Genomic DNA, 72,089 nt, shown 5'->3' on the forward strand with positions numbered 1-72,089 from the left:
TATATTTTTGGTTACAACTTTCCAAACTGAAATAAAATAAAATAAAATAAAATAATAAAATAATAACGTAAAATAATTGTAAGTACTCAGAAGAAATATTCACACCTATGACTGCTAACTGTAGGTAGGTATCCAGCTGTATAAAGAGGGACAGAAAAATAAGACAAAGGCATATTGAAAAGAAAAATTTCTCCTCCCCTGAACTCTCTCTCTCCAAACATCCTACAACATCTGATTTTCATATTTGTGAAAACCTGAAAATTGTGGAAAAACTGTTGATTTTATTGCAGAAAAATTATAAAATAATTTTGTATTTTCAGTGGCACAATTATTATATGCTTTGTGTCCAATTAGATGTCTACACAGAGATACAAGAAATTCTGTGCTAGCTATATCCTTTGTGTCCCAAGGCATATGGAATATGTTTCTCACGACTATTACTGAACTGACAAAAAAAAAAAAAAAAGAAAGAGGAATCTTCAAAATTAAATATGACACTATTTAAAAGTAAATATTCACCATGAATAATGGTAGAATTCTGTTATCAGTCATATCATATCAGTCATAATACTTTGCTCTCAAAATGCCATTAAGATTTCACTTGTCTCTTAATGAAGATAAAACTCATTAAAAATATTATTAAATAGAATCATGTACTTTATCAATAATGTTCAGCCCTTTTCTACATGTGAATAGTTGGCAATATTGATAACCATGTGAATGTGTACAAATTAATTCTGAATAAATGTGAATACACTGGTAAGAGGGGAAGTGGTTTTGTGTTTAGATTGTGGCATAAATTCAGCTTCTTAATTTGTAATTCAGTATAATTAAGAAGTTATTAGCATATACATTTTGGTCTTGTATTATGTTCCTGAAATCTTGTGATCTGAAACGATGAGGGTTTTTCTTCGTTGTTTGTTCCTTTTTTTTTTTTTTTTGTATTAATGTAGGGTTTTTATATTTTAACCAGTTACTTGAAAACTAAAATAATTAAACAAATTGAACTTCTGCAAAGACAAGGAAGTTGTTGTCAACCAAAGATCTTTTCTTCTGATAAATAGTACAACTCTGATATGTGTTCAGTTCCTTCTTGTCCTAGACAGACATGGAATTCTGTCACTAGTACAATGAGCATCTGTGATGTTCCTAGTTTTTTTTCAGCTGCTTCAACGGAATTACAGTTCTGTGGAAATTTGCTCGTGTCCCTCCTTATCTTTAGCTGTCTTTGAGACAGTAGTGTGACCTGAAGAAAAGTGTCAAGGACTTGTTATTTAGATTTCTGACATGAATAATGATAAAGTCTGATTCTCCATACTGGTCATTAATTCCACTTCCAAATGAAGGTTCATGCTGCAGACAGCTGCTCAGAGAGTCCAAGGTTGCTCTATTCTTTTCAGTAATTCATCAGTTACTTTTGAAATCTTTATGGGAGATCTGGAGAAAGATTTGTTAATTTGTAATAGGAGCTGAAGAAATGCAAGTGTTGGGTTTTGTTTTTTTTAAATAATGATTGGTTATGTGCCTGTGAGGTGAAAAAAAGCTCATCTAATTAGGTCGCTTGTTTCAGTTCAATAATACAGCAAAGAGACATAACAAACTTTATCCTAATGAAGGCAATTTGTCTATACATATGCTTGTAAAGAAATTCTTGTGTCATTAAGACAGTTCTTTTCCAAATAGCAACAACCTTCTTCTACATATATGATAGATGGTATTTTATCTGCAATCCTTTGGAAAATAATAAACAGTAATGTTGCTCCTTTTCTTCTCCTCCTTATTTACACAGAAATGATGTGTCAACGGCAACAAAAGGATTCCAATTAATTTTTCAAAGACTTTGAAAATAATTAGAATTTTAGAATATTTAGAATTAGGTTTCTTATACTGAACTCTATTCCTTCATATATGAAATTAAACAAAGCACTATAGGTACCTTTTCAAAGCTTTTGTTTCATTTTATTCTATATCTTGATCACTGGATAAGGGTACAGAGAATATAGTTGAAACATATTTTGTTGGGCAGTAGAGAAACACCAACCAACACAATGTAAACACAATCATGATTGTGGAAAACTACAAGTTACATGAGTCTCCGTAATACAGTCCTATATTGCCTACCTTCTCAAATATTCTCCAATGTGAAGACAATAGTAAGGTATATGCACAAAATGATGCATTTTTACTGTACTTCCATAAGGAAAATGATGTTATTCAGTCCTAATCTAAAATAGCAAAGTCATTCATATGAAGAACTCTGCTATGTTTCAGGTGACTTTCTTTTGCATCGTTAATTGGGCAGGTTGAGATGAGCTTGTTCCATATTCAGCAATTCTGCCTTTCTAGTTCACTGATGTTTCATACAAGATGAAACTCTTGATATGAATTTCCTTGATGTAGCTGTCCTTGCTTTGTGGAACAGAAATTTTAGCTTCTACAGCAAGATTTCTGTTGAGTATAAAGTATACTTCTAAAATAGAAACTAACAACTCATGTATATCAGGTTTTGAGACCATTTGGGCCTGGCTTTTCTCCTACAGAGAAGGTGAAGGTTCCACCTACAGAGGAGGTGAGACTAAGACCTTTCAGTACTTTAACTGGGCTATTTTAGAATGTAAGCATTTTTACCTTTCCAATGTCCCACAATGTATAAATGTATACACACAGGAGAGAACCTTAATGAGAGGACAACAAAATTCCTGGATGCTCATCAACAAAGGTAAAGAAAACTCATTGGAATATAATTGGAATAACTCTGAATGAAGTTTCATGATTGAATGTTTTGATGGTACTGTCAAAACAGTCTAATTTAAAAGGTAAGAGTAGTTTGAAAGAAAAAATCTGACACTGACAAACTCTTGAAATAGCAGCTATGTTAGTCAAAGTCAGGACTGGCACGAGTGGCTAGAGAATAGAGGGAAAAAATGTGGCAAGGTTTTGGGTAACTTTGTGAATTATATTACTTCACTGGAGCCAAGATGAAGCTGTGGCATGAGGAACTCACATGGTATTTTTATATAAGCAATTGGGGTATTTTTATAAAACATGAATCTATTTGCACTGCTGTGCTATATTTCTCTGTCCATCACATTGGAAAACAGAATTTGAGTGAAAAGTTTTAGAAGTTTTTAAAAAGTGAGCAGTAAAAGAAGTTTGTTATTAAAAAAAAAAAAAAAAAAAAGCTTTTCTTTAAATATTTTCTTCTCCTCCTATAGGAAACTCTTTGATTATTCAAACTACTCTACAGTATATGTAACTTCATGACTGGTCCTATGATTCCTGTGGTCTATTTTTCAATTTTTACTTCCAACTAATTTGGTCTGTTCTCTCTATGCCTGAAAAATGTCCTGCAATATATGCTACAACATCTTCATAGGCATGTCAGAATGTTGCTTAGAGCTTGAGATAGGCATTTTTTTTCCTGCATTTAATACAGTTTTTGAGTCCTAAACTTCATGTTCTGCTACAGATATTCAGTCTACATAAGAATGAAATTAGTGTGAGAAAAGACAGACAGAGTATCTTCAATGTAAATTCTTCAATCACCAAACAAGGTGTAAGAAGTGTTCATCCTTCAGGCCTTCATATTGTACTTTATGAGAGTGATTCATCACACAGAAGGTATGTATTATTATATATATATACAAAAAGTGTACTGACTGTAAATCTTCCTATTTCCATCTAGAGGTAGAAGACTGCTGATCATCAGTGTGGCAAGGAAAAAAAATGGAGCTGCATCATGTCAATGATAAGCTCTGCAGTAATTTTCTGCACGTAAATCAGTAGCAAGGGAAAAATGACAATAAAGTGGGTTTATGTGCATGCACTTGGTATATCTTCCACTGTTTCCATATATTTGTTTCTTCTGTCAATGATTTCAGCCTCTAAACCTCAAGATGCATTTTAGAATACTCACAGTAGTGTCCCTTTTGTTAAATTCAGCACTCACAGGGTGTATTAAATTTGATCTTGCCTGTCAGTTAAGACTTTTCAGTGGATTAGGTATGGAGATGGGAATTGCATAAGTATAAGCATCATTTAGTTCAGCCGGAAGTACTGACAGAGGAAATTTGGTGTCAAAACTTTTATGCCTCAAACCCATACACTGAAGGAGAAAACCAGAGATTTGTGGATCATCCTCTTAGTTGTATACAACTTCGTATATGCAAATTGTATATGTTGTATACAATTTGTATATGCAAATATTAATATGCAAACACATTCATAAATATGTTTTAGGTGTGCAGGTTTTGTCCCTAAAGACCTCTGCATGAATTGAGCCCTGAAATTGTATGCCTGTTTTTGTTGTCCTGCCCAGATTCATCCTGATGCGAAACATACATTTGAGTCTTAAATGCCATACTGAAATGAAACAAACAAACAAAAAAACAGAAAAAAAAAGGAGCATTAGCCATATTAGATATAAACAGTGGCAAACAACTACCTCATACTCAAAATTCATTGTTGGATATTATGTACACACCGGCATGTGTTAGTCTGCATCAGATATTTCACTCCTATGGGAACATATGTTCTTGAAAGGAAGATTGCATGAGATTCATGGAACAATCCTGTTTTACATTTTTATTTCTTAAATGCACATTAAGAAATCTTGTGGTCTTCAGGTTTAATATTATCTGTAGTACCAAAAGGAAGACCTTTAAATGCATTTGTATAACATCTCATGCTAGCTCAGTTTCACTGTGGATTTGCTTTCTCAGTTTTAAAAGCAATTCAGTGGCAACATTGGGTGTTTTACAGCATATACTTTCTCTGCATCCCATTGTATTACAAGGTCTCAACTGAAGAATAGAAAGCCATGACTATTGAATTTCATTATACATGAAATCTTAATTTAAGCTTGGTTCCATTGTTGGTTTACTTATCAAAATGCTCTCCAGCAAGCTGAGCTGGTGAGATAATGCAAAATGGAATATTTGTTATCATCTGCCATGTACATAAACAGAGAACAAAAGTAAATAACTATCATCCCAGAATTAACATGCTCTTCCCTGAAGAATGCTGTTCATAAACATCTAATTAATTCAATAAAGGTATGACTGGCTATATTCAATAGAGGAGACTGCTTAGTTATTTTATGGAGAAAGGCAATGAAGAGGAAGTAATTGTAGTGAGAGCACACCTGAAAATTCCTAAAATATGTGTTTTGAAATTATTAGAATTTTAGCTCTCACATCACTTACAGTTTTTACAAAGTAAACCTAAATCTGTTAATATAATTCCTATTCAATGTGTGCTTTTACTAGCATCTTAGTATATTGCATATTATATCACTTAAAGTGAATAAGACAACTGCAAAACTGATAATGTCATCTTCATTCATTTAAATCAGCACATAATTTTGCAGAGCAATTTAGAGAACAGCTGTTTTGGTTTGCTTTTCTTGACCTGCCCAAGGACTCATTCAAGTGATTGCAAACTTAGCTAGGGCACAGCACTATTCCCTCAAAGTCAGCACTGTTTTGATATTGACTTATGCATGACTGACTAATTCCTACAGTACTGATAAAGCAAGGATTATTTATTATATAATTATGGTGTTATACAGTAACAATTAAAATAAACATTTACATTTCCACTTTTAGAACTTGAAAATATAACATAAAAACATTTAATAAGTTTTCCTCTGAACCAGCTGCAACTACATTGTCAAGTTTTATAACTGCACAGATAAATATGCATATGTAGACTGGACTTTGAATAAATTAGGAAAGTTAGATTGAAACTTCAGTAATACTTTAATTATGTCCAAAATCATCTGCTGTGTTTCCCTCCATGTTCCCATGGATAGTTTTTAAATTACTGTAGAGGAAAAACTTCTAAATGTAGGAAAAAAAATTAAACATGATAATCTCATAACCTTGAGGTAAAATTCCTATTAAAATAAACACGTAGCCTCTCATTTTAACAAGCAAAGGAAATAAAGCCAGGTGTGGGTGTTGGTTTTGGAAATAGACACTAAGAAGAATACATTATGCTGAAATCTGGATGTGTTAGAAGCATAATAGAGAGGTCAACTTTCCATTAAAGTTCTCCAATAGGTGAGGAATATTTCAAATATCTTATGAACAACTAAAACTTTGCATTAAATGTTACTACATAGGCTAGATAATTACTTTATAATGCTTTCCATTTATTCATTTATTTATGATGAACTTGTTTTTTTCAGTGGCCACATCTATTTTACAACTGGTAAATAATTTTGATGGAATTCATATGTTGTATACTGACATTATTTTATAAACTCTACAATAGATAGATATGAAGATAAATGTTGATATTGTATGACAAATCGTCCTAACACTGTCATCTGTTTTTATTTGTCTGCTCACTACTGGCAAGATTAAATACTCCACACAGAACTGTAAACTTCTGTTCATCTTGTATTTTTCACATCTTGCAGATGTCAGATGAACTGCAAAACTGTTCACATATACACATTTACACAGATGGACAATATTTGTCATGTGCTGAGAGAGTAGTGCAATGCTACTACTGTACAAGTAGCTTCAAAGTAACCTCTAAGTATTGCTCATGTGTTTAAGTCCTTAATCAAAACAAGAGAGGGAAAAAATCCCTCAGTGTCAACAACTCTAATGCTTTCAAAATGTTGTTTTTAAAATCTTTAAATGCTCAGGTATAAGTATTTAGGAATTAAATGTATAAGTATTTAAGAATTAATTGTACTTTTATAGGCAGTCAGTGGAGATATCTATGTTTGTAAATGAGAAATAAACAGCTCTAACACACATCATTATTATTATTATTATTATTATTATTATTATTATTATTATTATTATTATTCACTATGATCTCATTATCCTTGGGGAGTTTCAATACTCAAGTGGGTAAGGCACCGAGAAACCTGTTCTCAGTGGATGCACTTTGAGTAGAAAGTTTGGGGCCAGATGATTTGCAAAGACCTCTTCTAATCCCAAATCTGTGAGTAAAGTTTATAAAGAAACTCAGATTATTTTTTTAAAATTTCATAATATACAGAATTACAGAATAATCAGGATTGGATGGGACTCCAACCCCCCCTGCCATGGGCAGGGACACCTCACACTAGAGCAGGTTGTTCAGAGCCACATCCAGCCTGGCCTTAAAAATGTCCAGCAATGGGGCTTCTACCACCTCTCTGGGAAACCTGTTCCAGTGCCTCACCACCCTTACGGTGAAGAACTTCTTCCTAACGTCTAATCTAAACCTACCTTCCTCTAGTTTGGATCCATTTCCCCTAGTCCTGTCACTACTCAACACCCTAAAAAGTCCCTCACCAGCTTTCTTGTAGGCCCCCTTCACACATTGAAAGGCCACAATAAGGTCTCCTCAGAGCCTTCTCTTCTTCAGACTGAACAACCCCAACTCTCTCAGCCTGTCCTCATATGAGAGGTGCTCCAGCCCTCTGATCATCCTCGTGGCCTTTCTCTGAACATGTTCCAGCACGTCCAGATCTTTCTTGTAATAGGGGTTCCAGAACTGGAATCAATGCTCCAGGTGGGGTCTCACGAGAGCAGTGTAGAGGGAGAGAATCACCTCTCTCAACCTGCTGGTCACACTTCTCTTGATGCAGCCCAGGATATGGTTGGCTCTCTAGGCTGCAACTGCACACGGGTGGCTGATATTGAGTTTTTCATCCACCAGTACCCCCAAGTCCTTTTTTTTCAGGGGTGCTCTCAAGCCAGTTACTGCCCAGCCTATATGGGTGTTTGGGATTACCCAGATGCAGGACACTGCACTTGGTCTTGTTGAATCTCATGAAGTTGGCATGGGCCCAGGTCTTCAGCCTGTCAAGATCCCTCTGGATGTCATCCCTTCCCTCCAGCATGTCTGCTGCACCACACAGCTTGGTGTCATCTGCAAACTTGCTGAGGGTGTGCTCAATGCCACTGTCAATGCCGCCAACAAAGATATTAAACAAGACTGGTCCCAGTACTATCCTTGAGGGACTCCACTTGTCACTGACCTCCACTTGGACATGGACCCATTGACAGCCACTCTTTGGGTGCAGCTGTCAAGCCAGATCTTTATCCACCAAGTGGTCCATCCATCAAACCCATATTTTACCAGTTTGGAGACCAGGATGTTGTATGAGGCAGTGTCAAAAGCTTTACTCACGTCCAGATAAATGACATTGATTGCTCTCCCCTTATCTATTGATGTTGTGATCTTTGCATAGAAGGCCACTAGATTTCACAGGAATGATTTGCCCTTGGTGAAGCTGTGTTGATTGTACCCAATCACCTCTTCATTATTCTTCTGCCTCAGCAGTGCCTCCAGAAGGATCTGCTCTATGATCCTACCGGGCACTGAGATGAGATTGACTGACCTATAGTTCCCTGGATCGTCCTTCTTTCCCTTTTTGAAAATGGGAGCTATGTTTCTCCTTTTCCAGTCAGACTTCCCCAGACTGCTATGACTTTTGGAATATAATAGCTGTTTAGTGACCTCATCCATCAAATCCCTCAGTACCTGTGGCTGTATCCCATCCCATGGACTTGTACACTCTCAAGTTCTTCATATGGTCATGAACCTAATCTTCCCTTACAATGGTAGTTCCTTCTTCCAGCTCCTGCCATTATCTTCTGTGATTTTGGGAGTGTGGTTGGAGCCCTTGCCAGTGAAGACCGAGGTAAAGAAGTCCTTGAGAACCTTGGCCTCCTCCACATCACTTGTCACCAGTTCTCCCATTTCCTTTCTGAGGAGGCCTACACCTTCCCTAGTATTCCTTTTGCCATTAATGTATCTATAGAAACCTTTGCTATTCCCCTTAATCTCCCTGGCTAGATTTAATTCTAACTGAGCTTTAGCTGTTCTAACCAGGATTTCTTGCTGCTCGGGCAGCTTCCTTATATGCCCCCCATTCTAGCTGTCCTTTCTTCCACTCCTTGTAGAGTTTCTTTTTGTGTGACAGTATGTCTACGAGCTCCTTGCCCATCCAGGCAGGTCTCCTAGCATTCTTTCCTGCCTTCCTTTTTGTCAGTATACTTCGCTCCTGGGCATAGAGAAGGTGATCCTTGAATATGGACCAGCTGTTCTGCGCCCCCCTTCCCTCTAGGGCTTTGTCCCATGATACTTTGGCCAGCAGATCCCTGAAGTGATCAAAATCTTCATGCCTAAAGTATAGGTTCATAACCTTTAGTGAGAACAAGGTCCATCACAACACCTTTTCTTGTTGGTTCCTCCACCGTTTGGAAAAGAAAGTTGTCATCTACGCCTTCCAGGAACATCCTGGATTGCTGGTGCTTAACTACAGAGTGAAAAATGCTCCTCTGAGTGACATTGTGAAAAATAAAAAAAAAAATTGAATGACTAGGAGAAAATTATTGCTGTCTCTAAGAATATGAATAAGAACAAAATTGCAGAGTTACTGTTACATACCTAAATGAAGAGTTTCTTCTGCTTTAGGTTTTTAGGTTGTTTTATCTTCAAAACAATGGGGATTTAGAGAAGGTTGTTTTTCATTATCTTGTGAGGAAAAACATTAAACTTGCTAATCTTTAGAAATAGTAAACCTTTGGGAAACTGGAACAGAATGTAAGACAGACATTTGCATATGTTGGCTTGACTCTATGGAAAAGTAAACAAACCACAAAACATTGAAATGAATATACATGATCTTCCCTTATTTCTTTTGAATGACTCTTTAACGAGCAGTAGAAGCTCTCAAAAGCTCTCTTCATATTTCAGCATACAAGCCATTGTAATTATAATAACAAAATCAAAATACACCCATGAATTTAGTGGATATAATATCTCTGTGAAGAAATTCACATCTTGCTTCTCAGTCAAGTTTGAATGCTTAGTTCATAGTGCTCTGACCAACCAAAGTATGTAGAATTAAATGAAAATGAAAATTCCCTATATGGGTTATATAGTCTTGGTAATTGCAAAGTTTTCATCAGTATACTAGATACAGTCTTAAGCAACCCGGTCAGACCTTACAGCTGACTCTGGTTTGTCCAGGATCTTAACTATAGACAACCTGAGGTCAGTTCCAATCTTAGTGATCTTGCTATCCTAGTATCTTATGCAGAAAATAGAATTTATGCTGTATAGAATGTAGCAAAATTTTGTTCTCAGATTTTAATTGTATCAAAAGCAATTTGTAAATCCTCAGGGAAAAAATTAAACAGCATCGTCAAAAAAAACCAACAAAAACCCCCTTATATTTAAAATCTTAATTTTAAAACAAAACAAAACAGAAAAAAACCACATATCCACACAAACAATGATGCTTATTTCCTTTTTTCATAATATTACATAATGTACTGGAACTTCATTCTTTTCCCTTCACAGAATTTCAAACATTGAAATTAACTATAAGAAAGATTAATCACATATGAAGAGCAAACCACGTACCTAAACAAAAACAAAATGACAAAACAGTTAACAGTATTTCTCTTGAACTTTTTATCTAATGGAATAAAACTGCTTTAACAACATTGCTATTTCTTCCAAGAAAATATCTTTTACATTCCTTTTTTTCCTTAGAGGAAGATAAATAGGGATATCTTTTTTTTTAACACATAATTAATTAATATGAGTTCCGTTTGATCTTGTCTAATCACGTATGTATAAGAATAATTTCGCTGTCCTTCATCTTCAAATTTATTTTGTATCTATTTGTCATGGTAGGGCCATGACATGGCCTAGTACAAACACAGACAGGCCTTAAGATGTCTAGACAGGGTCCCTTTCTTTCCGCTTCTTCCTGCAGAAAACAGGGCAACACTGGAAAAAGAACAAAGGGGACAGGACTCCTGCTTGTCTGGTAAACAAGATGTTTATCTGGGGTGAGAGCATGTAAGCTGACTACTGCTCCCCCAGACACAAGGTCCTTGCTTATGCCTTTTATGGTTATAGACTGGCAGAATGCCTTTTCATTGGGCAGCTATGCGTTAGCTTCAGTGTCCCATTGTACCAATCGATCTCTGGCATTATGTTTATATACAAGTGACTTGGTAGTCACCCTTGCCTTGCCTTGCCTTGCTCAAAGCTCGCTTCAAGCCTGCTTGGACTCATCTCGTAGAAGCTGCGTCAAGTTGTCCTGCCCTGCCTCAAGTGCCTGGTCCAGAGCCTGGGATAAAGTCATGAGCCATACACATGCAAGCTGGAGAAGCCACAAGCCTAGAAACTGAATTTGCCTAGCCTGCTTCCCCTTGTCACCAGAATCATGCTGTGCCTCAGTTTACCCAGAAACCAAGCAAGCGCCTGTCGTGAGGAACGTCATTAACTGCCTGCCGTCCACTGAAGCCAGACCAGCTTGGGACCATGTGGTAAACTCTCCTTGCCGCCAATCTGCCGTGCCATGCCATATGAGAGCACCCCAAAGCTAACACAGCAGCAGAAGCATCCCCCATGTTGGTAAAAACAGCTGTGAGTCATTAATTCATTGCCCTTTTGGGTTTAAAGGTTCTTATCAAGCTTCCCCCTGCTGCAACTGAACCCTACCAGCTCTTGGGGACTTTCTCTTTCCAAGTTATTGCCTCCTAATTTGCATAGAATAGTTTGTATTTTGCCCTAAGACTTCATATTCCCATTGTAAATATATCTTACAACCATACAATGATGCTATTAAACAGGTTTTGGCATATTTATATTAATAAAGGGTTACTATTTTTATTAATACCCATTTGCCATATTGTTTATTGCTGTTGTGAGGGTACTTAATAAATAATTCCCCCCTTGACCACAACACTATTCTGTTATGAGATCATTTACTGGTTTTGTGAAAACTGAAAAGACTTGCATCCTTCTGCTTTGCTGCATAGTGTTACAATGATTAAAATTTACTTTCATGAATAAAATTTACTGTCAACTTTCTCAAGGAATCTTTACATGTATATAGATAGCAAATGACATCTTACTGGCCAATAGAAGACTTAAGCAACAGACAAAGAGGGAAGAAGTGAACATGAGTATTATTCCACAGTATGATAAATTGTACTGAGAAATACTGAACAGTTGTAGCTACCAGAACACAGGAGTACAACGAAATTTCTTGCTGTATTTTATGAAACATTAAACTGTTCAAAATAAGTATTGCTTCTAGTTGTCATCCATAAATCAACTCAGGCTAATGGAAGCAAAGTGATGGATATCCACCAATTTAAGGAATTTGATCATACAACACAAGCTAAAATGTTGACAAGGCAGAGAAAGATGTTTGTCTTCAGATTACCATCACAAGGTCAGAATGCTTAGGCATATCAATGAGGAATTTTAGCTAATGTTGTAAGAATATTAATCTAGATACATTTAATAGGAAACCAAAGAAGAAATTGAATTTTAATGATGTTGTCTATTTTGATTCTCTAAGAAAATATTTATAGCAAACTAATCACTAAGAGATTGGAATTAGTTCTTGCACAGAGCCTATTTCCTGAAAATGTCAACCTTGTCCTGGGTTTTAATTACAATTTTGTTTTTCATTTATTTAATTTTACAAGGATGTTAATAAAGCACTAAAGGAAAAAAATGCAGTGTAAAGTCTCTATTTCTTGAACTATTAAGTAGGACAAAATAAAATAATGTCATGACAGTCATACACTATTAATTCTAAGATGACTGTGTGTTTATGCCAAAACTTGTTAAGGCTGTACAAGATTGTTTAGCATATTTATTTGTAGAACTGAGTAACAGAACATAGTGGGAAAGACCTTTCGAGAGCATAGGAATTAATGTCTAGAGAACCCACCACTTCCTAAATAAGCCTGTTTGTTTTCCAGAATGTATTATCAGTGTTTGCAATATATGATATTTTGTTCAGATATATATATATTACAAATGCAATTTTCAATAAAATGTTCTTCATTCTGTGAATTGAAGTAGCAACAAAAAAAATCTGAAATCATGTGTAATTCATTCAGTCTAAAATAAATGTTAAGAAAATTGATTTGTGCACTGAACTAGACCATCTAAACTCACGTATATTTGTAACTGAGATTTACTGAATTGACAAGCTATGGGCTCCAATACATCTGTAAGCGTAAGATGAAAGTACTAGTCTTTAAGCTTCCAAAAAAAGAGTACTAAGCCCTTCTGTTTATGTAATGTTTGACGGAGCTATTTTGAAATGTAAATATTAATATGTATGAATGTATGTTTTATAAATACACACATACATCCCTTCTTCTCAGGTGAATCATCCATTAAACTATTATGCATGCAACATTTCTAAAGTAGTAACTTCTATTGTGCATTTAAAAAATGTGAATGGAGATAAATAAGTTATTGGTTGAGGTCACCCTATCATTCCTACTCCTTTCATACTAAGCAACAGTTTCCTTCCCAGTTTTGAATAAGCTCAGATATATCTACAGTGCTTGTATATGCACACAAAAACCCCAAAACCCTCTGCAGTATGTTAAGCTGTTACAGGTATTACAGATCAGTAAATGAGCTATACTGGAAGAAATATGTATTTTGAAATAGATAAACAAGAGATAATATTAATATATTAAAATTATTTTTAATAAGTAGGCAAGTATTCTTGGTTACATACACTGTTTTGGAGGGATATCATGAGACAAAAAAAAGGTCATAAATAACAAATTTATTCAGAAAATAGCCCCATATAAATCTTTTAAATTTAGGAAACAAGCAAACAACATCCCACCATACTGAATAGCTCTTTATTAATGGTCTTACAACAAAAATGAAAGATGCATGGTTAAGCAAAATTGATGCAAACACATTCTAACTCCTTGTTATTCTTTAGGATTTTTTTTCTCTCTACTTGATTTTTAACTGTGCAAAAATAATTAAAAAAACATACTTTGGGTTGCAAGTTGATTAGTTAATTTGTCTCCCTACCCTTAGAGAACTAAAGCTTTTGTACAGAAAATCTCTGGAACCCTCTGCAGGCCAATTTTGATGCATTAAATCAGTACAGGAAGACTCAGAAAATAATTATTAATCATAAACTGTGGAAAATTAATGCAGAGAAAAATGTTAACATGATTGCAATCTTCATGTCTTCCATTTCATTGTTATTCTGTAAGTATTTCTGAACATTTGGGAGCTGCAAAAGAACATGCTGTTGGAAGTTATAAGGAGGGGAATTGGGTGGAAAACTTGTTTCTAAAAAAAAGGGTTGACATGACTTTGTCTGCAGGGAGATCAATGAAATAATGCACTGTATTTAAATGTTTTATCCAAGAAAAAGAGAACAATATTAATTATAGCCTTCAGCTCTTTTCATGGCAGTCTTTTGGTAATTATACTTCAAGAGAAAGAACAAAAGTAATTTAAAGATGTATTTCTCCATGAGATACCCATCTATTTATTTATTTATTTATTTATTTATTTTAGAAAATAATACATTTCGAAGGAGGACTTTGTCTCTAAGTTAGATGTGCATTGTTTGCACAGAGGTAATGAAATTGACTGTAAAGACATTTCTTCAGTGTATGCCACTATCTTGCAGCTTCATAAAAGATTGTAAACTTGCTCATTGATAGTTATGCTAAGTGCTATTAACTTTGATGTCACCTGATGAAGACCTTAAAACTATTCCTTTTAGTACATGGAATTATATCTTACAATGTCATCATCTTGAGTAACTTTATAGAAACGTCATATTCTCTTATGGAGCACTTAGTAATGTAGTAAGAAGAGAACAAAGTTTTACAGGCCAAACTCAGGACAGAAAGGAGATTCCAGTTATAAAATATATTTGAATAAATGGAAGCTTGCGATTTTATGTAACATATCTCATCACAGGCATGTAGACACCTTTCTTTAAAAAGATAAATGATACATCAGACTGATAAACCCCATCAGGTATCTTGCTTGAATAAAACCCTCTCTAAATTCCATTTAAGACCTGAGAGATCTATCTGAGCATATTCACTAATTATTAAATAAGAATCTTGTCATGTAGGATAAAATAGCTAGGTACTCTGGCAATCTGTTTTTTAGGCATCTGTTTAGAGTTAGTGGCAAAGGTAGTGAAGCTACCTTTTGTTGGTTAAACCCAGCAGGCAGCTCAGCCCCACACAGCCACTTGCTCGATTCCCTTCCAGCAGAACAGAGGAATCAGAAGGATAAAAGTGAGAAAAATCATAGGCTGAGATAAAGATGATTGGCCATTGGAATAGGCTGCCCAGGGAGGTGGTGGAGACACTGTCCCTGGAAGTGTTTAAAATAAGACTGGGTGAGGCACTTAGTGCCATGGTTTAGTTGATTAGATAGTGTTGGGTGATAGGTTGGACTAGATGATCTTGAAGGTCTTTTCCGACCTGGTTAATTCTGTGATTCTGTGTGATCCATAGGAAATGCAAAGCTGCACATGCAAGCAAAGCAAAATAAGAAATGAATTCATTACTCCTTATCAGCAAGCAGGTGTTCAACCATTTCCAGGAAGGCAGGGGTTCCTCATGTATATTGGTAACCTGAGAAGACAAATGCTATAACTCTGAATGTCCCCCCTTCCACTTCCTTCCCCATATGTTTTATTGCTGAGCATGTCACCATGTGGTATGGGATACCACTTTTGTCAACTGAGGTCCTCTGCATCCCCTCTTAACCTATTTTATATCCTTAGCCTTCTTACTGGTGAGAAACATAATAAGAAGAAAATACCTTGACTTTGTGTAAGCACTTCTCAGCAATAGCTAGAACATCTTTGCATTATCAAGAGTGTTGTGGTCAGAAATCCAAAATACAGCACCTTATAGACCACTGTGAAGAAAATTAACTCCCATCCACACCCAAAAAGCTATCCAAATCAACTTGTTACAGAAAATGAATGAGACCAAAAGCAGTCGTAGTAGATGGTCTCCTGACATAGGCCATTTGTTGCGGTAGTTGTTAAGTTAAATCCTTCATAGGAAGAATGAAAATGAGACAGAGCATCACATGAAGTTGTCCAGATGTAATTAATTGTATAACCTAAGATAGCAGCCTAGGATTTCCCAATCATCTGTGAGAAATGCATGCTTTTAAAAGACTATTAACCTTTTTGCTGTTGTCTCAAAAGACTATTAACCTTTCTGCTGTTGTCCCACTCCTTTTCACACCTGGGGCCTCATATTTGTACTTGAACAGTGACCTGCTTTCAAAAAAGGGGATAAATATCCTTCCACCAGATTCACTCACAGCTGTTTCTTAACCTATTATATCAACCTGTGATGAAGTCCACATTTTGTCAGGCAAGAACTCAAGCATATCATGAACTAGATATGAATGCTAACCACTAGATTATTAGAATTATGCAGAATAGTTAATTAAGATACGCTCTACATGATTTTTCAGGTTTATGTTGGTTGTGCCAGAAGGGTTAGATAATGTGCATCTTGATTTGCTTCCAGAAACATATATTCCTAAAGTAAGCTTAAATTGAATTTAGATTATATAGCTTTATATTGTGATATCTTCACACATATTTTTTTAACATTAGCATTAAATTTCTTTGGTTTAGTCTTGTGGTTTAGTATTAAAAAGTAAATAACTCAGAAGTCTGTGTAATGGAAGAATTTTTTTTCTTTCCTCTATTTCAACTTTCTGCTTTTTGTTAATATCAAGAATTACTAAAAAAAGAGATGGTCAAACAATATTTTCTGTTTTTTTTTAATAATAAGAATTACTAAAAAAGAGGTGGCCAAAAACTATTACATCTGTTTGTTTATTTTTCACTTAGGGAAAAGGATATTTTTAATATATTTTATTACCAAAAAAGGAAAAAAATATTGTGAGAATAAATTAATTTTGGACAACTTAAAAAAAAAAAAAATCAAAGCTTTAAAATCCTCACCCTTATTTTTTTATTAAATGTTTTGAATATGTCCCATTTTTTAATATATATTTCTACTTAAATAGTAAGCCAAAAAAGTAATTTTCAGTGGGGGATGAAAAAATATTTATTTTTCACAGAGTTTCTGAGGATTCAAAACATTTTCTTTACTGATCCTGAATCAGAGTGAAAATGTTAAAAATAGGATGATACATTAAAAATATTTATTATTACTCTAATTTGATGAAGATGTATTTGATTCTTGGAAAAGATGTTTAAAATTATTTGTGAAGAGAATCATCTTAGTATTTGTCTAAGAAAAAGAAAAAAGTTTATTTTCTGACAATTATAAAATTCAGTTTTCACCCTTTAATGTAATTTGTAGATAGAGAAGAAATAAGACTGAACATTGACCCACACTAATATTTTCCTCCAAGTTCCCGCATATTGCTGAAACATTTTTTTCATGCATATAGATTTTCCAGCCCAACATATTTCAACAGTATTTAGAGCACTTAAAACATTCTAAAAATTGTATTTACTAATTAAATCATACCTAAAGATTAGATTTTTGAAGCAGATGAGATATGTTTATTTTTTTTTCCCCTAGCTTTTACTGCACCACAGGCCATGATATGAAAGTACATACCTAAGTGAATGATTTTGTTTTACCTTATCTGAGATGTTCAGGGGCTTCCTTACAGATGAGTTTTCCCTTTCCCTCTAAAACTGCAGGCAATCCATTTTTCACTAGGTTTATTTATATTATTAATGGTTCAAGGAGCATTCTGAGTAGGTAGGTAGTGAACATTGAGATGAACTTAAAAGCCTTGGAGTTTCTCTGTTCAGATAGGCATCGATGGAACTCTATTTTCATATTCTAATACTTGCAACCAAGCTTCAAAATCTGTCAGTCTCAAACCTGACTTCACGAACAAAGTATTTTTGAAGATACTGCCACAGCCTGAATGGTATGATGCAAACCATAAACCATTGTATATGGAGACAATAGAAAGAATGTGCAAGAATGTGCAGTCTTTTTGTCTACAACCATTAGCAGGTATTGATTTGAATTGCAGGGGTTTTGTAATGGGAAAAAAAAGCATCTTTGATTCATTCCCAGCTCTCAGAGAGGTTCTTTAAATAGAAGCTGCAGAAAAGGAAGGCAGGGAAACATTAGAGCTCTTTGCTTTTACTACTGTCCTTTTTTTTTTCCCCTTAAATTTTTAATCTGTCCCTAGTTTTTCCCTAATCAGTGATTTTGACTATCAAGTCTGAGTTTAATTATTAAGTTTCCCTATTTGGTTTCTGTTTTCAGTAAGTAATTTTTATTTTCAGATACATAAAACTAACCTTAAAATTGCCTCTATTTCCTCCAAGGTAAAGATTTACTCTATGAAAGTCGTTTAATCTCAACAACTATATTTGAACAATTCACCCTACTTCCTTTTTTTTTTTTTTTTTTTTTTTTTTTTAGGTAATGCTCATAAACTGTCATGTGTAGATCACAAATCATTGCATCTGAAGTAGATGCCACTATCTGATCAGATCAGACTAATCTTAACGTAGTAAACTACATTTCTCTTCATTAATTGTAAAAATAGCAATATAAAAAGGGAGACTAGTTCAAATGTAGGTATATGTGAAAGGAATTCTCATTCTGGATTATGTGGAAAAAGGCAAGTGTGGCCTGCATTTCACTTTTCAGGTACTCAGAAGTGAATACAGTTCTGGAAACAGTTTTGCATTAGAAAGTACTCTTCAAAAATATTAAGTACAGTTATTTGTGTAAAAGTGATTATGCAAAGAGCATTTATTCACCAAGATATATTAGACACTCCTGTACAGCAATCTGTGCAATCTAATATAGGCAGAGTATTGCAAAAATTAGTTCCTGGATTTGGGATCTGATGCTGGAATTCAGATCTTATTAAATTTATTAAGGAAAACAGTTTTGACTTTGGCTGAGCTAGGATATTATTCATAATCTTACTACTACCACCCATTTACAAATTAACTGAAGATAAATCATTTTACCTATTGGAATGACTGCACTCTGGCTTTTCCACCTGTAGCCGACCTGTAGTCATTTATTCCTTTTGACAAATTATCTTCTTTTTTTCAAACAAGTATGAAAAAATGTGTGTGAATTTATACATTGCTGATAAAAGAAATTTTCAGTATGAAAATAAATTGTTAAGAAGGCTGATTTTTATAAAAAGGATTATGTTTTCAGTGATATGTTGTACTATGAAAAAAATATGGCAATGACAGGATAAACAACAAAAATATATGAGAAATGAAATAAAAACAAAAATTCAGAATTAGACTTAAAAATTTATTTTAGCTCACTAACGTTTCACTATTTTTTCAATAGTTGTTTACACAGCAGTAGCTAAGGAAGAAGAAACTCTTAACAATGATCTAGATTAACCAGTCCTTGAATATTTCATACATTTATTAGAAGGCCTTGGGTTGGCCATAAACTGACTATAAAGAATATGCAAAAGTCAGAAAACAAATTTAATGTTGATGAAGGAAACATATAATCTTAATGTTCTCTTTTCTCCCATCTCTTTTATTTTTTTATAATTTTTAAGTGGAATGGTATGTTTAGCCTATTTTGTATTAGAGGCATGATGTAACTCAAATGGAAATATTCTATACAGCAAACTAACAATAATACTTTATAAATAATTGTGATTGTGTCATATTCAGAAAGGCTATATGTAAACAAGTTTATCTCAGTAAAACAAGCAAGAAAATAAGCACCATTTTTTGTTGAAAATGTCATCATATTGGAACCAACATAAAAGAGTTTATGTGAGTTTAATTATTATAGCGGTCCCCAAGATGTCACTTGTCATTTCCAAGCAGTTTCTGGAACACTACAGATAGCAGTAACATGCATTTAAACTTTTGCCAAATTCTGAAGATGCACCTCAGTGCACTACAGAAGAGCTACTAGTTTAGAAATGCAGTATCATTAAAAAGGTATACGCTGGAGCTTTATTATAAAAATGGTAGCTTCCATGATGGAAGATATGCATGTTCTTGATGATCTAGTCCTCAGATTTTATTTGTTTTGAGTTTCTTGCATTGGCTTTTCTTTGGAGAGGGGGAAGTCAGAATCACAAAATCACAGAATGTCAGGGGCTGGAAGGGACCTCCACAGATCATCTAGTCCAACACCCCTGCCAAAAGAGGATCCCCTAGAGCAGATCCCATGGGAACTCATCCAGTCTCCAGAGAGGGAGACTCCACAATGCCCCTGGGCAGCCTGTTCCAGTGTTCTGTCACCCTCACGGTGAAATAATTCTTCCTTCTGTTTCCATGGAACTTCCTATGCCTCAACTTCAACCCACTGCCCTTTGTCCTGTCACTGGACATCACCAAGAAGAGCCTGGCTCCATCTTTTTGTCACTCAATCTTTACATATTTATAAACATGAATGAGGTCACCCCTTAGTCTCCTCTTCTCCAAGCTGAAGACTCCTAGCTCCCTCAGTCTCTCCTCATAAGGAAGATGTTCCACTCCCTTAATCATTTTTGTGGCTCTGCGCTAGACTCTTTCAAGCAGTTCCCTGTCCTTCTTCAACTGGGGGGTCCAGAACTGGACACAATACTCCAGATGTGGCCTTACCATGGCAGAGTAGAGAGGGAGGAGAACTTTTCTTGACCTACTGACCGCACCCCTTCCAATATAACCCGGGATACCATTGGCCTTCTTGGCCACAAGAGCACATTGCTGGCTCATGGTCAACCTTCCATCCACTAGGGCCCCCAGGTCCTTTTCCCCTTCACTGCTCGCCAACAGGTCAGTCCCCAACCTATACTGACACATGGGGCTGCTGTTTCCCAGGTGCAAGACTCCACACCTGCCCTTGTTGAACTTCATTAAATTTCTTTTTGCCCATACTTCTCCAGCCTGTCCAAGTCCCACTGAATGGCAGCACAACCTTCTGGTGTGTCAGCCACTCCACCCAGTTTGGTGTCATCAGCCCTCATCCAGGTTGCTGATGAATGTATTGGACAGCACTGGTCCCAGTACTGAGCCCTGAGGGACTCCACTAGATACAGGCCTCCAACTAGACTCTGTCCCCTTGACCACAACTCTCTGACTTCTTTCCTCCAACCAGTTCACTACCTGATCATCTAGACCACACTGCCTCAACTTAGCTGAAAGGATGCTGTGGGATATGGTGCCAAATGCTTTACTGAAACCAAGATAAACCACAAATCAATATCTACTGCTCTACCATCATCTATCCACCTGATTATGTCCTCATAAAAGGCTATCAAGTTGGTCAGACATGACTTTCCCTTGGTAAGACCATGTTGACTGCTCCTAATGACCCTATTGTCCTTGATATGCCTAAAGACAATGCTGAGGATAAGTTGCTCCATTACCTTTCCAGGGATAGAGGTGAGGCTGACCAGTCTATAGTTACCTGGGTCCTCCTTCTTACCCTTTTTGAAGACTGGAGTGATATTTGCCCTCTTCCAGTCCCCAGGCACCTCTCCTGTCCGTCACGACTTACCAAAGATGATGGAGAGTGGTCTGCCAGCTCCCTCAGCACCCAGTTATTGTATATTGAGTTTTCAATTGTTTTTCTCTGTGACTACTGTTTGCTCTGCAAGAACAGCTGAGTTCTAATCTGTATAGTATGTACTGATGTCATAAGGATAAATTCTTAAAACAGAAACACAGTTGTTCATTCTACATTAAGAGAGAAACCTATGTTTGACTGCTAACACAGACATTGCCTCTGGTCATGGTCAATACGTCAGCAATATAAGACAGACTGCAAGAGAATTCTCATATGCCAGAAATTTGCAGTGTTGACTGGTAACTTCTGATTTTCACTTCAATAAAATTGCAATACTTTATTCAATAATTTCACTAGCTAAAGCCAACCTGTATAAGAGAAGTGAGATCTTAACAATATCTGTCCAGCTCTAGCAAACTGGATTAAGACTAATCCGACAAACTAGAAGCAACAAGGAAACAAACATCAACTTTTTAATATAATTATTGCTATTTGTTCAATTTTGTAACAGATTTGAGACTGGAGACCAGAAGATGATAGAAACCTTGGTGATAAATGTTAACTGGTCTCTGATGCACAGAAAATCAAAGAAACAAAGCTTGGGACTACATTCCTAATGGGGTTACTGACAATTTATACTAAAAATCTAGAAAGTAATAAATAGTGAAAGTGATACCCTCTTATGGGTAAGATGAGCACCCGTGCTCCTGAACATCTGACACTATAGACGACTGAGCCTAGATTGACAGTGTTACATATGGCAGCTGGGAACCTGAAAAGGATGCAGTAAAACCACATTCCATGCCTTTGGGTTCATGATCTATGTGGATCAGAAGAGCAAGACTGGTGTCAGTCTGAAGGGTGTCTCTGTTGTAGAATAGAAACCTCTATTAGACAGCAGTAGAAATTGCTATCTATCTGCTATATCCATTCGACTTAGTAAATGGATTTTGCATTATATATCATTGAGTGATTTGGGTTTCTTGTGGCCACCTCACCCTTAACAGCCTATAACAAGCTTTATCATAGTACCTTATATTCTTTACTTCAAAGCAACTATTAAATATATATATATATATATATATATACTCTCTCCAGATCTCAAAGATTTGAAATATTGATTTATGCCATTTCTTTTGCCTGCAAACCCATGGAAGCAGGAAGCTTCCACTGAATATGAAGTATTCCCAGGAACCCAGAAGTCAATAAGGAATGTATGTTCAAGATTCAGCTCCCATGTGCTCCTGCATGTGCAATTTAGAATTTGTGACTGGTAGCACCAAATTAATTTCATAGTCTTTTATCCTCTCTTCATTATGTGTTTCATCTTCCTATGATATCCTGACTGTCATATAGCTTGTAGAACTGTGGAGCCACAGCTACCAATTTTGTATTGAATGAGAAACTTTGTTTCACCAGTAGAAACAGAGTGACAGGAGACTACCGTGGTCAATTTTTACTTAAGCAGAATGATGTGCAAAACACTATAGAAATCAAACTTTCTGAAAGCAAAGATATTCTTTTCACCCTGAGGAACAGCTATTCAGGAAAAAAAAAAAAAAAAAAAAAGACATAAACACTCCTCTCCCTCCCAAAAGGGCAAAACAAACCAACCAAACAAAAACCAACCAGAAACAAAAACCCAAAATGTTCCCAGAAAGAAAAATAATAGATTTAAGGACATAGAACCTTCAGATATCTTTTTTTCCCTGCAGCCTTCTGAAGGCTAGATGTGCTTTCTTTCTGTGTCTTTTAAATTTTGTGGTTTTGACTAACGATATCCTAATTACTGAAGAGGAGAAAAGAGTTATATTTCAAAATCATGAGTTTAATTTAGGTTCAAGTTTCAAAGAGAAAGCAAAAAAGTTTTAAATTACGTACAATTATTTTGAAATAAAAAAAAAAGGTAGCTACTTAAGGAAATGGGTTTGCACATGAAACTTCTATTCTGTGAGTTTCTCCTTTACAAACGGCATGTGGAGTATTTTTGCTTACAATATGTTCTTTTTATTTTGTTTTCTCTTTTAGATATTTGACATATCTCTTTGGCTCCACCATCAAAAAGAATTAACACACTAGCTTTAAGGTAAAAAATAATGTGAAACACAAGGGGAAAATACATTATTTTATATACCTACATTTTAGAAATATTTTAATTATATTTTATTTTTTAAATAGAAATAAGTGCAGTTTTAAATTATTGATTCAGTTGTCACATTATCTTTTGGAAATACTGTACAGACAGTATAGGTAGATATATATATATATATATATATATAGGGTTTTTTTCCATGTTTAAGTTTTATGTAAAGAAGAAACACTCTGGATTTTCTGAGAATCCATAGGGATATTGAAAGTCCAATGGCTAGATGAAAAACATTAGTATATTAGATTATGCTTACTATTTCCTGTATTTGCTGCCATTCTTCTTTGTGCTGCACACATATACACACATTAAATATGCTAAATCATGAAACTATCTCACCTTTTTCCAATTAAAATACTTCAATGAGTTGATTGGAAGCCTAAGCATGGATAACAATACAGTATTTGGTTTATATCCTGGACTGCCTTGCCAGTATAATAGGAATTAATTTGATCTTCTGAACAAAATAAAAAAGAGGGGATAAAATGTATGTCTATTACTCTCATGTAGATGGTGTAAATGTCACATAAGGATGGTGTCAGTGATTCATTTGTGAGTTAGCCACTGAATCAGTTTTTCAAAGGACATACAGCATCTGGTTTGATACTCTTTAATAGTCAGGAGGCCTAGTTTAAAGTCATAACACTATTCAAAATGTACAAAAACATCTATCATTGTCACAGCAGTTAAAAAAACCCTACAGTATACACCCCATCTTCATTAACTTTCAATATCTCCTTTATTTGAACAAACAAAAAACCCCACAGCAAAACAACAACAAAAAAACCCCAAAACCCAACAACAAAATAAATAAAACAAGCCTCCCACCTGAAGAAACTAAAAAGTACAGAGGTGTAATATGCCCAACAAGACGTCACAGACACTACTGGAATGTAATAGAAGACAGTAGAAGTGGTGTGCTGGCACCTACCTTACATTTGAAAGCCTCAGGAAAGGTAAAAAGCAAGTGTAAACGAAAGAACAGGATAAAACATTGCCATAGCAGAGAAGTTTAATGAATAAAAGACAAAGGTGAAGTAAGTGAATAGTGAGGATCATCAATACTTTCATTAAATTACAACATGTGCAGCAGTCAGTTCTGCTCTTGATATTATGTAGGGCGTTTTCACACAGAGATGTTGTAAGTGAGGGTATGGTGGTTTTGGTAGCAGTGTCTATAGCCAGCGAAGCTTGCAAAGAGATGACAGATTGATGTTCCAGAGTTGGAGGCAGGAGAGAAGGGTTTGCAGATGAAACATGACTAGAGCTGCAGATGCTGCCATGGGCTGGAGGTTTCAAGCACTCTTTCCTTGTAATCTTTTTGCCCCAAAAAACAAATAAGGAGAGAGAAGAAAGAAAAATCCATAACTGTGAGGAGGGAAAAAAGCATCTTTTTTTTTTTTTTTTTTTTTTGTTGTTGTTCTTTATCTAATAAGCACAAGTTTGAAAAGAAAGGGAAGGGAAGAGGAGGAGGGAAGATATGGTCTTATAAGGCAGGATCATCATGGGCAAGTTTGCACCTGCAAGATAGGGGCAGGGAACATAGTGAAAGCCCCATAATCCAAACCAGCTCTATCCACACAAGTCTATGGGGTGGGATGAGATTCACCCAAGAGTAGTGAGGGAGCTGGTGGAGGTGTTCACCAAGTGACTTTCTATCATTTATCAGCAGTCCTGGCTAATCAGGGATATCCCAGTTGCAAAGGTGATGGCCATCTACAAGACGGGCCAGAAAGCTGATACAGGGAACTACTGACTTGTCAGTCTGAGCTTTGTGCCAGGGGAAGTTATGGAGCAAATATAGAACAAGAAGGTGATTAGACCCAGTCAGCATGGGTCTAAGTCATGAAGTTAGTCGTGATTGACTAGCCTGGTTTCCTTTAATAACAAGGTAACCCACTGAGTGGATGAGGGGAAGGTTATAGATGTTGTTTTCCTAAACTTTAGTAAAGCCTTTGATACCATGTCCCACAGCATCCTTCTGAAAAAAGTGGCCGCTCATGGCTGGATGGGGGTGTGCTTTGCTGGGTAAAAGAATTGTCTGGATGGCCAGGCCCAAAGATTGGTGGTGAATGGGGTTAAATCCAGTTGGATGGTCGTCAAAAGTAGTGTTCTCCAAGGCTCAGTACTGGGGCCAGTTCTCTTTAGTATTTTTATCAATGATCCAGATGAGGAGATTGAGTTCATCCTTGTAATGATTGCAGACAACACCAAGTTGGTCAGGAGTCTTGATTTGCTCAAGGGTAGGAAGGCTCTAAAGTGGGACCCAAACAGGCTAGATTGATGAACTGAGGCCAGTTGTATGAGGTGTAATAAGGCCAAGTGCTGGGTCCTGCACTTCAATCACAACAGCTCCATGTAATGTTGCTGGCTTAGGTTGGAAAGCTGCTCAGCAGGAAATGACCTGTGAGCGTTGGTTGACAGCTGGTTGAATATAAGCAAACAATTTGCCCAGGTGGCCAAGAAGACTGACAGCATCCTGTCAAGTATCAGAAACAGTGTGTCCAGCAGGATTAGAGAGATGATTGTCACCCTGTACTCAGCACCTGTGAGACCACATTTTGAATACTGTGTACAGTTTTGGGTCTGCCAATACAAGAAAAACTTTGAGCTTTCATTAAGCACAACTGATTCTCAGTATAGCAAGAACAAGACAGGGATAGTAATTATTCCTGGGGGTGTGAGGTGGGGGATAGGGTGTTTGGTAAAGGAGGAGGGAGCTACTGATACAAGTCCTCTATAAAAAGCTTCCAGAAGCTCCCCTGTTTCCAAGACAGATTTGCCTCTGGCCAAGGTCAAGTCAATCAGTGCCTCTGAAATAACATATTTGAGAGGAAAACCTTCTGGGTAACTTCTTTTTATATTGAGAGCTCTTTTATGTGGGAGAGGAGTGAGTCATAAGAAAGAGAGACATACACTGAAGACAATGAGAGAGGAGCAGGGGTGGCACACCGGAGCAGCCATTCTCCTTTGGTCCATGGCAAAATGGCAGGCTGAGCCCTTGCAATCCCTTGGAGAACAGACTGGAGAACAGTTGAAGAATGCCTGAGAAGGACCCCATGTTGGATATGGGAACTGATCCTGAAGAAAGTTGTTACTCTGCGGGAGTCCTGTGCTGGACCAGTTTATCACTGGGAGGATTGAAGCCCATGGAAAGGATCCATGCTGGTATGAGAATGTCATGGAGTACTGCCTAGATTGTATTTTCCACTCCTGTTGCTATTTCTTTGACTTAATTTGTTCCTTGACTTGCATTTACTTGCAGAATAAAATTTCAAGATATTTTTTAAGACCTGAAGAATATTTGGTTTTTTCTAGTTTTCAAAGATATAATTACAAGGTAGTTTACTGATGTACAGCAGATGTCTTTTCGGTGGTTTTTTTTGTTGTTTTTTTGCTCCACATATCCCAAGAGATGAAAGTGGATCTCTAAAGATAAAAGTAAATTTATAAATCTAATGAAAGTGGTTTTAATATCTTAGCTTTTGTCATAAGCTTTGTTATACAACCAGGCAACTTCACTGTTTCTGCATGTGGCAGCTGTATTGTGTATTTTTCCCCCTTGGATAATGTGCTTTCTCCTACTTCAAAGAATCCTAAAATAATTGGACTTGTGTTATATATAGCCAACTAGGGTAAAATTAATTGAAATTGATGTCAATTTTATTATTTTCTTAATTGCTGAAAATGTGGGTCAACAATGCCATATACTTCATATGGATTTTAATAGAACTGTTAATTCTAATATATTTATGTATTTGCTTCAAGCATTACATTTTTTAAAAAAAATTAATAATTGGATGTTATATATTATGCCTTCCCAAAGAGAGCAGATTTTGACTGTTCCTTTATGAGTGGAAATTCACCTGGGGAGTGTACAAGACATATGTAGATCACTATTCTAGTACAAGAACTCAAACAGCTCAGTTGTCAGCATAGAAGTGTCTAGTGCTATTTCCTTAGGGTGCTCTGTGTGTTTTCCAGTTGCTGATGTATAAGCTCAGAGATCACCACTATGTCCTGTGTCACACCCTTCAGCTTTGTGTGAAAGTTTCCATTGCCTTAGGGCATCTGAAATGACATTATCCATTTGTGTCTAATGGAGATGAGAAGCTGTAAACGAGATTTCAATTACTCCAAGTAATGTGGGTAAATGTTCATGCAAGGTACAAATAATTAATTAGATGCCATCAAGGACTGCTTCTTGGAAAAGTACCACAAGAAGAGAATTCTTTATATTTCTCGCCGTGCCCAGGACTGATATTAAGGGAAAAAAAAAAAAAAGATGTAATAATGACCACAGAAATAGTGTGGTTTACTCAAAAGTGAAGTTCTCAGAGAAGAAAAAGGGTACATGTGAGATCCTCAACAGGGAAGTATGAGATCAGTACAGAATGCTACAGAAAAATGGTATAGCTATTTTAAAAGAAAATTAAAGAAAAAAATGGCTAAAAGAGTAAAATATTTTTATGTTGCATAAATGTTTTAAAGGATATGTTTGTAAAACAAAATCTTCAAAACAATTAAAAATATTCAGAATAATATGTATTTTTAAATAAAAAAAAAAAAAACTTGAAGTAGATAAATTAAACACAATACTGTCCTGGAATAGGCATTAACGAACCAGCTAAACCTGTTTGGCCACTGCCCTTTCTTCTCCCTCCCCATTGTAGGGTCCAGGTTTGAGGTTGAGGAATCAATAGGCAGGCGCCATTGAGGCTGCCTGGAGGGGGTGGGGTGGAAGTTGGACCCCATGCCTCATATTTCTCATAGACCACTGCTTGTGTCAGAGGCTAGTCGAGAAGGTGTGTACAGTTTGCCTGCCATACAGCACTTTGAATTGATTGGCGATATTTGAAAAGGTAATCTGCCATTGGGCCGTTGGGTTTTCAAAAGGGGAGTTTATAGGGGATGATTGGAGAGCCCACACCCTGTTCATTAGCGGGATTCGAGGTGGCGACAAGCACCCACTTTGTGCTTGTCTTCAGGACAATTACCTGTTAATGTCCTAGTAGCAGCATGTTGGGCCCCAGGCCATACCACAGCAGCATGCTCTCTTTCTCTCCCTCACTTCTTCCAGTTTTGGGATATGTTTTTGGATTATCCCTGCCCTTGGATTACAAATTGCATCTTCATGTATCTCTCCATTTGGCAAAGATTTTGGTGACTAGAAGCTCAGCGGTTCGTGAGTAACTAAAGCTAATTGGTTATTTCTAAAGTTCACAGACTGTTTCTCTGTGGCTTAACTCCACAGCAAGGCTGAGGGGGTCTGTCCTGCCTCCCAAAGTGGTATTGCTGTTTGTTTTCACATTATAAATGTTTCTAGTTTGTTCCTCTTTATTCCAAGTTTCTGATTTTCTAGACTGTTATTCCATCATTCATTAGCGTCCTATCATGTGTAATCAACCTACCATCGACCAGGCAAATGAACCTGGATCAAATTAGCACGGAAAAATAATGTTGATATCTAATAAATCGTATTCATATTTTATCAGATTTCCAGCTTAGAAATTCAATCATAAACTATATCAAATACAATAGATCAGGAAAAACATATTACAGGTCAATTATCAGATAAATTTGAGTATCTAAAAAATGAAATGTTTCAAAAAGGAAAAATCCAGTCAAAGCTTAAATAGCAGAAGTAGAAGAAAGTAGGAAAATTGTTAGCATTTTTAAGATTCCAGGCATGATATAAGTTCCAAACTGTAAATCAGACTAATAGACACTTTAGCAAAGAACATGATTTATACATATTATTACAGTATCACAGTATACTAGAATCTGGAAGGGACCACAAGAGATCATCAAGTCCAACCCCACTGCCAAAGCAGGATCACTCAGGGTCGTCCACACAGGAATGTATCCAGGTGGGTTTTGAAAGTCTCCAGAGAAGGAGACTCCACAACCTCCCTGTGCAGCCTGTTCCAGTGCTCCATCACCATCATTGTGAAAAAGTTTCTCCTCATGTTGAGGTGAAATCTTCTATGTTCAAGCTTGAACCCGCTGTTTCTTGCCTTATTGTGTACCACCAAAAGAGCTTGCCCCCCTCCACTTGACACCCACCCCTCACATATTTGTACACATTGATCAGATCCCCTCTCAGTCTTCTCTTCCTAAGAATAGCCCCAGGGATCTCAGTCTCTCTTCACAGAGGAGATGCTCAAGTCCCCTAACCATACTCGTGGCTCTATGTTGGGTTCTCTCTAGAAAATTTCTGTCTCTCTTGAACCGGGGAGCCCAAAACTGGACATGGTATTCCAGGTGTGGTCTCAACAGGGTAAAGAAGAGAGGTAGAAGAACTTCCCTAGACCTGCTGGACACACCTTTCTTGATGCATCCCAGGATACCATTGGCTTTCTTGCCCACAATGGCACATTGTTGTTCCATGGAGAAACTGCTGTCCACCAGCATTTCAAGGTCTTTCTCCATGGAGCTACTTTCCAGGAGGGCAGCCCCTAACCTGTACCGGTGCCTGTTGCTATTCCTCCCTTGATGCAGGACCCTTATTGAAGTTCAGGAGGTTTGCCTGCACCCAGCTCTCCAGCCTGTCCAGGTCATGTTGGATGGCTGCACAGCCTGACGGGGTGTCAGCCACCACCTCCAGTTTTGTATCATCAGTGAACTTGCTGAGGGCACCCTGAATCCCCTCATCCAGATCATAGATAAAGATATTGAACAACACTGGACCCAGTACTGATCCCTGGGGAACACCACTTATCACAGGCCTCCAAGCTGACTCTGTCCCACTGATGATGACTCTCTGAACTGTGTTGTTGAGCCAGTTTTCAATCCACCTCACAGAGTGCATTGCTTGAGCTTTTCTATAAGGATGTTATGGGAAACAGTATCAAAGGCTTTACTGAAGTCAAGATATATGACATCCACTACTCTTCCCTCATCTATCCATTTGGTCATAATGTCATAGAAGGCTATCAGATTAGTTAGACAGGATCTCCCCTTGGTAAATCCATGTTGGATACTCCTGATAACCTTCTTGTCTTCCATGTGATGAGAGATGACCACCAGTATGAGCTGCTCCATCATCTTTCCAGGGATGGAGGTGATACTAACTGTTCTGTAGTTGCCTGGGTCCTCCCCTTCTTGTCTTTTTTGAAGATATTTGTTTTCTTCGTCAGGCACCTCTCCTGTTCTCCATGACTTTTCAAAGATGATGGAGAGAGGTTCAGCAACAGTATCAGCCAGCTCTCTCAGCACTCATGGATGCATCCCATTGGGGCCCATGGACTTGTTTGTCTTTAGTTGGTGTAAGAGATCTCAAACCTTGTCCTGAACGCCCAGCGGAATGTACGCATTTCTCCAGTTCTGCTCCCTTGCTTCTAGAGACTGAGGTTCCTGAGGGCTGGTCTTAAGAGTAAAGATTGAGGCAAAGAAGCAGATCTGCCATCTCTGCATCATCAGTTACCAAATCTCCCATCTCATTCAGCAGTGGGCCCTCCCTTTGCCTGCTCTTCCTTTTATCATTGATGTATTTGAAAAACCTCTTTTTGTTCTCTTTCACCCCCCTAGCAAGATTCAGTTCCAGGAGGGCCTTGGCCTTCCTTGTTGCATCTCTACATTCTCTGGTTATATCTCCATAATCCTCCCAATTGTCCAGTCCTTTTTCCACATATTGTAAACCTCCTTTTCATGTTTGACTTTTACTAAGGGTTCCTTGCTTATCCATGCAGGTCTTCTACTTCCCTTACTTTTTTTCTTTTTTTTTTTTCCAAGGGAATACATTTGTTTTGAGCTTGGAGGAGGCAATGTTTGAATATTAACCAGCTCTCTTGGGCCCCCTTCCTTCCAGAGCTATAGTCCACTGGGTATTTCTAAGTAGAGTCTTGAAGAGGGTAAAGTTAGATCTCTTAAAGTCCAGAGTTGAAATTTTTACCTATCACCGTGCTTCTTTGTCTGTTGATATTAAATTCTAACATGTCACAGTCATTGCAACCAGGATTACCACCAACCTTAACATCTACAACCAGTCCTTCTTCATTTGTTAATACCATGTCCAGCACTGCACTTTTCCTTGATGGTTCTTCCACTACTTGCAGGAGAAAGTTGTCATCAATGCACTGCAGGAACCTTTTGAACTGTTTGTTCTTGGCTGTGTGATCTTTCCAACTAATATCTGAGTGATTGAAGTCACCCATGAACGCCAGGGCGCTTGATCTTGAGGCTACTTCCAGCAGCTTTTAAAGGCCTCATCAGTAGCTTCTTCATGGTTCGGTGGTCTAGTAAACCCCTACAACTGTACCATCCATGTTCGTATGTCCCTTCACTCTTACCCATAAGTTTTCAATATTTTTATCATCTCCCCTTGGGTTAAGCTCAACACATTCCAGTTGCTTATTCACACAGAGAGCAACTCCACCACCTTACCTTGTCAGCCTGTCCTTCCTGAAAAGAACATAGTCTTCCATAACCACATTCCAGTCATGGGAGCTGTCCCACCATGTCTCTGTAATTGCAACAAGATCATAACCCTGAGACTGCACCCAGATTTCCAGTTCATCCTGCTTATTTCCCATGCTTCTTGCTTTGGTATACAGAACTTCAGAGACTTAGCAGAGGAGTATCTGTTACCATTGTGGGTGTTGCATAATCCACTATCCTCTACAGCCCCTGGGATAGCAGTGGAGCTGGTACCCTGCCTCATAATTGTCCCAGGAATATCCTCAGTGCAGCTCGTTTTTCCCTCTTTCTCCTTTGAAATTAGTTTAAAGACCTATCAATCATCCCTGCCAGTTCTTGTCCCAGGATTCTTTTTCTTCCTAGAGACAAGTATTTTTTTTCTATAGTCAGCAGGCCTGGAGTCTTGTAGAGTAGCCTATGATCAAAGAACCCAAAACCCTGCCATTGACACCAGTTCCGCAGCCAGGCATTAATCTGCTGGATTTTCATGTTTATTCCATCATTAGGCATAGCTAGTGGGGGGACAGAAGCACATACTACTTGTGCTCCCTATCCCTTAACCATTTGTCCCAGGGCTCTGAAGTCCTTCTTCATTGATCTCAAACTTCTTCCTGAAATTTCGTCGTTGCCTACTTGGAAAACCAACAACAGGTAGTAGTCAGTTGGGTGGACCAGGGTAGGAAGTTTTCTTACTACATCCTTGACCCTGGCCCCAGGTAGGCAGCAGACTTCCCTAAAGAGTGGATCAGGTCTGCATATAGGAACCTCAACACCCTCCGGAAGTGAGTCCCTGATGACAAGCACCCATCGCTTCTTCTTAACTGCAGACGTTTTGACAGTAGGTTTGCTCATTCCTACCCTCTCTGAATGACGTAAACTAGACATGCTTTCATAGCTGCTGTTAGTTGGTTTCACTTGATGAACATTTTTTTGGCACTCCTTACAGCCAGGAGCCTGGACACCTGCATGTTTTTATTGGACCTCTGTCTGGGTTGACACAGATCTTTTGGACATATTCTGTAACTATATTTGTGATTAGGTGTAAAAATGGTACATGTCTCAAATTTTTTTGGAGTTTCTTCTAGGACATAAGTAGACACATATGAGAAAAACAGGAAAAAGTAACTACTGGAATCCCATGACAGTCAGTGTCACTTCAATCCTTGGCAAGGTAATGAAGCAAATAATACTAGAAGCCATTTCCAAACATGTTGAGGACAAGTTAATTGGTACTGGTGGGACATATATAAAGTACTGAGTCCTTGTCTGGACTCCCTAGCACAAGGGAAACATGCATATAGTGGACCAAGTCCAGAGAAAGTCTCTGGAGACAATTTAGGGTGTGAAAAATTTCCTTTATAAGGAGAGGCTGAGACCTGAAATTGTTGAGTCTGGAAAACAGAAAGCTCAAGGGGGCTCAAAGTGTGTAAATACTTGATGGGAAGGTGCAAAGAACACAGAACCTGAGTCTTAGAAAAGCATAGTCTCATGCTCATGTGATATACTCAGAGCTTCAACGACAGCACAGATGGGGAAATAGATACTTGACCACTAGTGAATGACTAAACCCAGGTCATCCAAGGCAAACCTTGAAAATCCACTAGACGCAGCACTACCTTTTAAGTACAAAGCCTATGGTCCTTTACTATTAATGGCAAAAGTCATATTTACTGGTTACTTCATTCACCCTATTTCTTACTTTCTTCCCCTGAATGTTCAGTACCATCATAGGTAGAATTTAGATTGATTGGTAGAGGTGAGAAAGGTCTTGTACAAGGTGATAGTCTAATAAAGGTTTGTGCAATTATCCTTAAGATTGCCTTCCTGAAGAGAGTTTTCTAAGTGAATGGATGTCACAAACTACGTAAGATGCATCAAAACCAAACTGAGGCTTGAAGCAAATCAACAGTCACAGTCTCATTAACAGACTGACTTTTTTTTTTTAGCAACTGAGATTTAAAGGCTTCTGCCCTTCTCGGTTATTCCTGCTATTCCTTTAAGTCCAGAATCTGGTATGAACTGTATCTTGATACCTAACTTATAAGATACAAAGTAATACAGCTCGAGCAACAAAGCTTCTGATCTGAAGCTGGGAGGGTGGTATATTTCCTTACAGGGCAGTCCAGCCCTGCCATCTCCATTGCAGGAGATTCTAAAGAACAAGCTAAAAAAAACTTTTGCAAAAATGGCACAGATGTAGCCAGCCTTGTTTTCAAGCAGAAAGATAGGTTAAATAATGCCTTTAAAAAACTTCTAGTTTTACATTTGTGATTATAGTACAGGTCATTCTTGCAATAATTTTTATATATTCTTGAAGTGTTTGCATTTGATTTCTCTTTTGTATTTCATACAAGTATCTATTGCCAGATAAAGAATCAGATGTCCCTATGTTCCAAAAAAATTATAAAATTTACTTACAGGGAGAGAAAAGAGAAAAGATTAAAGAAAAAGCAAAATATGCCAAGCATCCAACTGTGAAACTCCCTGAGGAGTTACCTTTACAGAAAAAACTCTTAACAAGAGTCTTTAGGTTCATACTTTGTAGAAGAAAGTATTAGTGAGATAAAGGAATGCATTTCTCCTTTTTTTGTGCAGCTTTTTAAAATATGAAGTCATCATATTCCATTGCTACACTGCACAGTAATTGATCTAAGATAAAACAAGCATTTGGTAACATGATGTGAGAAAAAAGGAATCTTCTTTATGTTGTGACTCTAAGCATTGCTGTCTAGAGCATTGATGTAAAAGGCAGGCTTAAATTTAAAGGCATTTTTTAAATGTCAGAAAATGGGAGTCACACAATAGCCTTAATCACTCCACCATGCTAAGTTTATTTGCTTAGTCACTACAAAATAGTAAGAGCATAAGCAGAGAGACTTTTAACTTGTTTTCTAGTGTGGCACAGATATTCTTTCACATTGTCTGGTTTCTTATCAAAGCGCAATGAATCTTTGCTCTCTGTAATTATATACTCAGTGTCAGGAGAAACTAAGTCAGACTTAGCAATAGCATTTAAAACCAGCACTGAGCGCTTGGGGTTTTTTTAATATTTCAGTGACTTCATCTTATGATCAGGTAACTGAAGAATACTTCAGTTGCTTTCCTAAAACTTGTAAGTAGATTGAAAAACGTAGTATTATGGATCTGGTTTCTGAATTTCTGTATCTCCTTTTGATTTAATGATTTTTTGGAAAAAAATTCTTTTTCTCTCATTTCATGTATTTGAAGTTATTTTAAGTTGAATTTTAAATAGCTGCAAAGATGATGAGTCATAGCACTTCTGGGCGACCAGTTCTGGTGAACATAAACAAATAGACAAATATCTGTAATTAATCTTATTTTCCCTTGTTGCAACCTGTGCCCATTTACTCTCATCGTATCCCTTTATACCTCTGAGAAGAGGCATAAATTCTGTATGATGTTCTGCTAGGTACTCGAAGATAACAGTAACATCTCACTCTAGTTAATTCCTACTAAGACTAAGCCCAGTTTTCTCATCTCCTCTTCAAATGGTGTAGTGAACTGTGGCAAACGGGACAATGGAAGAAAGAGTAGGATGCGAGGAGCCTTGGGACAGCCTGTGGATCAAGTGACAGGAGAACAATACCTAAAACTATGAGAACAGTGCACTATGATGTCACCATGGACTGATTAGTGGCCAGCACAGGCAATTCAAGGAAATGTGAGAGCTTCTACCTTCTCCACCTGCCCAAGATTCTCCTACTCAGCTGCTGGAGCCCATCAAAATGTCCTGGTGACCTGAGGTTTCTGCCCAGGCTGAGTCACAGCTGCTTGCTGTCTCCTGTGCAAGTTCAACTAGCAGCAAAGCTGGTCACATATCCCAGAGATGCATGGACACAGAGGACACATATGACTGGTCATACAGAAGCCAGAGCAGCATTCATATTTGGGTCTCACAACAAACACAGGCACAGACAACCAAGTCTGCTCCTCCTCCTGGTCTGGCAGAGGCAGAAGGTCAGTACTGCAGCACACACACCATGCTCTCCAGATTCATAGGTACATGCATGTTCACAATTCCCTGAGCAACTCTCTGGCCTGGATCTCAGCCCCATCTTACCTGCCCTATTGGTCTTTGACTTGCCAGATGCTACATCTGGATGCTTGCTGCATCTCTCACTTGTCTCACAGGCACCCTATATTCATGCTGGTACCGACCCTCCACCCTCCTGATGCTTCTGCACTGACGCAAGGTTATCAACACGGGGTTCAGACAGGCAAGTGTATTGACTGGTCCCATTTTCACTTGACTAGCCTCTTCTATACATTTTCTGTCCATTTCCCCACTTTATTCCTCCTTGCTTCCTCTTCCTTTGTCTCCTTTACTCTTTGTCCTGTTTGTCCCTCAGGTCTGTGTCCCTTATGGCCTTTTCCTCCTTGTTTCTTTTTCCAGTGAAAAGGCCTTTGACCAGATATCTTTAGAGAAACAGAAGGCCTCTTTTCACATACTCTTATAGTATCTATCTGTAAAGACCCATGTCAGTAGAAACTGGGGGAGTATTGCTAAGCAGATGCCCACACCACATAGTACCATTTCACTGGATCAACTATGGTTAGTCTCCATTGACATGTGTACATGAGTTACAAGAAAAGCTTTTCCCTGACAGCCTATCTTTTCCTTTCACTGCTTGATAAATTGAAGTCAGCAGTGTCACTTATTCTGCTCAGTGATACTTTCAGTGCCCCAACACCAGTTATCCTTGATAGCTCTCCACTTGACTCAATTCCAGTATATCAAAATCTTCCTCGTACTGCATACCCAAGAGCTCAGGGGTCAGTACTCCAGGTGCCAGCTAGTGACAGCTGACTTAAGTCTTGCTAATACAGTCCTGCAGGTGATTGGCTTTTCCTTTCTGCTTCAAGGGCCTATTGAAGACTAATGTTTAAGTTCTTGTCCTTCATATCTCTGTGCCTTTTCCAGCAGCCTGCTTTCTAACTGGCAGGAAACTAGTCCGCAGGATTCAACTGGAGTTATTCTGTCCAGGTAGAAGACTTCACTTTTTCTTTTGTTGAATTTAATGAAATTCCTCCAACCTTTTGAAGTCCAGCCTTTAGAATAACAGCATATCTACTTCTTGCTAAAACTAGTTATTGTCTGTGAATTTGTTGAGTCAATCTATCCCATGCTCTACACCTTTAATGATACTAAATAGTCAACAGAAATTATTTTATCTTCCTAGAAGGCTATCAAATGGGCTAGACATTATTTTTTTCTTGATACTTCTTTTTCAACTGTTCCTAATAATTTTATTATTCTTCTTGGAGCTAGACATTGCTTAAAAAGGCTCTGGCAGACTGATGGACCTCTAGTTCCTTCTTACACTTCTGAAATAAAAGACTGGAGATTTGTCTTATAAAATGCTTGCAATAATGTAAAGGCAAACTAATGCAATTGCAGTTAACAGCTATGGAACAATTTTTGTACAATATCCTCCCCACAATAATGCATGTGATTCACAAGAACAAAAAACAATTCATCTTCTCTAAGGCTGTGTATTTCACCATGTTAGTTTTCACTTATGAAAGCTGTTAACATTTTTAGAAGATTTGCAATCTTTTATCATTATCAAGAAGAAATAGTCTGTTTGTATTAGCCACATGACTGACTTCTACACTGTACATGAGATGGGAGATCTTCTTCAGAGGTGACATTGGGTTCAGCTTTTTTTAACTCCCCGTCACAAGTTATAAACATTACTTCTACTCACACTCACACCATCAACAAGACCATAACAACTTTCTGATTGTTCCAGAGTGCTATCATATTCCTGACAGAACATATTTACCATAAACCATAACCAGCAAAGGTGCTGGCCAGAATTAATTTTCACTTATACTGAAGAAAATCCAAACCCAGCTGCACTTAGTTTAAATGCTAGCAGCTGATTCAGAACTAAGTTTTCAGACAGTAACAGAATTTGTCAATATGAACCTTGAAGTCTAAATCTTTCATTTCATGTTGGTATGTATACGTGATGGGTGCATGTTGTTTACCCCTTAGAAGGCAGGTTGAGTTGTTTAATTGCGGCTGGCTGGTGCCCTGGTCTTTGTTCCCCTCAGTTCTGGGCTAAGGATTGGCTTCGGAAAGCAGGATGGAAGGGGGAATGTGGCCAAACATGTTGGGAAAAGTTTTGGCGATATCTGGGGCATAATTCTGGGCATATAGTGCCTTTACCACAAAAGTAAAATGGATTTATTTTTTCTTTTATATATACAGTATGTGGAGTTAGGAACTGAAAATATTTCTAGTGGTTTTGTCAAATTCCAGGTGAATCCAGAATCAAGCAGCTAATCCATATTATTTATATAGAGATGGCTTTCCTTAGTCAAAAAGATGAGAAAGTTATGATGCTACCTTAAGATTGTCAAGCTGATAAGATGTTTGTGACAATAAAAAGAGTTGAACCTACTAAGTACAGAGAAATAACACAAATTATAATGACAATGGTATTTTGTTTCTACTTTTCAGATGAGTATAAGCACAAAATTGCACGAATAGCATTTGATACATAAAACCATTTATAGTTTTACCACAGACATATATCAATCATAGAATCATAGATTCATTAAGGCTGCAAAAGACCTTTAAGTTCATCAAGTCCAACCATAACCCAACTACCATAAGCCATATCCTGAAGCACCACATCTACATTCTCCTTGAACACTTCCAGGTGGCAACTCCACTGCCTCCCTGGGTAGCCTGTTCCAATGCTTCATCACTCCCTCAGCAGTTTTTCCCAATATCCAATCTAAATCTCCCCTGACACAACTTAAACCTGTCATTTATCACAAGCTACGTGGGAGAAGAGACCAACGTTGGTCTCACTACAACCACCTTTCAGGTTGTTGTATAGAGCAATAAGATCTCCCCTTAGTCTTCTTTTCTCCAAACTGAACAACCCCAGCTCCCTTAGCCACTCCTTGTGTGACATGCTGTGGTGGGCTGAAAATTACCCCAAACATTAAATTACCAGACCAGCTCTGCTGAAAGCAAATGAAGCTGTATTTACAAGTCAAACTGCAATCTACAATGAAATGCAACAAATGTGTGCAAAATATACAATATTTGTATATATTTACTGGTATTTACAATTTAAAAACAACACAAGAACCACCCTGACCCAAACTCAGGGGAGCTAATAGCTTCCTATTCCCTGCCCCTTTCCCTCTACCCCCCTAGACACAAAAGGACAAGAGAAAGAATAGAGAATTTTTTGTTAGAATACTCAGCCACAACAAACAACAAAGCCAAGATCAGCAAAGCCAGCCAGAAGTACAAGTTAGTGTGTCTCAGAGTGAGGAAGCCAAAAAGAGAAAGTTAGTATATGCAACCCCACTTTGTTGATAGTCTGTCCAATGGGATTAAGAATTTATCATTATTTCCCTTTTTACACCCAATAGTGATTTGTTTATATTTTACTACTTTCTGTTCAAGATCTGTGGAAAATTTTCAAGGCACAGCCCGAAACTACCTCATATGCCCTCCAGAACCCTTACCAGCCTTGTTGCTACCAAATTCCATCTTTCTATCAATATTTTACTTTATGTATAAAAAAAACTTACATGGATATTATTTCTTGTGATCACAATGATAGATTTTTAATACATATGTCCATACTCAAAATCTCTGACTGAAGGAGTTGCAATAACCAAAGCAGCCTAAAGAGTACTGTGCAAACCCTCATATGCTCTGGGGTGGAACACTTTTTAAAAATTTTCACTTAGGCAGTATGGTTTCAGGCTTTCACCTTCTACTACAGGAAATAGCAGAAATTAAAAACTGAGGAATCTGAGGGATCACTTCCTAGTAATTTACATCAAAAAGCTAAGAGCTGATTCAGATTGGGATTAATTCTGAACCTATATTTAGAGATCTTCTAATCTGTCTTCAGAATATGAGTAAGGATCACTTTGTAATCAATTAAAAGAAAATCAATGTCTGCAAAAGAAATGTCAGTTTGTTGTAAAATAGACATCTACCATAAATAGATGAGATATTTATTCCTCTCCTTTGGCTATAATAAAAGTTTAGAACAACTTAGATACCGCTGGTAGAGATCTAAACTTAGATGAAATTGCTATGTGCCTTATCATATGCCAGTAAATTTAAAAGGCTTGGTTTGGGTTTTTTTATTTTTTTTAAATTATTTTTCCATTAAATCCAACTTTAAAGACAATTTCAAGGAATAAAATGCATCTGCTCTTTGATACTTAATCATACATGTCAGGTCTAATAAATGCAACAAATCCAGGACCATTTTCTGACATGAAAATCAACTGCCACAGAAAGTTTTGTGGCCATATTATTGAACTCTGTTGTTTTCCAAATGACTGTACCCACAGCCACTCAGCAGGGACTGGACTCTTGCCTTTGCTCAGTGCCAGCGGGTCCAAGCCAGACTGTGTCTGGAATTGTTCATATGAGTTAGATAGATAAACAGTCAAGCCCCAGAGCACTCTGTGACACTGGCTTAGTTTATGAAATGATTAACATCTTCTTGTCTGACAATGTACTTTATTGAAGGTTTATAAAATACCAAATTACTGCTACACCAACATATTACTTTACTCACAGGCATTATTATGGTTTTTTACCTATGAAAAAATTACATTCACCTTAAATGAAATGGACAGCATGAAGTGAAATAAGTATGTGTTAGCAGAAGTAGCAACAAACTAGCAAAGTAGCAAAGTGATTTTTTAGTGCACACTTCAATGGCTTTTAGATTCTTAAAAGGACTATTGAAATGCTCTGCATATTATTTATTCAGTATTTCAGAGGTCTACAAAATTATATCATCATATTCCTTTTTAACTTGTAACCTGGAATTTTAGATCATAAAGAAAACAAATTTCAAAACATATCTTTTTGTTCATACACTATATTTGAATTGTATATACTACAGTGACCTTAATTTAGCATTTTAAAATCTTGGTTTAGTGATATGCAGAGCTAATTTTAGGTGCAGCAAACAGAAAAATTCTGGTTTCTGACCAAGGAAGAGTTTCTGACCAAGGAAGAGAGTCTCTGGGATGAATTAGAGATCAGTGGGAAGTAAGAGTGGCCAGTATTAGGCTCTGCCTGCAGTCCCTCTGAAGTAAAGATGGTACCTGTTGCTCAGAAACAAACACCCAGTTCTAGAATATGCAAGAAACCCTCGGCTTTGCAACTTTGTATTTGTGGCAGTTCAGGCTGGGTGCCTCTTGTTACTGCCGCGTAAGTTACACCTCCGGTGTCCTGAGTGTCCAACCCAGTAAGGTGGACACAGGAAACGGCATATTTCTATCCATAAATCCTGTGCCCGATAAATCCATCTGCAAAGTCATTCTCTTTCTCTTCCTTCCCTCTCTGCTCCCATGGGAGATGCTCCCAATCGGGTAACAGGAGGGGCCAGGAGTAGAAAGGGGGGGGGGGGGCATTCTCAGACCTGGCCAGCCTGAGACTAGCCTAGCAGTGGGGGGGGGAAGGGTGGGGGAGGGGGGGCAGGGACAAAGAAAGAGCCCTGGGAGTTTTAGGTAGACCCTCAGGTGGGGAGAAGGGAAGTGTTGGGAGGCCTCTGGGTGTGCTATAAGGCACTCTGTATGCTTTGGGATATCTTTGTCACTATGCTTGTAGTTTTCTGTAAAACACTAGTTGCTTTTCCATTTAAACTTTCCATCACTCTCCAATCCATTTGTGCGAGTGTCATTCTTTTGTCCCTCTCGGGGCAAGAGAGAATCTGTCCAGCTCTAAACCAGGACAATATTTGAATGTCTCTGCATCCCAATGATATCTTAAATACATCAAATGAACATCTGACCATTCAACCAGTAAGTAAACTTTAGAGAAATTTGTGTTCTGCCAAAACAGTGGCATGATCAAAAGAATAGAATATGTATATTTATTAATTTATTTTTCCCTTTAATTGACCCAAAGATACAAATACTTTTTCCAATGATCTTTTGGGATTTCTCAATGGAAAAGTTAATTTGAGCATCTTTGATTTACCAGTTACAATATTTTAGGAAAGACACCCCCCCCCCATATATCTTTCATGGAAAAAATAGAAAGAGCTAATGAAGACGTCACTGCTGAACTTTGTGTTAGAACCACTACATGCTGCAGCACTTTGAGCCAAGTCCAGACAAAGAGAATAGTTCCTAATTCTTCAAATGTAACTGAGGATTTGATTTTGAAATTCAATTAAAAACGTCAGAACTAGCACTTTAGTGTTTTCACAATGAAAAAAAAGGTAATGGTTTAAATGTAAAATATCTTCAGTAAACACTATTATTCTCTAAACTCTGTGCTCTATATTTTAGTAATTAGACATAAAGACAAAGTATTCTCCAAATGCCAGAACTTGATGATATTACAAAATGTAGGTCAAAAGTAATTCATAAAAGAAACATATTTTAGGAAGGGAGACAGAATGTGTTATCAGCTACTTTACATTCTTTATGTGACAATACTATGTCTAAGTGCTTCAAAAATTATTGAATAAAAAACACTTTTATGGTTTAATCTATCCTATTTCTTTTAATCTTCTTTTCACTGTTCTCTTTTGTCATCATGCCTTTCATTTTTTTTCTATCCAAGTTCTCTTAGTCTCATTTAAGTTCATAATACACTCAGTAAGCAGAAATAGTTGGATTTCGATGCTCAAATACGCACTGATAAAGACTAACGTCATGACAAGGAAAAGGAGTTGTTATCTCTTTGTGCATGTATGTTTAAATTTTACTGTTTTTCATTACACATACTTTTTTATTGTCTCTGATAAAAAGGGACCACTTCAATGAAGTTTCAAAACCATAGCATTTAATTCAACATAGCGAATTTATTTTTCAAAGTACAAGCCTTCCTGCAAAACAGTAGTGTCTTGAAACAAAAAAAAACAAACAACAAAAGAAAAAAGCTAAGTCACTCATCAATAACCACTCCGTGACATGCATGAAATCCTATTTTCTTTGCCCACTTATAATGTAAATTACTGAAATTACTAAGTGTTTTAATAAGTCAAAATGGAAGTCTAGGAAAATATAGTTGCAGTAGCTCTGCAAATCACAGAATCACAGACTGGTGGTGGTTGGAAGGGACATCTGTAGATATCTAGCCCAAGCTTTCTGCTAAAGCAGGTTTGGCTATATTAATCTGCACAGGAATACATCCAGATGGGTTTTAGAAGTCTCCACAACCTCTCTAGGTAACGTGTTCCAGAGCATCAAAGCTTCATAGGGAAAAAAAAAAAAAAAAAAAAAGGAGAAAATTTATAGCCTTTTAAGAATGCTAGTGGTATTCTTAGGCAAAGAGATCAAACTGAATGCAGTGCTGCTACTTTTTCACTGATTCTGCCAACTGAATTCGTATCTCATATTTGTATTTCTTATCACATTTTATGTTCCTCCAGAGACAGGTTCTCTAACTAAGTATTTGTCTTATCTATCTGTTATTCTATCATTCTATCCATATATATATATTTTTCTAAATACATACACATGTACACAAATACTGTATTTCTTAGGTCTTGCAGAGCTCATAGGAATGTAAAGGTAAAAACGTCCAAATTAGTGGAAGCTAAGAAAATCCAATAAGTTTTTAAGAATTCTACACTTCTCTGTAAGAATGAAGTTAATCTATAATAGCTAAAACACATAGCAATTTTATGTATATGTGAATAGATACATACATAAATATATTTAAGCTGAAAAAAAAAAAGAGAAAAATAAGAAATGCCATTTTCTTACATTTTGTTTCCTCCTTTCAGAAGAGTGCTAACAGAGACAGATCTGCACTCTGGACAGCAAGTTTTTACTAGTCTACAATATAATAACAATGCAGAAAGTGACATTTGTAAAAGCTTATTAAAAATTCCAGCAAGACTCATACCCAATTAACAGTAAAACCTGCATAACTATGGCAACAAGGAGATTCCATTTTGTGAACAAAAATCAATTATTAAAAAGAGAAATCTATGTAAGAAGTATCCTAAAAGGTTCTCCCTGTACTCTTTTCATCAGACTTCAAAGGGATTTTTCTCAAACACATTAAGAATATATCATAATTCAAAAGCTACATTTACGTTATGATATTAGCTGCAAGAAGCAAGAGAAGTGAAAATGTAAAGAGTAGCTTTTGTTTCTTCTGAGGGAAATGATAATTCCAGCAACAGGTTTTTTCTACAGCCCTTTAAATTTCAAAAGGAAGAATAGCCTATTTCTAATTTTTTTTTTACTATTTCTAATATGACAAAGAAATTAATATATTCTGAATCAAATAAAAGTGACTAAGCCAGTGTGAAACTGGTAGAGATTAAAGACTGTATAAAGACAATAGTACTGAGCAATAAGGACAGTTCAGCACTATGCATGGGTGGAACTAACGATATGCCATAGACAGTATAGTTCTGAAATCTGCTCTCCAAGAAAAAAAGAGCTGCAGAAGATTCAAAGAAGACCAAATGAATTACTCTTCATTTAACAGTATTCTGAATAGTTTGAAACACCATATATTCAAACATTTCAGTTTTAACAACAACAAAAAAAAAAAGGCCAAAAAATTTTTTCACAGAATCACAGAAATATTCAGGTTGGAAAAGACCTTCAGGATCACCAAATCCAACCAATAACCCTACTCTACAAAGTTCACCCCTAAACCATATTCCCAAGCACTATGTCTAAACAACCTTTAAACACATTCAGGGTTGGTGACTCAACCACCTCCTTGGGCAGCCCATTCCAATGCCTGATCACTCTTTCTGAGATTTTTTTTCCCTAATGTCCAGCCTAAACCTACCCAGTTGTAGCTTGAGGCCATTCCCTCTTGTTCTGTCACTAATCTCCTGTGAGAAGAGACCAGCACTGGCCTCTCCACAATGTCCTTTCAGGTAGTTATACAGAGCAATGAGGTCTTGCCTCAGCTTCCTCTTTTTCAAACTAAACAGCCCCAGCTCCTTCAGTTACTCTTCAGAAGATTTATTCTCCAGGCCCTTCACCAGCTTCGTTGTCCTCCTCTGTACTTGCTCCAGCACGTCCACATCTCTCTTGTATTGAGGTGCCCAAAACTGGACACAATACTCGAGGTGTGGCCTCACCAGAGCTGAGTACAAGGGAACAATCACATCCCTACTCCTGCTGGACACAGCTTTTTTGATACAAGCCAGGATGCCATTGGCTTTGTTAGCCACTTGGGCACACTGCTTGCTCATATTCAGTTGTTTGTTGATTAGAACCCCCAGGTCCCTTTCTGCCAGACAGCTTTCCAGCTACACTTCCCCAAGCCTGTAGCGTTGCTTGGGGTTGTTGTGACCCAAGTACAGGACTCGGCATTTGAAAACTTGACCTTGTTGAAGCTCATCCTGTTAACATTGGCCCATTGATCCAATCTAGCCAAATCCCTCTGCAGAGGCTCCCTAGCCTTGTGCAGATCAACACTCGCACCCAGCTTGGTGTCATCTGCGAACTTACTGATGACATACTCAAGATCTTCAATAAATATGTTATACAGAAGTTGTCCCAACACTGATCCCTGAGGAACACCACTTGTGACTGGCTGCCAGCTGGATTTAACTCCATTGACCACCACTCTTTGGGCCCATTCACCCAGACGGTGCTTTATCTAGCAGAGTGTGTGCTCATCCAAGCCACAAGCAGCCAGTTTGTCCACAAGAATTCTGTGGAAAATGATGTCAAAGGCTTTTTGAAAGTTTAGGTAGACAATATCCACAGCCTTTCCCTCATCCAATAGTTGGGTCATCTTGTCATAGAAGGAGACCAGATTGGTCCACATATAGAGAATGAACAATTATCTATGTATAGAGAATGAACAATTCTCACCATATATAGAGAATGAACAGTTTAAACTAGAAAACCATAATTACAGCTAATGAGATCTTCAATAAATAGCAGAAATAATCACGTGGACTTTCTATTACTGATATACTTGGACGAGCTTGCATATTTTTCTTTTTCTGTGAAGATTATCTAACAGATCCTCCTAGAAGCTCTAATAAGGCACATGAAGGATAGGGTGGTGATATGAGAGAGCCAGTATGGCTTTATTAAGGACAAGTCCTGCCTGATGAATCTAGTGGCTTTCTACAATGGAGTGACTGCATCAGTGGACAAGAAAACCACAACGCATGTCCTCTATCTGGAATTTTGCAAGGCCTAAACAACCAGTGTTGTTTAGCATTTTCATCAATGACATAGCAAGATTGAATGCACCCTCAGTAAGTCTGCAGATGACATCAAGATGAGTGGTGTGGTCGATATGCCAGAAGGAGGGGATGTCATGGGATAAGCTTGAGAGGTGGGCACAGGTGAAACTCCTGACATTCAATAAGGTGAAGTGCAAGATCCTGCATCTGGTTTGGACAATTCTCATTATCAAAACAGGATGGGGGGATGATGTGATAGAGAGAAGTCCTACAGAAAAGGACTTGGTGGTATAGGTGGACAAAAAGCTGGACGTGAGCTAGCAACAGCCAATTGCTTCCTGAGCTGTATCAAAACCAGGGGGAACAGCAGATTGAGAGAGGTGATTCTCCTCCTGTATTCTGCTCTTGTGAAACTTGACCTAGAGTACTGTGTCCAGCCTTGGAGTCCTCAACATAAGAAGGACGTGGACCTAATGTAGAGGGTCCAGAGGATGGCCACAAAAATGATCAGAGGGCTGGAGCAGCTTTCCTACGATGACAGACTGAGAGAGTTGGGGTTTGTTCAGCCTGCAGAAGGTTCCAGGTACACGTTATAGCAGCCCTCCTGTACCTGAAGGGGAAAGCTGGGATGGGACTGAGCAAGTAGCAACATACAAGAACATGTAGCAACAGGACAAGGAACAATATTTTTAGAGTAGATAAGGGTAGATTTAGACCAGACATTAAATTCTTTAGAATGAGGGTAGTAGAACAAGTAGAACAGTGGAATGGGTTGCCCAGGGTGGTGGTGGAACATCCATCCCTAGAGACATTCAAGGTCAGTATGATGGGGATCTGAGCAACCTGACCTAGTTGGAGATCTCCCTGCTTACTACAGGGAAGTTAGACTAGATGCACTTTAAGGGTCCCTTCCAACACAGTGCAGTCTATGATTTAGTTGAATTACAAATGAACAAAATGAAGCCTTACCTTTTTTATTGGATTGAAATATATATTTTGTTAGGTTCTTTTGCATTAGACTATACTATGTTAATGTTTCTTAACATACCAGTAGTTACCAGAAAATTAGAATATCTTTACAGAACTCTCACCCTATGTATTACTTTATTCCCTCTGAAGGAAGAGTGTAAAAGGTCAGTGGTCTATAAAATACAATTTGTTTTTCTTTAAAACAGCTGAGGTGAGATAGTACAATAAATACTACTGGTACAGTCTTTCTTAGGAACACAATCTTCTGTAATCTTTCAGAGATTCCAGAGATTTTTTTTACACATATGAATATCTCATCCCACACAAAGCTGATAGTGATTTAACAATATTTCTTTTTAAATCTCTCTGAAACATTATCACTCAAACGTAAAAATAACAGCTTGGAGGGGCTTGGTTTTTTGTTGTGCTGTTTTGATTTTTTGCATATTTTATAGTGGTTAGCTTTTGTTTGCTTTTATTTGTTTTGTTTTGTTTTTAATAGAGACAATTCTAGACAATTCTAAACATTGGCTGGTCTCTAACTCTTGCCATACACATTCTCACTTTCTACAGTTAAATAATTATCTATAATGTGGCATAATCTGTAACACTTTTCAACAACTGTAATGTAGTTTAAAAACTTATTTACCTATCACCATATTAATTGTCTACTTATGGATATATAAAACAGTTTCAGATTTAGAGAAGGTGTTAAAGCACTGAGATTCTTTATATGTGAAAATACCCTTTAGGCAAAACTGTGAACAATTACCAACAAATGAAAGTAGATATAAATATCTACCAGAAAGACGGTGAAAGAAGGAAGGAATTCATAAGGAATTAACTTGTAAGGAAGAAAGGAATTTGGAAGTAAATTGGAAGGAATTTGGAAGGAATTTGGAAGGAATTTGGAAGGAAGGAATTCGGAAGGAAGGAATTTGGAAGGAAGGAATTCAGAAGGAATGTGTGAAGGAAGGCTGGGAGGAATTTGGAAGGAAGGAAGGAAGGCTGGGAGGAATTTGGAAGGAAGGAAGGAAGGAAGGAAGGAAGGAAGGAAGGAAGGAAGGAAGGAAGGAAGGAAGGAAGGAATTTGGAAGGAAGGAATTCAGAAGGAAGGAAAGAATTTGGAAGGAAGGAATTCGGAAGGAAGGAAGGAATTCGGAAGGAAGGAAGGAAGGAATTCAGAAGGAAGGAAGGGATTCGGAAGGAAGGGATTCGGAAGGAAGGAATTCGGAAGGAAGGAAGGAATTCAGAAGGAAGGAAGGGATTCGGAAGGAAGGAAGGAATTCGGAAGGAAGGAAGGAATTCGGAAGGAAGGAATTCGGAAGGAAGGAAGGAAGGAAGGAAGGAAGGAAGGAAGGAAGGAAGGGATTCGGAAGGAAGGGATTCAGAAGAATGGAAGGAAGGAAGGAAGGAAGGGATTCGGAAGGAAGGGATTCAGAAGAATGGAAGGAAGGAAGGAAGGAAGGAAGGAAGGAAGGAAGGAAGGAAGGAAGGAAGGAAGGAAGGAATTTGGAAGGAAGGAATTCGGAAGGAAGGAATTTGGAAGGAATTCGGAAGGAATTCGGAAGGAAGGATGGAAGGAAGGAAGGAATTCGGAAGGAAGGAATTCGGAAGGAAGAAATTCGGAAGGAAGAAATTTGGAAGGAATTTGGAAGGAATTCGGAAGGAAGGAAGGAAGGAAGGAAAGAATTCAAAAGGAAGGAAGGAATTATATTTCAAAGGTAGATTTCATTTTTAAAATATTCTAATTTTGAACAATAGGTACTGTATTCTGTGCTGCATAGTGAGGGAATAAAAGGTCATATCTGAGTGGGAAAAATGGAAAAAATTATGAAAGAACAGATGTCAAGAAACTGCTTATTGTGCAGAGACTCATAAATATGTGGGATATTTCCCTCACCTTGTGCAGGGCAATACTTTTCTGTCCATCTTGTATAAATTGTTCAGAGTATTGCACAAGGAATTAAGGATTTATAGATTCATCTAGAAAAGTTCATTGCACAGCTTGGTTTTCACTTTTTTAAAGAAAAATATAGGAAAATATCAAAACCAAAATGAAGCAAAAGAGAACAACAACAAAACAAATAAACAAAAAACTAAACCACCGTAACTCCAGCAAATCAGAATACCTTAAAGTTAGTTTAATCAGAAAATATTTGATCTTTCTCCACAGGAAAATAAAATGAAACAATTTGAAAAAGTAATGGAATTTCATTTCAATCCTCCCACTGCTACTAATCTTTATGTTGATACAGATTTATCTGTGAAAAAAAGGAACTACCTTAATTGTCTAACTCATTTATGCCAGTCCCAGAGAAGATAATGGGATGATTCATGTAATTAACTTCAGTAGAGTTTGTCTCATGTGTTAGAAATATTAATGATGTTTGCAATGCTTAATAAGTTCTCAATTATAATGAATATTTCATAATTCTTACTTCTCTTGGTGTAAAATCTTAATGCCTTGCTAAAAATATTAGTTTTGTGTTCTCACTTCATATAAAATTTTTGAAACTTAAATATCAAACTAATTTTAAGGATATAAAACCTTAGGTTTAGAATCTAAAATATATTTTATGGAAAGATATATTAATATAAATAAAATAAAAATATTTTTAATTTAAATAATGGAAAATCCACACATTTTTTTTTCATTTCATTTCATCTACTGCATCATTTAATATCTTGTATTTTTGCTTTCAATTCTAAAGCTATAATTACTTAAGAGTCCTCTTTTTAGTCAGTGAATGTTAACTATGTATTGTTTAACCATTATTTTATTCTAAGACAAAAGAATTTAATTGAATTTTTTATACATGAATGTTTTTAGTTTGTTTTCATTTTTTTAGTTAATAATGAATTTCTTTATTTTCTTATTCCTAATGACAAGCCATTTTTCCTGCTCCCCTTGTGTTGACATGCATATTCCTACAAAAGGTTACTTTCTCCTAAGCCACAGTACAGTTGTGGTGGGTTGTAAATTCCCCCCCAACATTAAATTTGCCAGATCAGCTCAACTGGAAACAAATGAAAGCTGTATTTACAAGCAAAACTACAATACACAATAAAATACAATAAATATATACAAAATACACATTGTTTACAATATTTTCAGGTATTTTCAGGTATTTATAATTTATAAACTGCACAAGGAAGCTAATAGCTTCTCTCTCCCTGCCCCCCACTTATCCTCTTGTACACAAAAGGGACAAGAGAAAGGAACAAAGAGCTATTTTGTTAGACTTTTAGCCAAAGCAATGCAGTCAAGGTCAAGCAGAAGCAAGTTAGCGAAGAAGAGAAAAGAGAGAGAAATTATTTACCAAAGTAATCCTTAGGGTAGATAACTCTCCAATGGGATTGTTTAGAACTATCATTATTTTCCTTTTTATACCCAATGGTGATTTATTTATATTTTACTATTTTCTGTTCAAGATATGTGGACATTTTAAAGGCATAGACTAAACTTCCACAACAGTGTTGTACCTTTGGAGTTTAATTTTTGGATTAAAAAGGAAATCAATGAACTGTAGATGGAATTTAAGTTTTATATCTTTTTCACAGTTATATCCAATCTTAAAGTTCAGGAGGAAAACAATATGCAGATCAATTTTCATTTTTCTGGGCAAGTCAAACAACTCCTTCTTTGTTTTTGTTTTGTTTGTGGGTTTTATTTTTGGGGGGTGATTTTTGGTTTGTTTATTTGTTTGGGTGTTTTATTTGTTTGTTTTTCCCTTTTTGTTTGTTTTGTCTAAAAAAAAAACCACTTTAAAAATTGTCCTGGTGGAAAAAAAATGTTTCAAAATATTTTGTAGTGATATCTCTCTCTTTAGTCAACATAACTAAACTAGAAAGAAACAAAAATACCATAATTTAAAAATAAGCAAACAAGAGCTGCTTTACAGAAATAAAACTCTCAGTGTTCCTTTGGAAGGACCAAAGCATATAAAGAAACCGGGCTTGAGATACTGAGTGAATGCAAATTAAGCTGATTTAGAAACAGGTTTGTCAAGCATGAGAGAGGTCTAGAGAAAGGGACTTCGCTGACACTAGAGGAGCAATGAAGAGTCCTTGAAGAAAACAGGACTAAATATTTTGGCAATCTTGGTGACACCATAAAACCATACTCTCAGGATCTGAGTGGGTAAAACGGTGAATGAAGTAAGGCACTGGATGCATATCTTCCACGTTTTGGTTAAGTCCTTCTAAAACTATGACTGACCACAGCTTGGAGCGCAGTTCCCTTCAATAACAGCTCCCAAAAGGCAACACAATGCCACTATAACAGGATTGACCCCTTATTCTCTATACAGTCCTCTGACATTAATGCCAGAATGCTTCATATTTTCACATAATCTCACATGTTCTAAAATCATACCCTAAGACATGCAACATATATCCACTTCCTTAGAAGCATCACTCAACACATAAAACCAAATCCCAACATTTCAGACATTTTGGTCTGAAAAGCTTTAGACATACCTGACGACTGGGTGCCTGTGATCTGAACATGAGTCTGACAACACATTAGAAAACAAAGCTTTACTGAAACAACAATAAAAACAAACAACATGCCAATGAATATAACACATCTGATTGCTGATAGCAAATGCCATGACACTACAGCTCCAGTGCAGTGCCAGGGACACAGGGCCTTGTTAATCTGGAAGCTACAGCTAAACATGTAATTGCATTTGAGTGCAACCTTTAAGAGTTGCATCACTTGCTGGCTCCACTAGTGTTGATTTAGAGATTCAAACTTCACATGAATAATGTGGCTGGCATCCTGCCCATGCTACTTTCAAAGGGAAGAGTTTTAGAAGGCAGGGTATAAGTACTGCATGAACTGAGATGAATCTTGGACTAACATCAATATGTTGTGGATACATCCAACTGGCTGTGACATGTCATTTATGCCTGGAGCCAAGGACTAGTTCCTGCCTTCCTTTTAGTTAGTAATATAAAATACAGGCATAACAGCCATAATGTCGAGTTCAAACTTTGTCACAGTAATCACAGCAGAAGCTTAAGTTCACATAACTCAGGTATTTCCAAACTCATCACAGTATGATTATGGACTTCAAGCTACATCTATCTTAATTTCTCCTAGAAATTTTCTACTTTACATTAATAATTAAATAGTAATTGCCTGCAGGAGAAAAAATTCTTCATGTACTCAAGAAAAGAATTGTAACTGTCAAAGGCAGAATTCTGAATAATGACTCTTTTGAGGGCATGACAGCTATCTCTTGTCTCCTTTACAGGACTGTTTCATTGAAGTGGGAATTAAACTTCTAAATCATATAGGTAGCTTGTGAAAAAGTGGAACATTGAACAAGCACCTGAGCCCACTACAACGATTGACCTTGTGGTAGCTACTAGTATATTTGAAAGTTATATTAAAAATAACATTAAAAAAAAAGAAAAAAGAAATGACAAACTCCATCCATTCTCAAAGAGAATTTTTTATTCTTATTTGAACATTTTTGACATCATGAGCTATAAAGAAAATAAGAGTTGTCTTGCAGAAATAATTTTTTATTCTATTTTAATTTCTCATTGAATAGTTTACAAATGTTCAATCTCACATAGTCTGACCAAAAATATTAATCTGGATTTAAGAATTATTTAGTTATTGTTAAGCTAACTAAGTTAAACCAGCTTTTCTGAAAATCCATTGTAGTGTATCAGTTATACCTTCTGCACAAACATAGTTAGGCATTATGAAAATGTTTGTCTTACAAGAGGAATAAAAAAAAAATTAAGAACAATGACACTGAAGGAGTTAATTCAGCCCTGTGGAGAGGGGTTTGAGTGGTCCAGAGGAGGGCCTGGAAGATGATCAAAGGGCTGAAGCCCCTGCCCTATAAGGATGGGGTGAAACAGTTGGGGTTGCTCAGCCTGGAATAGAGAAAGCTTTGAGAAGAAAGTGTAGAAGCCTTCCAATACTTAAGGGTGGCTTACAAGAAAGATGAAGAGGAACTGTATCAGGAGCTGTTGTGGTAAGATGAGGACTAACCATTTTAAACTAAAAGAGGACAAATTTAGTTTAGACATAAGGAAGAGATTTTTTATTGGGGTGTAGTGAGACACTGCAACAGGTGGCCTAGAGAAATTTTGGATGACCTCTTCCTGGAAGTGTTCAAAGACAGTTTGGATGGGCCTTTGAGCAATGTGATCTAGTGGAAGGTGTTCCTGTCCATGACAAGAGGGAGTTGTAACTAGATGATCTTTAAGGTCTTTTCCAATCCAAACCATTCTATTGTCCTGAAGGGTCAAACCCCAAAACATATCCTAGCACCTGTGAATGTGCTAACCTGGCCAGTTCCAGGGTGGGGGGTGGGAGGGGGTGTTCCAGATGGTCCAGGCAAATGTATAGCTCGTGTAATTAACCTTGTAAACACCCATGAATGTGAATGTGCAAACCTGGACACTTCTGGGATCCAGGTGATCCCGATAAACATGTAGAACATGCAATTAACTTTGTGACCCAGCAGTGAACTGTGTATGCCCTTGGCCATGCTTGGATATGCCCCATCCTATAGGTCCAGTTATCCGGTTTCTGTGTTATCAAAGGACATTAATTGTCTTGGGACAGTATTTAAACCAGCCGAGAAGGTAGGCAATTTGCCTTGTTCTCACCCAGAGGGCAATAAGAACCAAATGCTGATGGAGTAGCAGCTGAAAGGTCTGCCCTAGCAGACCAAGTACACCTGGGCTTTTTTCTTACCACGAAAGAGACAAGAGCCAAACATTGCCCGAGTAGCAGCTGAAGAAATTGTCCTAACAGGCAACAACTACAACCAGGGCTTGCACCTGGACCAAGGCTAAAAGGGGAAAAGCTCCAAGGGACCTCAACCCCAGAAGAGCCATGGAAAGACTACAGCCTGACAATGGAGCACACATGAGAGAGAGAGGTTGCCCTAGCCCTCTCCAAGACAAGGGCAAACTCCAGACCATGAACTGGGCATGAAAGGAGAGAGGATCTCTAGCCCTCTATGAACCAAAACTAAAGTGAATTATAGTCACAACATCTGGGAAGATATTGGACAGAGAGGCAAGTTGTGAGTACCTGGCTAATCTTCCACAGAATCCTATTTGTGGGAAACCACAGATTACAGAACCTTTATTTCCAATTTGAGTCACTATATTGGAAATTCTTAGATCTGTGCTTTAATCATTTAACTGTCTCTATAAGTGAAATGTATCACTCACAACTGAATAACAGAACCTGTATACTTTATAAATCAGTTGCAGCAGTGTCTGAAGATACTACCACCCAATATATTAAATAGTAAAATATATAAAAAAATGTATTTTATTATACTATGAGTCTGCAACTTTAATAATAATCAATGCAGAATACTATGAAAGTCTGGATTGGGAAAAGTTGTGCATACTGGCATAAACCTGGTAATTGAGAATTAAAGAAATAGCAGAAATCAGTCCAACTGCCTTTTGGTGGCTTCTCACTGTGTATAATTAAGGTGCAGATCTCCTTGTCACAAGTCATTGCGGTTTTCAAAAATTTGTGCAGGAAGTGAGTCCCCTGATGACCATTTAAAAAATAAATATCTAGCTTCAGGCCTGGGAATTTGCAGACTGCTGGAGGCTAGCAGATTAGTCTGGGAAAATATCACTGCCTGTGGGTCTTACTACTATGCTACTTCAGGGTAATCTCCTTTTAGCTACTGTTGAAGACAGAATGGGGGAGTGATGGGCCTCTGGATTGACATGCTGCGTAGCTTGGTCATTTATCCGTTCATTTATATTTGCCATTTTTTTTTCAGTATCAGAGCTGCACATAGAAAAAAAAATCTGACATATATGCCTGTGAATTCTGAAGACATAAAGGTAGAATAAAGCTGTATTTTATTTTCAGTTAGAGGGTATTTCCCTCCTCTTGAAGTATTTTTTTTAACTTGTCAGCCTAGCTATCTGTTTTGACAACCTCTTGTATGTTACACTAATTACCCACATTCTATGTTACATTAATTGCCTACACTATATGCTACATTAATTGCCTTACAGAGTTTTATTTAATATCAAAAAGACAGACACATTGTTGCTGAAATCAGTGACACTAATCTGTGTTCGAAAGCAAGTGTATGTCAGTGTAACAATAGGTGACAGTGATCTTTGTTTCAGATATCAAGCCATAAACTCTATGTATGCATACAGGCATAAGCTGTATGTGTGTATACACATTTGTATATGTATACAGTTTTGTGTTCAATATGTAGGAGCAGTATTAGAGCAGTAACAGAACCCTCACTTTGGACTTTCGGAGGGCAAACTTCAGGTTGTTCAGGCAACTTATTCAGAAAGTTCCCTGGGTAACAGCCCTTAAGAAGAAAGGGGTCCAGGATGGTTGGACCTACTTCAAACAGGAGCTCCTAAAGGCACAGGAACTGGCAGTTCCCATATGCCGTAAGACGAGCCGGCGGGGAAGACGACCGGCCTGGATGAGCAAGCAGCTCCTGAAGGATTTAAGGGAAAAAAAGAGGGTTTATCGCCTTTGGAAAGGGGGGGAGGCAACTAGTGATATGTTTAAGGATGTTGCTAGATCATGTAGGAGAAAAATTAGAGAGGCAAAAGCACCGTTAGAAATTAAACTGGCCGCTTCCGTGAAGGACAACAAAAAGCATTTTTATAAATATATTAATGCTAAAAAGAGGGGCAAGAGGAGCCTCCACTCTTTGTTGGACGTGGAGGGTAACATTGTAACTAAGGATGAGGAGAAGGCTGAGATTCTAAATACCTTCTTTGCCTCCATTTTCAACAGTAAGGCAGGAGGACTTCAGGATAACTGGCCTCCTGAACTGGTTGATGGGGTCAAGGAGCAGTGTTGTACTCCTGAAATCCATGTGGAATTAGTTCGAGACTTGTTGAGTCACTTGGATATTCACAAGTCCATGGGACCTGATGGGATTCATCCTAGGGTGCTGAAAGAGCTGGCAGATGAGCTGGCCAAGCCTCTCTCCATCATTTTCCACCAGTCCTGGCTCACTGGAGAGGTCCCAGAAGACTGGAAACTGGCCAATGTGACGCCCATCCACAAGAAGGGACGGACAGAAGAACCTGGGAACTACAGGCCTGTCAGCCTGACCTCAGTGCCAGGGAAAATCATGGAGCAGATTGTCTTGGGGGCAATCACTGCGCACCTGAAGGATGGCCAAGGACTCAGGCCCAGCCAACATGGATTTAGGAAGGGCAGGTCCTGCCTCACCAACCTGATCTCCTTCTATGATCAGGTGACCAGCCTGGTGGACGTGGGAAAGGCTGTTGATGTAGTCTACCTGGACTTCAGCAAGGCCTTTGACACTGTCCCCCACAGCAAACTCCTGGCCAAGCTGTCAGCCTGTGGCTTGGACAGCAGGACTCTGCGTTGGGTTAGGAACTGGCTGGAGGGCTGGGCCCAGAGAGTGGTGGTGAATGGTGCCACATCCAGCTGGCAGCCTGTCACTAGTGGTGTCCCCCAGGGATCAGTGCTGGGCCCCATCCTGTTCAATATCTTTATTGATGATCTGGATGAGGGGATTGAGTCCATCATCAGTAAATTTGCAGATGACACCAAGCTGGGAGCAGGTGTTGATCTGTTAGAAGGTAGAAGGGCTCTGCAGAGGGACCTTGACAGGCTGGACAGATGGGCAGAGTCCAACAGGATGGCATTCAACAAATCCAAGTGCCGGGTGCTCCACTTTGGCCACAACAACCCCATGCAGAGCTACAGGCTGGGGTCAGAGTGGCTGGAGAGCAGCCAGGTGGAAAGGGACCTGGGGGTACTGGTTGACAGCCGCCTGAACATGAGCCAGCAGTGTGCCCAGGTGGCCAAGAGAGCCAATGGCATCCTGGCCTGCATCAGGAATAGTGTGGCCAGCAGGAGCAGGGAGGTCATTGTACCCCTGTACACAGCACTGGTTAGGCCACACCTTGAGTACTGTGTCCAGTTCTGGGCCCCTCAGTTTAGGAAAGATGTTGAATTGCTGGAGCATGTCCAGAGAAGGGCAACGAGGCTGGTGAGAGGCCTTGAGCACAAGCCCTGTGAGGAGAGGCTGAGGGAGCTGGGACTGTTTAGCCTGGAGAAGAGGAGGCTCAGGGGAGACCTCATTGCTGTCTACAACTACCTGAAGGGAGGTTGTAGCCAGGAGGGGGTTGTTCTCTTCTCCCAGGCAACCAGCAGCAGAACAAGAGGACACAGTCTCAAGCTGCACCAGGGGAGGTTTAGGCTGGAGGTGAGGAGAAAGTTCTTCACAGAGAGTGTGATTGGCCATTGGAATGGGCTGCCCAGGGAGGTGGTGGAGTCACCATCCCTGGAGGTGTTCAAGAGGGGATTGGACGTGGCACTTGGTGCCATGGTTTAGATAGTCATGAGGTTTAGGGTGACAGGTTAGACTCGATGATCTTTGAGGTCTCTTCCAGCCTTCTTGATTCTATGATTCTATGTAGTATATAAAGGATGAACTAATTCAGGCAGCTTTGTTAGAAGACTCTGAGTTTCTGATTTCCTCAGAATAAGTGAGCAAAAAAATTTCTATCTGCACCCAATGTCTTGTTTGCTGTCATTTCTGTTCATAACACTTCTCTATCTAATAATGGCATGGTAAAGAAAATCTGATGAGTGATTTTGAGATAATGAGATACTGCAAGACCATCATAAAAGTTATTACATTAATATTAACTTTTAATTTGGCATATTAATATTAAGAGATGACGTTTATTTTGCAAATTTGCCTGAAATTTTATAGGGTAGTATTCCTCTAATAATACAAAATGGTGATTGTAAATATAATGTATTTCCACCATTATTACTTGCAGAATGACTTAGTTTGGTTTTATTTTTGCAGAATATCAGCACAATACCTTTTTCCAACAACTATGTTCAGTGACTGTTTAATTTAAGAAAAATTGTCCAGTATTAGTAATTGTTGTCAAACTAATTGTTGGTATTTTGTTACACTTAACTGCATTTAACCTCTGTTATCCCAATTACCTAGGCTGTCTAAAAGCTTTTGAATCTAGTTGAATGGTTACAATTATTTGATATGGCTTGAAATTTAATGCTAATTTTTGAATGCTGTTTTCACTGCCGTTTTCCAAGCTGCCTATTGAGCATTCTTGGTAAAACTACATCCTCTGTTAACATATTTTGAGACACCACAGGTTACAACTTAGCCTTAACACTGAATCAAAGACTTCAAGGGATACAGAGTCATAGGATAATTTTATCTGCAAGGAACATCTGGACATCCACTATTCCATTCCCAAAGAAAGTTTTATTCAGCCTATCAATATAAATCTATCTGACACAGAGTCCTGATTCTTACATCAGGAAAAGAAAATTTTTGCAAAATCAACATGCTATAGGAAAATGTGTGAATGCATCTTCAAATGTGTATCACAGTATCTTAGAGGTTGGAAGGGACCTCAAGAGATCATCAGGTCCAACCCCATGTCAAAACAGGATCATTTAGGGTCATCTGCACAAGAATGCATACAGATGGGTTTTGAATGTGTCCAGAAAAGGACACAACCTCTCTGGGCAGTCTATTCCAGTGAACTGTCACCCTCACTGTAAAGAAGGTTCACTTCATGTTGAGGTGAAATCTTCTATGTTCAAGTTTGAACCTGCTATTTCTTGTCTTATTACTGTGCACCACCAAAAGAGCTTGGGCCCCTCCAATTGACATCCGCACCTCAGATACTTATAGGCATTGATCAGATCCCCTCTCAGTCATCTTCTCTCAAGACTAAACAGCCCCAGGGATCTCAGTCTCTGTTCACAGAGGAGATGCTCAAGTCCCCTAATCATTCCCATGTCTCTCTGTTGGATTCTCTCCAGCAGTTCTCTCTTACTTGAACTGGGGAGTCCAAAACTGGACACAGTATTCCAGGTGTGATCTCACCAAGGCAGAGTAGAGGGGTAGAAGAACCTCCCTAGACCTGCTGGACACACCCTTTTTGATGAATCCCAGGATACCATTGGCTTTCTTGCCCACAAGAAAACCTTGTTATTCAATGGAGAACTTGCTGTCCACCAGCACTCCAAGCTCTTTCTCCATGGAACTGCTTTCCAGCAGAGCAGCCCCTAACCTGTACTGGTGTCTGTTGTTATTCCTCCCCAGATGCAGGACCCTGCACTTGTCCTTATTGAACTTCATGAGGTTTGCCTTCATCCAGTTCTCCATCCTGTCCAGGTCATGTTGGATGGCTGCACAGCCTGACGGGGTGGCAGCCACCACCCCCAGTTTTGTATCATCAGCAAACTTGCCGAGGGCACTCTCAATCCCCTCATCCAGGTTGTGGATAAAGATCCAGAACAAAAGTAGACCCAATACTAATCCCTGGGGAACACCACTGGCCACAGGCCTCCAAGTTAACTCTTCCACTGATGACGACCCTCTGAACTCTATTGTTGAGCCAGTTTTCAGTCACCTCACTTACAGCCTTCCTTGTTGCATCTCTACATTCTCTGGCTATATCTCTATAATCCCCCCAATTAACTAGTCCTTTTTTCCATACATTGTAAACCTCCTTTTTCTTTTTGAGTTTTATTAAGAGTTCCTTTCTTATCTATGCAGGTGGTCTGCTTGCCTTATTTGCTTTATTTTTTTTCAAGGGAATACATTTCTCTTGAACTTGGAGTTGGTAATGTTTGAATATTAACCAGCTCTCTCGGGGCCCCTCTTCCTTCCAGAGCTCTCGTCTGCTGGATATTTCTAAGTAGAGTCTTGAAGAGGGGAAAGTTAGCTCTCTTAAAGTCCAGGGTTTAATTTTTACCTATCACCCTGCTTCTTTGTCTGTTGATAATAAACTCTAACATGTCACGGTCATTGCAACCAAGATTACCACCAACCTTAACATCTACAACCAGTCCTTCTTCATTTGTTAATACCAGGTCCAGCATTGTACTTCTCCTTGTTGGTTCTTCAACTACTTGCAGGAGAAAGTTGCCATCAATCCACTGCAGGAACCTTTTGGATTGTTTGTTCTTGGCTGTGTGATTTTTCCAACTAATATCTGAGTGGTTGAAGTCACCCATGAGCACCAGGGAACTTGAGGCTACTTCCAGCAGCTTGTAAAGGCCTCATCAGTAGCTTCTTCCTGGTTCATTGGTCTGTAGTAAACCCCCACAACTGTACCATCCATGTTTATATGTCCTTTCACTCTTACCCATAAGCTTTCAATGCTTTTACCATCTCCTCCTGGGTAAAGCTGAACGCATTCTAGTTGCTTATTCACATAGAGAGCAACTCCACCACCTTACCTTGTCAGCCTGTCCTTCCTGAAAAGAACATAGTCTTCCATAACCACATTCCAGTCATGGGAGCTGTCCCACCATGGCTCTGTAATTGCAACAAGATCATAACCCTGTGACTGTAACCCAGATTTCCAGTTCATCCTGTTTATTTCCCATGCTTCGTGCTTTGGTATACAGACACTCCAGAGACTTAGCAGAGGAGTATCTGTTACCGTTGTGGGTGTTGCATAATCCACTATCCTCTACAGCCCCTGGGATAGCAGTGGAGCTGGTACCCTGCCTCATAATTGTCCCAGGAATGTCCTCAGTGCAGCTCGTTTTTCCCTCTTTCTCCTTTGAAATTAGTTTAAAGACCTATCAATCATCCCTGCCGGTTCTTGTCCCAGGATTCTTTTTCCTCTCAGAGACAAGCAGTTTTTTTCTATAGTCAGCAGGCCTGGAGTCTTGTAGAGTAGCCCATGATCAAAGAACCCAAAACCCTGCCGTTGACACCAGTTCCGCAGCCAGGCATTAATCTGCTGGATTTTCATGTTTATTCCATCATTAGGCATAGCTAGTGGGGGGACAGAAGCACATACTACTTGTGCTCCCTATCCCTTAACCATTTGTCCCAGGGCTCTGAAGTCCTTCTTCATTGATCTCAAACTTCTTCCTGAAATTTCGTCGTTGCCTACTTGGAAAACCAACAATGGGTAGTGGTCAGTTGGGCAGATCAGGGTAGGAAGTTTTCTTACTACATCCTTGACCCTGGCCCTGGTAGGCAACAGACTTCCCTAAAGAGTGGATCGGGTTTGCATATAGGAACCTCAACACCCTTCGGAAGTGAGTCCCTGATGACAAGCACCTGTCACTTCTTAACTGCAGACATTTTGACAGTAGGTTTACTCACTCCTATCCTCTCTGAACAATGTAAACTAGACAAGCTTTCATAGTTTCTGTTAGTTGGTTTCACTTGCTGAACATTTTTTTTGGTCAAAACAGGTTCACTAAGAAAAGCAAATCTATTATACAGGGCACCTGAGGGAGTTCGGTGGCTTTTGCGCTGCCACACCTGTTGCACTTGGGTGGAATTTGTCTCCATTGATCTCCAGCCTCTGAGTCATTCTGTTTGAGAAGCTGGCAAGAGAGTAGGGAGCGCTTTGTGTCCTAACTACTGCATGGCTGATGGGACTGTTTGAGGGACAGCAGAGTCTGATTCTGCTGGTCCAGCTCCCTCACACTCCCTAGTAGTCCACAGCCTTTCAACTTCCTCCTTTATCGTTTAAGTAAATCAAATTTTAACATTTTGCTACAAACTATTCAGTTTTAACATCAAACATTTTTTTTTTCCCTAAAATCCTTTCCCTTCATTCCAAAGCTAGGAACCTAGGATATACTACCAGAGAATTACCCTAAAATATTATAATAAATTGAAAAGCATTGACATAAAATGCACAACAGGTTCTTTAATTTTCTATTGAAATGTATAAATGAAGATTGCATATCTCTAAATCAGTGTTCCTATGTAATCTATCAAAAGATGAACAAAAAGAGTGAAATACTTCACATTGTTGAGGATATTTTCAAATGACAAAATATTGTGAATATTCTGAGACTTTCTTTGACTTACACTTCTAATGCATGGGAAGAGTGAAGATGATGCTCTTCATTGCTGAAATAAATATTCCCTTTCTTTTCTATATGTGCAATACTCAAGTTGTCATGACCATGGAAATCCTCTAGGGAATAAGGCCTTTTCTGAAATACTGCTAATGAATTATGGTTATTCAGTTCTGCATCTAAAAACAATGGAGAATTCCTTTTATCTATTAACATCTTGATTACTTTAGCTGATTAAAGTAAATATGTAAAATAACATAAAAATATTTGTTTATTAATGTGATTCTCTTGCTATTCTTTATTTGGTATAGCCATGGTTTATACATAGAAATTGGGTACTCATTTTTATCCAATGTGTTTCTCACATATAGTTTTTCCATTTGCACCTTTTTTCTTGTTGTTTCCAACATACACAAACACCTTTAGAACAAATATTTAAATAATTCTAAGGCAAACTTCTGTGGACAATAAAGAAGTGACCACATTGGAGATGTGACATAATCTTCACATCTACCTCCATATCCTTGAGAAGTAAAAACTGCAAAACAGGGTTCTGATATTTTATTACACAGGAAAGACATACGAACTCCTCGTCACTAAGGCTCCATCACTAAAACATCTTAAAAGGAGGTTTTATTGAGTGTGCTATCTAAATCAGCTTTCCCATCAATTTTTCAGCCATTTGTAGCCAAATTAATGAGTGTCTCAGCTCATAGGTTTCAAAGTAATATGTTAGAAAATCAAAGAGTGCATTGAATGGAAACTGCATTGAACTTCAGAAAGCAGTATTGATACTTTTTTCCTGCTGAGGCAATTATGGTGAACGACTAAAGCTATTTTTGATGCCATTAGCTGTTGACAATTTAATTATTCTAAGGATTTTCTTAAGAAGTTCCTTCAAAGTGTTACTGAGTTGTTCAACACAAAGTGGAACTGCTTTCTTTAACAAGGAATTATACATTGCTAGTGGATTGTATTTGAAGTGTAATATGTATGAGAATTTTAAAACTAGAAATATGTTTTCTCTGAAGGGAAGTGAATTCTTAATACTAATTCAATAGATCTTATATATACATATATAAATATATATACACACACACATACATACATATACAATATTCTAAAAATTAAGAAAGATTCTATCTCCTTTCATATCTATTTCTCCTGCCATTAAGAAGTCAGTATAGGTAAGATTAACATTTTATTTCTTCAGGACAACATACAAGCAGTGCTCCTTTTAAAATTCTAATTCAAGTTATACTCATCATGAGAAAAGATTGAGAAAATATATATAAGGAGGAAATCAGAAAAGAGGAAAAAAAAGAGACAAATTTGCAAGGAGAGCATAAGAAATATTTGGTTCCCTGAAAATGGTGGAAAATTGGACTCAGAACAGTTAAGAGGATGTAGAGAAATTACAAGTGACTAACCAGTCATTGAAAACTGGACTCTTCAGAGCAATTAGTGTACTTTTTCTAGTTTATTGATAACACCAAGAGGAACAGGAGAAACAATGTATTTTCAACTTTATGTTGGAAAAATAATTTTTAAAAGTATTTTTTTCTCATTCCCAGTTATGGGGAAAACACTTTTCTAACATATGCCAAGTGATTCACCTAAATTTTACATTAAAAATAATCAAAAGTCTTATGCACATTTCTTAACAGGGAAAAAAAAAAAAGAAAGAATTCTTACTTAACAAACGTCTCCACTGTAATTTTTAATTTTCCAGTCAAAATTTTGTCAGATCCCTTACAGGCTGAATTTAACTCTCTATTGATTACATATTGCTACTGTGACATTCCTGTAAGAATAAAAGAGTGAAAATAGGCAGTTAGGGCAGTTTATCTCTTATTATTGACCATAACATTTAGGATAATTAGATGATTCTCTTACAAGCCCTGCTCTGGCAGGGGGGTTCTACTCGATGATCTCCAGATGATTTCCAACCCCTAACAGCCTGTGAGCCTGCAAGTCTGTCTACTAAAGAAGGATGCTATAAGAGAAGACTTCTACAGCACCAATTATCACCTACTCTGTAGGAAAATACCAAAAGGAGCAATTACATAATAGGATTATTTTCTCATACTGTCAACTACAGAAGAGTAGATTGGCTGAGAACCAGAAAAATTACTGAAACATTTTTTTTGCAGCAGATCTTCATGATCTCTTCATGCAGCAGAGGTTCATGTCCATATGAAGACCATTTTAAAAACATAGAATGGGAAAGACAACAGGTAACATGCAATTTAGTTGTTCTTCTATCTCTGTTGTTCCATCTATGTAGGTTAGAGATAACTGGCAAGAGCCTTTGCCCTTTGGATGTTGAACAGCAACCAAAAACCTTTTTGTGGCTGATAATTTAAACTAGAAATGTAGCATAGATGACTGGTCTGTGAGGTGGATTGAAAACTGGCTCGACAGCAGAGTTCAGAGGTTTGCCATCAGTGGCACAGAGTCAGACTGGAGGCCTGTGGTCAGTGGTGTTCCCCAGGGATCAGTACTGGGTCAATTTTGTTCAGTATCTTTGTCAAAAACCTAATGAGGGGATTGAGAGTACCCTCAGCAAGTTTGCTGATGATAGAAATCTGGTGGGGGTGGGGGTTTGGCTGACACCCCATCAGCCTGTGCAGCCATCCAATGAGATCTGGACAGGCTGGTGAGCTGGGTGAAGGCAAACTTCATGAAGTTCAATAAGGACAAGTGCAGGGTCCTGCATTTGGGGAGGAATAATAACATGCACCAGTACAAGTTAGGAGCTGCCCTGCTGGAAAGTAGTTCCATGGAGAAAGACTTTGGAGTGCTGGTGGACAGCAAGTTCTCCATAGAACAACAATGTGCTCTTGTGGCCAAGAGAACCAATGGTATCCTGGGGTGCATCAAGAAAGGTGTGTCCAGCAGGTCTAGAGAGGTTCTTCTAACTCTCTAATCTACCCTGTTTAGACCACACCTGGAATACTGTGTCCAATTTTGGGTTCCCTAGTTCAAGAGAGACAGGGACCCGCTGAAGAGAATCCAACAGAGATCCACGAGGATGATTAGGGGACTTGAACATCTCCCCTATGAAGAGAGACTGAGATCCCTGGGGCTGTTTAGTCTTGAGAAGAGAAGACTGAGAGGGGATCTGATCAAGGTCTATAAATATCTGAGGGGTGGGTGTCACGTGGATGGGACCAATCTCTTTTTGGTGGTGCACAGTGATAAGACAAGGAACAATGGGTTCAAGCTTGAACATAGAAGATTTCACCTCAACATGAGGAGAAACTTCTTTACAGTGAGGGTGACGGAGCACTGGAACAGGCTGCCCAGAGAGGTTGTGGAGTCTCCTTTTCTGGACACATTCAAAATCCATCTGTATGCATTCCTGTGCAGATGACTCTAGGTGATCCTGCTTTGACAGAGGGTTTGGACCTAATGATGTCTCGAGGTGCCTTCCAACCTCTCATGTACTGTGACACTGCTATGGGGGAAAAAGATATTGGTGTTGTTTGATTTGGTTCTGGTTTTGGTGTTTTGGTGGTTTTTTGTTTGGTTTTGTTTGCTTGGGTTTTTTGTCTGTTTGTTTTAACTGACCTAAGCTAACTATGTAAGTATTATTCCCATGGAAGGGATTGAGTAAGTACAGAACATGGACACATGGTAGAAATAGGTGAGTGGGAGGAGGCAACCCTAGTTAGAGCTGTCAGAAAATCCTATTGTGCAGCCATTCAGTGAGACTTGAACAGACTGGAGAGATGGGCAAAGAGGAACCTAGTGAGGTTCAGCAAGGATAAGTGCAGAGTCCTGCACCTTGGAAGGAATAATAAACTGGGGTGCATTAAGAAGACTGTGTCCAGCAGATCAAGGAAGGTTCTCCTCCCCCTCTACTCTACCCTATTCTGGCCCCACCTGGAGTACTGCACTCAGTTCTGGGCTCCCCAGTTCCAGAGGGACTGGGATCTTCTTGAGAGAGTCTGATGGAGGGCTACAAGGATGAGCAAGGGAGTGGAGCCTTATGAGGAAAGACTGAGAGACCTGGGGCTTTTTAGTCGGAGAGAAGACTGAGAGGAGATCTATTAAATGGATATAATTAGGTGTAAGCTGGGTGTCAAGAAGCCTCAACTCACTTGTGTCACAGGACACAAGGGGCAATGGATGTAAACTACAGCACAGGACGTTCCACCTTAACAGAAGGAAGAACTTTACTGTAAGGGTCATGGAGCACTGGAACAGGGTCCCCAGAGAGATTGTGGAGTTTCCTTCTCTGGACACTTTCAAGACCTTTCTGGATGTGTTTCTGTGTGACCTGCACTTGATTATATGGTCCTACTCTGGCAGGGGAGTTGGTCTCAAAGATTTCCAGAGGTTCCTTCCAACCCCTAATATCCTGTGATCCTGTGAACCTGTATTTGCATAGAAGCAAAATAAAAGCTACTGAAAAGCACCCAATAAAGTATATAATTTGGAATTTTCACTTGCTTCAGTTCTGAAATATTGAAAATTTGGAAGAAACTCCAGCTAAGTATTTATTGATTGCATATACTCATATCGGAGACTTTACAATTTTTTTTTCCTTTGGAAGTCAGAATATAATTATAAAAATGGTCTCAGAATCTCCTATTATTAATGTCTTATTCCACAGTGAAACACAATTACACATGTATCTTTAATAGGTTCACTTATAAACTAGTAACCTCTGTAAGTTGTGATATAAAATTGTATAAAAATGTATAAAAATTGTATAAAATGTAGCAAAATTGTATAAAAATGGTGCCTTACCAAAATGTATCTCCTGTGATGCTATGTCTTTGCTTTCAAATCATACAAATTTGTACTGCATTTTTAAAAAGAATCTGTTTTTACAGCTAAGCCTGCACCTTCATTCAGAATAACTTGCTGCACAGTCTAACCATTCATCGTCAGAATTCCTCCTTTCTATTCCTGTATGTCTTCAATGATGACTTAAGTAGACTAGATAAATAAACTAGTAAATAATGGAAGGTCATGCTTCTCTGTGTAAATGTATATGAAATGAATAGTGTTTTTCATCATAGTAAAACAGGAATTCAGCCTTGCCACTATTAGGAAAATGGAGAAAGAAAAAAAAAAAAAGTACTGTAACATTATTGGAAAATAGAAATCTGTGTTCCAGGCTTGGCATGGTGAAAGTTTTGTGGAACTTATGAATGAACTAATAGGACATAAATGATACAATGATAAAAGATAGCCTGCTAGGGGCTCTCCAGATTTAAAATCTGTTGCTCCTGTGGACCAGCTGTCACACACACACACACAAAAAAGTCAGTTAGTTGTTTAGGTAATAGAAAGACACAAATCCAAAGGCACTCTCTGTATATGCATTTTGTGCCTGGATGACAGGCTTTAGAAAAGACATTTCCTCTCTTCCCAGAGCATTGGAGAAAACCTCATAGGCTTCCAGAAGCTAAAGATTATAACACTTTAGTTGTTAGGAATAAAACATGAAACATCTAATTTCTTCTCTGATATTTTGTTTCAGTAATTAAGGAGATTTAGCTATAATAACAATTGTTTTCAAATTTGCCACTAAATTTGCCACTAAATTTGCCAAATTGTTTCAGTAAATATGGATAACTATTAATTTACTTGTATCTGCTTAAGATGCAAGGTATAGTAAGTTTTAAATCAAAGTTCTTTTAGCAAGAGAGGTTCATAGTAGCTGAATTTTCTTTTAACTTAAAAACATCACTGCCATAAATACAGGCTTTCACTGGAGATGAAGGAAATGTGCTAATTAACCTTTCCTTAGAATAAAATTTAGATTTATGAAAGCATTAGTGTTGTGTTATGCAGATCCACCAGGGAGAGCAATAGCTAAAAAAAAAAAAATATGGCAACAGCAGTGGAACTCCTTCATGGTTTAACCCCCAGCTGCAATTAAGAAACACACAGCCACTTATTCAATGACATGGAATGGGGGAGAGAATTGCAAGAGTAAACCAAAAAAAATCCATGGATCAAGACAAAGATAGTTTAATAAGTAAAGCAAAAGCATTACACACAAGTAAAGAAAAACAAAGAACTCATTCACTGCAGGCATCTTCAGGCAGATGTTTAGCACAAATCCAAAACATATCCTTATATGAACTATTGTGAAGAAAATTCACTGTAAGTCCAGCCCAAACTCTTAATATTAATTTCAGACTGTGTTGTGTAAATACTGGTAACAGAACTTTAAGTACAGTAGTCAGTCAGGTTTGTTTGTACACTAAGGTTTTTTAAAAATCAACTAAATGAGTCTTCTCTTCTCTGGATTGACCAGTCCCAGCTCTCTCACACTTTCCTCATAGGAAAGATGCTCCAGTCCATTCATTATCTTTGTGGCCCTTTACTAGATTCTCTCCAGTGTGGTCATACTTCTTCTGTACCGTGAAGTCCAGAAATAGACACAGAACAAGTGAAGGTTCATTAGTGCTGAACAGAGAGGAAGGATTGTCCCTCTTGACATGCTTTGTCTAACGCATTCCAGGATACTATTGACCTTCTTTGCATCAAGAATACATTGGTGACTCATGTTCAACTTGGTGACCACCAGGAAACCTAGGTCCTTTTCTTCCAAGAAGCTTTCCAGCTGAGTGGCCCCCATCACGTGAATGTTGCTATTCCTCCTCATGTGCAGGACTTCACATTTGCCCTTGTTAAACTTCATGGGGTTCTTTCTCTGTCCTGTTAAGGTCTCTCTGGGTGGAATACAACTTTCACAGAATCACAGAAACATCCAGGTTGGAAAAGATCCTCAGGATCATCAAGTCAAATAGACAACTCTACTCTACAAAGCTCACCCCTAAACCATATCCCCAAGCACCACATCCAAATGACCTTTAGACACATCAGGGTTGGTGACTCAACCACCTCCCTGGGCAGCCCATCCCAATGCTAATCACTGCCCTTCAACTAGACTTTGTGCCACTGATCACCACGCTCTGGGCTACAGTATACATCAGATTAGAGTATGAGAATATTGTTAAATTATTATCAAGAATGCACTACTGCAGCTTTATTTGTGGTAGCTGTTTCAAGAACAGAATCTCAAAAGTATGTTATTCCAAGATATTTGTGACTACATCAACTCCCTATCTTCTTATTTTGGTACTGAGGGTAAGCTTGCAGTTTTGTTGGGAGAGAAGATAATGACAGAGCTGTATGTAGACAGGTAAAGTGTAAAGATGGAAACCTGGCTATCAATCGAACACTGTTCTTTGAATGCTGGTGAAAATGTAGATTAGGAATTTCTCCATATTATCTCATATAAGATAGGTTGGCTGTTTCATTACCTTGTCCTCTGCTGAAAGAATTACTTACCTAAATCATATCTTTCATAATAAACCACCAAAAATGGCTTTTGTGGGTAATACAGCACAGAAACAAAATAGGTATTCTAAGAGCTGCAAGTTGGATTTCAAATGAAAACAATCTGGTTTCAATAGTTTGCAAAACAAAAAATAAATTGCATCCCCAAGCAGTGTGTATATTGACTTACCTTCTAAAAAGATTAGTATAACTAATGAGTTGTAGCAAAACTGAGCATTGAAAAGGAGACTAGACTTAGATTCTTGCATAAGAAGGGTACAAAATGTTTTATTTTACCTTTCAAGCTATTTTTTGGTTTTTTTTCCCCAGTTAATAGCAGCATGTTTTTGTCTACCAGTGCACATTTCTTTTGTGATGTTCTTCATTATTTTTAATAAGATGGACAGAATGTTCAAAACAGGAAACTCTTCTGTTCTCCAGTTGGAGTAAGTTTTCTGGAATCGATGCTGGTGCTATTTCAAAATCTTCTGTGGACTTCTGTAGAGAGGCTAAACCAAGCCACAACTTGGGCAAGGCTTCACCTTAATATCTGTGTAAGTATAGATAATATCTGTAGTTTAAGAAGACTTCCCCCAATAGGTAAGTAACTGGGACAAATTAATATTTTGATCCTATTCTCCTTTTTACTTCAAAGAATATCTGTAATTTGCTCAGGAAATAACTTGAATTCAGCTGTCATGAAGGCAGCCTATAAATACTGCTTGCTTCACACAATGATTTTCTTTGAACTACTGCTTCTTTAAACTACTACTGCTTGAGTGAGGAGATGGTAAGTATGCTTTTTTTTTTTTTTTTTTTTTTGTGCCAGGGATTATGGGCATGTATGTCAGTCTGTTAATTTAAAAATTTACCTGTCAAATGTGCCTCATTGTGAAGGATGTTCCTTATTTTAGACACAAACCTGATGTTATGCTGAATTTATTCTTTTAAATTACTTATCTCAGAAATGTTGAGTCAGTACAATGAAGTGATTCAAAATGTTACACTGATTCTGCTTTCACACTTGAGATTTTAACAGTGGGCCTCACTACTGGGGTCACTGCCTATACTCTTCTTTATTTGAGTGTATCATGGGTCCAGATAGATGGTCTTACCAGGTGTGGGGACTGAGCTGTCATGGGGTAGAGCCAAAACCCATGCCTGGAAGCCACATCTGGAAAAGGGCTTGAGTTTGGGCTCTGGCCCGCACCAGCTTGCCAGCAGGGAGGCCCACTCAGCAGCAGTGACAGTGCCCTCCAGCAGCCCTATATGGCCAGTGTAGAAGCTCACTGGTGAATGGAGACTGACAGTAGACTACCATGGTCTGAGCAAGGTTACACTAGTGATGAGTGCTGCCGTGCCAGGCGTGCTGGAGCTCCAATACCAGCTGGAGTCAAAGACAGCCAAATGGTACCCCACAACTGATATTGTCAATGTTCTCTGTTTTTGTAGAACCAAAGAATGATTTTCAATTGGGCTCTGAGAAGAGGAGGCCCCAGCCCCACTTCATGAGACCATCCATCTGGACCCATGACAAGGTGACAGCACAGGAACTATTCTACTGAAACCAGCTGGAAGTTGAAAACACTGTCTTGAGTATTGTGATTGAGTACTTGAATAGCTACTGTTGCACTGTCCCCCATCTCCCTTTTGCCTATGACAATTTTTTTAGAAATTCGAAATGCTTTTCCTATGTAAAGTTGCATATCATTATATTATTGTTTTCTTCTTTAAGAAATGAATGCAAGGCTGATCAGATAATCATAGTATGAACACCAGAAATTGTGTCACAATGTAGTAATTTTAAAGATGCCAAATTTAGTTCTGTGCTATTGCGTTTCAATAAATATCCTTGTTGTACTGTAGATGACTTTGCACAAGGTCTTTGTTCTTTTCCATGATAGTGTTTCTATCATTTTTCAATGCTCATAAACTGAAAAATCAGTAATAATGAAAATGTTTTGTATGAAGCTCACAACGTATCAAGCATAGAATTCTGATGTTGAATTAAATACCTTATACAGGTCTTTGTTGTTTTTTTTTTTCCTTTTGTTTAAGATGCAAGTGTAGTATCATTGCAGTATCTGATACCTTTAGCAGCTTGACCATTTTTTATAGCAGCAGTAAGATTAATGTGGTTATTTAATAGCCTAATTAGGTATAAATTTGGTTTCTCAGATGTCTGAAAAGTCCTTGAGATTTCCAAAGAAGACAGATTAAAGAGAGGATTATTTTTTTTCGAACAGGAACTAGAAATTAGTGATTTAATGACAAAATAAAAATTGTTCTTGTTCTAAAAAGAATAAAAATTGCAATCTCTTCAACAGAAAATTCTCTTTTCACTTTTCTTTCATCAGTGTTTAAGGTCTCACTGTGATTTAGCAAGCACAGTTCTTTGGAAATTTTTCCTCCATACTTGTAGAGGGTTAACAATAGAATATGTATAAGTGTTAATAATTTTCGTATGCAATCGTCATTAATACATGCTTCTAGTTCTTTTACTGGCTTAGTAGTCATTCTCTGTGACAGAGCACGATTTGTTGCTCTGAAAACTCAGAGACATCACTAAGTTTAGTCAAAAAAAGTGCAAAGCATGTACTGAAGTTTAAGGATTGGTAAGTAAAGATTATTTTCATTTTCCAGAGGAAGATAAATTCTCCAAAGGGAAACAAACTGTTCTATATTAACATACACATAATTCTTGCAAAGCATGAGCATTTACTTCTTGGAATTTCCTTGTCAAGGAAGATCTTTAAAGAATTAATTTTGACAAGTAGTGTGTTTTTTGGTCATATATTTGTTTTCTGAGTGTGGTTTGTTTTGGTTGTTTTTTGTTTGGTTGCATGGGGGTTTCTTGTTATTTTTGGGTTTGTTTTTTAAAGTCCAGGCTGCATATGTTTTGCTTTAATTTTGTGATATGA

This window comes from Indicator indicator, chromosome 1 (assembly GCF_027791375.1).
Source record: "Indicator indicator isolate 239-I01 chromosome 1, UM_Iind_1.1, whole genome shotgun sequence".
Classification (NCBI taxonomy): domain Eukaryota; kingdom Metazoa; phylum Chordata; class Aves; order Piciformes; family Indicatoridae; genus Indicator; species Indicator indicator.